The sequence below is a fragment of the Stylophora pistillata genome, chromosome 2 (genome assembly GCF_964205215.1).
Source record: "Stylophora pistillata chromosome 2, jaStyPist1.2, whole genome shotgun sequence".
Taxonomy (NCBI): Eukaryota; Metazoa; Cnidaria; class Anthozoa; order Scleractinia; family Pocilloporidae; genus Stylophora; species Stylophora pistillata.
In genome coordinates, this window is record NC_142520.1 from 48,861,753 (window position 1) to 48,933,841 (window position 72,089).

The following is a 72,089-nucleotide window of genomic DNA, read 5'->3' on the forward strand; positions in this document are numbered from 1 at the left end:
AGTCAAAAGACGGGTCTCAACAGGCTGAGTGCAGTGGAAACATCTAAAGCGCCAAAAAGATCGGCTTCTGGTGTGACTGGAGTAGTGGTGATGGATCAGTGATGATGATTGGGGGGAGGATGAAGTAGCCTGCAAGTGCAGATCATGGGATTGGAATCACAGAAACTGCCGCTGCTTCTTTTGTTGAGCTCGGAATCAGCGAGTCTGAATATGACTGCGCTCCACCCGAGTCCTACTCGTTCAATTTATGGATCCGCTAGAATGACCAGATGTTTATTTTTTCAAACTTAGTTTAGAACAGCAGAACTTTTGAAAGGAGGACATTACTCATTTTTTTTCACATTCTGGTCCAAGTTAGTTGAAAATTGTAAATGTAGGAAGGATCTTAAGATCTTCTCATCTTAGATCTCCATTGGCAACAAACTGCCATTTTTCTTAGCGTTTCAGCAAAAAAAAAACAAACAAACAAACAAACAAAAATAAAAACACAACAAAAAATACTGACAAGTAAACAAAACAAGAAAAATTGCCATTTAATTTTTCGACAAATTCGTTGACCGTAGAGTTCATTTAAATCAGACTCACAACTCACCTTTTCAAGAAAAATGTGAAGTATTCATTAATGATTGGTCAGTGATGTCAAAAACAAAGTAACAGAAAGTATGTTTAATATATTAATTTTTATATTTGATGGAGAAAATGCTGAAGCTCTATCGAACATTTTTTTATTTTAATGGAATAAATAAATGAATATATACAAGAATAAATAGATCATATGATAAATGAATAAAAAGCAAAAACAGTTTACTTTGACATAAAGGGGAACTCAATATGACAAATCGAGACTGTTTCTCTTTTCATCGACACAATTCAAATCTAGTAACAATTTATCGGGTGATTACCTGTTATCAGTTTTAAGCTCCAATAGCTCGTCTCAAGTCTAGCCCTAAAACTGAGAGAGTCTAGATCTGCGACGGGAGGAACAAGTTTTAGAAATAGTTTTCTTCGGACAAATTAGCCTGCGTAGGACCCTAGAGGGAGGGGGGAAGGGGGTGGGGAGCCGAGCGAAGAGAGGCTTGGGGAGGGGATAGGAGGAAGAGCGGAGCGAAGCTTGGGGAGAGGATAGGAAGGGCCTTCAAGCGACCCAGTGAATTCTTCAAAATATCCAATCTCTGATGGACGAAGAATTCTCATTGGTCGAGATCAAATAACTGTCACTCAGCCATGAAAGTAATGCGAAACAGGCAAGTTGTGCTAGAACAGCAAACTTCGATGAGAATACGTTGAAAAAATTCTAGAACTAGGCGGAATCAATCTGAAAAACGAACAGCGCCAAGCTTTGGAACAGCTCTACGTCAAAAAGAAGGATCTTGCAGCTGTTTTGCCGACTGGGATTGGAAACAGTTTAATTTTCAAGCTCTAGTGTTGCTTGCACGCTTCGAGGCCAACGAATATAAACGGCTTGTTGTGTTGGTTATAACTCCACTTACGAGCATCATACAAGATCAAATACTCGAACGTAAATCTCTTGGTTAACAGAAACAAATTTCATCCGTTTGAACGGCTTCGGTTATCCGTTCGACGAAAACATCAGCCCGTTCGAACGGCTTGGTCACCCGTTCGTCGAAAACATCAGCCCGTTCGAACGGCTTGGTCATCCGTTCGTTGAAAACATTAGCCCGTTCGAACGGCTTGGTCATCCGTTGAAAAACATCAGTCCGTTCGAACGACTTGGACTATTTTCTGTCGAACGACTTGTATAAACCGTTTGGAAGGTTCATACTAGCAACGCCAGCCGTTTATTGAAAATAAATTCTTACGTTCGAGCGGCAGTAGTCATCTGTGCTAATGCTTACAAGACTTGTCTAACTTCACTCGCTCGAGTTCTCAACCGAAGATGGACATGAAACCCTTTCCAAGAGTTCATAAAACTTGCAAAAAGTGTTCACTTTTCGGGCTCGGGTAAGGGAAACAATTTGGGAGAGATTTCGCTGTTTTGCCAAGTACTGATCCAAGATCTCGAAGGCGGTCCGCGATAACATATTGGAATTCTTCTCTCTGACTTGCTTTAACGATATTGATAAAGTTTTTTTTTAACCCAGTTCCTAACTTGAATCTTAAGTTATCTCCACAAAAGCGGAAAATTGACGGAATATCTATATTAGGCTTTTTATCTCTCTTAGGTTTTTCTTTGAAATTTTCCTTGTCGTCCGAAATTTTCACCCACGTGCAGCAGCAGTGTTTTGACAGCTTGCATGGGTCAGGGCTCTGCTATTTTAAGTACTCTCCAAGCTTCACTGGCGTTCGTGTTAAAATAGCCCTTCGTGATTGGATTTGACAGTTGTTGATTGACATTCGAAACACGATATGCATAATTAATCGGTGGGAGTTTCGAGGAGTCCACGGGATCGCTGGCAGGCCCTTCCTTTCCTCTCTCGAAGCCTCTCTCCGCTTGGTTCCTCACCCCCTTCCCCCCTCCCTCTAGGGCCGCTACGCAGGCACAGACAAGTCAAAGCCATCCTTTAAATTAACATTTTACCAACAGTGGCCACGAACATCTTGTGGTGATCTTTCTGAAGGACACAATACCAGTTTATTAAAGGGATAATTGATTAAAAAATATGTTTTACGAAAGCATGTCTCCTCGACTTACAAGACTAAGAGTCTGGAACTTACACCATTCGCTTTTTCTGTTCTGATGTTTAGTCATAAGCTAATTACCATGTTACTATCCTGATTTTTTGCAACACAGTACACTGAAATCCATCACATGTTAGAACGGGATATTTTCCCACGAACATCTCAAGTGATAAACTTGACATGTCAACGTTTGTGAATTTGTGAAAATCATATACGTAAGCTGCGATTAAGAAAAAGTGAATATGAAAGCGATCTTCGCAATAATGAACAGACGTCAGGGGCCCAAATCCCGTACAGGCCTTATTTTAACTATTGCTTATTTTTAGTGTTCATTACTGCGAAGATCGCTGTCATACTCAAACTTGGTTACAAACTATCGAATCCCAAGTTGACCAATTTGAATGCCGTGAAAAGTCCGAGCCCTAAGCAGACTCTAATTTCTCGAAAAATCAGTATGGTCAGAGAAATTAATGAGACTGTAAGTTACTTTCTCTTAGCGTGGTTAAGAATTGGAGTAGTTTTTGTTTTTTCATCCGAGATTCACTTCCTCTCTTCTCCTATCAAATTAAGCCATTCAAAAACCATTGTGTATTTTTTGGATCAACCTTATCCCTAAAATTAAATCAGCTGGTAAATTTAAATGTTTGTGGAAAAATTCAAGGAACGAAAGCTACACCAGCCAAAATAAAAAAAAAAAATTCTTAGTTGAACCCGTAACTTTTCTTAGTTTTACGTATTTTTATGCACGGTCTGCGATGGGAATAAATCAACTGTAATTCGAAGACTTGAGAGTTTAGAAAAGTCCCGAGCCAAGATGATATCATAACATATTTTTCAAATTTTAGGCTTTATTATCTCTTTTTCCTTTCTATCAGTCGTGCGAGACCCTTTATTTCACATTGAACTGTGCAAGTTTGATATAAAAGGGACACGGGAAGCTAGATTAGCGAGCGAGATCAGGACGGGCGAGAAGTTTCTCGTCAAATTGTTCAAAATAGCAGGATTCACTCAGGGGAAAATGATCGGGCTGTTGGTTTTCTTACTCTCCTGACTCGATGGCAGAAAAATCAGTTAATTGTAGTTCACTTTAGATCTCGCCTGGACTTGTTCTTTAAGATCTCGGTCACACAGGATACGTCGATTCCACTTACACAGAAAGCTAGCATTTATTTATTTATTAGATTACCGCACGTGGCCTCTCTCTTTAAATTTCTTTAACGTCGATGATTAGGAATTGGCCAATGGTGTTGTACTTTTTCAACTTCCAATAATACTGACACCTGCGTCAACGATCTCACTCAGTTAATGATATGTTTTAGAAATGGCGGTCATGGAAAGTTTCTTCCTCTTCCTATTTCAAGGAATCGCCATCCTTTTTGCTCAAGAAGACTCGACTTATTCTCGTTCAGCGTTATTCACCACTAAGGAGAACAAGCGCCTTGGTGGTCATGCTGTCAAACAGTTTCGATCTCCCACTCAAATATCATGCAGTCTTTCATGCCTCAGAAACTCCTGGTGTACTTCAACAAACTTCGAAGAACCATTCGGAAAGGACGATAAAGGAACTTGTGAACTAAACAAGCATGGAATCCTGGGCAGAAGTGCCCAGTTTTATGATAAAAAAGGCTTCACTTTCTCTATGATGCTCAAGGTATAGTTTTCTTGTTGAATTTTCCTCTGTTTACAGGTCTTTTTTTTTTTTTTTTTTTTTTAACACGTACAAATAGAAGAAAAGTTGTTATATTTCAATTGTAAAGGAGCTTGGCACTTTCATGCATACTAGTTAGATTTCCGAGAGTTATTATATTGAGCGTTTACCCCTTATCCCTTAGTTCTGTCTGGTTACAAGTACATGCAAAGCAAACACAGCTAAACAGGAAGAGTTATACTCTATTTGGTTAAATATGCCTGTTAAACGACAATACATGTCTGTTATTTTAGGGATGTCTCATGAAAGGCTGTCGTAATGGCGGTTCTTGTTTGTTTCGCGAAAAGAACAGAACATTTTCATGTTCTTGCGAACATCCTTGGACTGGAGATGACTGTGGAACAATTGGTAAGACTGCATTTTCTTGATAAAATATTCCGATCAGTTCAAACTGATAAGTGCGCTCAACGGAGCCGAACATTCAACTAGCCATTCTTGAAGCAAAATCCAGCTGGCTGGCACATTTAATAATAAGACAGAACTCTTTCATTCTTTGGGGAAAGATGAGATAACAACGATATTTCAAAAATTTCAAAGCAGGAATTGAAAGTAGAATCGTGTCTAAATACAGTCTATTTTGTTCTTCGTAAGTCATGATCTGAAAGTTCATTAGTATGCCGTCGCCACTCAGTATGAAATGCGAGAAAAGTGGCTTTTAATTAAGCGAGCAGGTACCCGTTAATAACCAGTTGTCCGCTTGATGATTCCGCCGCTTCACCAGTGTATTTGATGGTGAGTACGTTAACGCCCCTGTGCATACCCTTCCTCTGATAATTGAAAAGAAGGTATTTGCAAGGATACTTTTTACTTGATTTGAATTGAAAAGTGTGCAAACGTACACAATTCGCCCGATGTATAAAGACGCAAGCTAAGACTCGAACCGTCTGTGATCATAATTTGGCATGAGAGAATGTAAACATTCGGTCGTTTCAATACGTTGGAGCCTTCTATTGTTGGTACAGGGATATTTGTTAATTTCGAATCAAGATTTTAAGAATTAAACTTAGTAAGTCGTTTGAACAGATGTTATGTAAAAGGGATGAGCAGCCATTAAAAATGAAACCGATCGGAAGAAAACTATTATTACATGTTACTATGCTAGCAAGGAGAATTATAATTGAACCCATGGTCGTATTGACAAGTACCGATTTAATTCCGCCGTTTGATCCCATGACAATCTAAATTCTCTACCTCACCAATGGAAAAATTGTTTTAAAAGCTTTAACATATTCTCCGACGCAGCTGGGAGCAAAAGCGACCAACAACGCCAATTATTTCTCCTTGCTGACCTTTTACCGCGGCATTTAGTATTCAAGTGCCTTCTGTGCGTTATCCGATGCATAAGCTCATTTAAAAAAAAAAAAAAAAAAAAAAAACAAGCCGCGAAATGTTGAATGAACTTTTCCTTCCGCGGGATAACAGCCTATTCTGTAGGCTCAAACTTCGCCAAGAAAAATAGAAGGAAGGCGAGACCATCTCACAATTCGTTACAATCTAGGAAAACTATCCTTCCCGATATGCCCATACAGAAAGTCGTAGAATAAGATTAAGCTGTCCATATAGTATTCTTAAAAACAGAAAAGACGAGAAATGTTCTTTTATTTACATGGCTATACCCTCATAAGGGAATACTTTTCATCCAAAAAGCTTTAAAGTACAAAGATTTAGAAACGGAAATCGCTGGAAATAGATCTAGAGCGATTAGAAAAGTGGTTATTTCAGTAATAAAGGCGCTCTTGAGGAAATTAGAAAATGGGGCCAGAAAAAAAATTCTTACCTTCGAAAATTCTCGTTGCAGGCTTTCAAAGTTTTTCTTTTTTTTTTTTTTTTAACAAGGAGCGAGAGGATAAAATAACAAAAATTTACGGTTTATGAGACGCAGGAATATTGTTTTGCAACAGCTAAAAAGTAATGTCTGCTTCACTAGCAGTGCTTGGCCAAGAGGCCAATTTCTTTTTCGGCTACGAAACTTTTACTTCAACGTTGGGACGATAATATCCTGTAAAGAGCTGAATTGAGTTCGAGTTTTTTCTCCACGGCTTACGGTTAAAAATTTGGCCGTTTTACGGCAATGGGTAATACCTCCCCACTATGGTCACAAGAAAAACTGTTACAGTTATTATTATGTGGCAGTTAAAACGTCTAGATGCCAGAACCTATATGCACTAAAGCTGGGCTTCTAGGACGTGGCCAGCTAACATGTTTAGATTTACATAATTTTATGTACTCCCCCAAAAAAAGAAAAACTAATACAAAATGTTAAAAAAAAAAAAGAAACTTCTAAAAAAAAAAAAAAAAACCTTGTGGCTAGTCCCTAATGTCTTAAAAACTCAACAAAATAACACATGGCTAAGATGAAGTCTTCAACTCATGACTTTCAAAGATCTTGCAATCTTGAGTGAACTGCTGACTAAAGACTTCTGCATTCTACCTAACACTGCTGTACTCCTTTCCTTATCATTATTATTATTGTTATTATTATTATTATTATTATTATTATTATTATTATTATTATTTTAGTGCTGGCGCCAAGAAAAAAAAAATAAAAACAAAAACAAAAACAAAAGAAAGGAGAGACCACTGCACATTTTTTTACAAGCTGTAAAAATAATACCTATCCTAACACTAACCTGTCTATATATTTTTATCAAAAATCGTGACAGAAAAGTTGAGAGATGTACTTTCTTTGAAGGCTGGACTCTTATCGCTCGATTCTCAAACAGCGATGGTAATAATTGGATGCGTGATGATGGTAACTGGTGGTATGACCAGAAAACTGCTATTGGAGCGACAAACGACCCTTCAGTGAACAACGATATGATCTCAACAACCTTTTGGTCGGTCAGCGGCAAAGAAATAAAGATCACGCGCAGTGACGACCCCAGTCACACTCCTCTGTTACAGACCATAGGTAACTGTTTGGGTGGACAAACATTTCGATCCAAAATCACAAGTTATGGTGACTTTAGAAATGGCACAGTTTGGGCCAGTGATCAGTGTCTTGGAAACTGTACGGTTCAATATGGTGGACAGTACAAGTCAACAGACGGGTTTCAACAGGCTGAGTGCAGTGGAAAAATCCAAAGTGCTGACAAGATCGGCTTCTGGTGTGACTGGGGTAATGGTGATGGATCGGTGATGATGATTGGTGGAGGAGGAAAAAGCTGTAAGCGTGCTGATCATGGGATTGGAATTACAGAAACTGGTGCTGCCTCTTTTGTTGACCACGGATCCAGTCAGACTGAATATGACTTTGGTTATGATGCTGTCACAACGAAGAATCAATCCCAGTCCTACTCATTGAATTTATGGATCCGTTAAAAATAATCAGGCCTTTTTTTTTTCAAACTTAGTTTAGTACTAAAGAACTTTGTGGAGGTTGACTTGTGATTCAAGTTAAATGAGCATTTCATTTAAAATTGTCTGTAATAAAGAACCTTTCCCCTCTCATATCAAAGATAAAATAAGTTTGCCATCACGCCAGCTACAACGCTAAGATCCTTAAATATCTTTAGATTTTCACTGGAGACCAAATTAATTGCCTTTAAAATCGAATCATTGAATTGAATCTGATTTGTTAAAGAGGAGAAGTGTTAAGCGTGGAATCGGCGAGTTGGAAACGAGGCTAAGTCATATTGTTTCACATCTTCGTCTACATAACAACTATAACTAACGCTGTTTTCTTTTCTTTTTTTTTTTTTTTTTTGGTCGCTTCCCTGTTTTATTCTTGTTTTTATTCAATTACGCAATACGTGCGATATCGATTTTCGCGTGCAGCTTAATGCGGAATTCCCTCGCAAAGTAATGCATTTTCTTAGGGAATTTTTATGCCAAAACGAAATTCAGCAGAATAAATTTAAGTCAGACTTACAACTCATCAATCTTTTCAAGGAAATGTGAAGTATTAATCAATTATTGTGTAGTGATGTCAGATATAAACAAGAAGGAGGCCTGGAACTAATAACTTTGGCACTGGTCATTTCTTATCACTGGAAAGGGGAGGGAGAGGGGGCTTCGGTAGATGTTGGTTGTGTCACAAAAAAATTTACCAAACCCACCCCCCACACCCCCCGCGCTGTTTTTCAGAATGGAGACGATCAACAAGCAAATGGAAATGAACGAAGTGCGAATTTTGGCTGTTGAAAGTCGCATGAAGATGCCGAATAAGGCAGATGAAAACGTCGAGGAGAAGCCGAAAACGTTTACAAGTAATCATAAAACTATTTACTTTGCTCCAAAATTTTTGCTGGCTGTGGAATTATGTAGATCATAGTGTAGTTATCCGAGAAGCTTCATTATTTTGCCTGGATGAGTAGGTCTGTATTTGCTATACACTGGGATCATAACTTCAACCTGTATACCTGACGAGTTATGTGACAAGTGATGTAACGAGTTATTTAACGCGTTTGTCGTGAACGTAAGGTTTTCTTCCGTTTTTCTCTCACGGAGTAGACTGAAGTTTAATACCGGAAAAAGGGCACCAAAAACATTCTTTGTTAGTCATACAGACGCGCCCTCAATCCACCATGGCGTGAGCACATGCTAAGCTAAAGCAGCAAGGTCCATGCTATTATACATGATAAGTAAAAGGACAAGCTGACGTTTGCCGTTTTACGTAAATGCGGTGCTAAATCTCTCGATTGTTTGTCGTCTTGAAGGGGGTAAAGGGTCAGAGGAGTCTGGTTGTGTCACAATACAATTTATCGGGCTCTTAAGTGTTGTAATTATCCCCCTTATTGGCTGACAATTCTTTATAGTACCCTCTTTCTACTCTGTTAGCGATCACTGCTCCCTGCTTTTGTTTCCACTGAGAACCACGTGATCCCCACAATATCCTCCGACCCCCCTCCCCCCCCCGGGGGGGGGGGGGGGGCGGCGACTAAGGATTGCTTTTTGAGACACTTACGCTAGACTCACCAAATAGTGTGTTCACATCTGAAATTCAATTATTTCCAATGCAGAATTAAATTGTTTTTACAAAATATGACAAGCTCCAGCATGGATGAATATGTTTTGTTTTCTTTTTCCCCTTTTTTTCTTTTTTTTTTTTTTTTTTTTTTTTTTTTTTTTTTTTTTTTTTTTTTTACTATTTTAAACCCTTAACCTTTTGGTTACAATGAAATATATGAAGTTCATATATTTTGAACTGCGGTATTAGATACGTATGATGCACGATCCTCGCAGTAGATAGCGCTATTTAAGCAATAGCGAAAATCAGACCTGAAAAAAAAGAAAAAAAAAAAAAAAAAAAAAAAAAAGTCAGGCCTGTACGGGATTCGAACCACTGACCTCTGCGGTACTAGTGCAGCGCTCTACCAATTGAGCTAACAAGCCAACTGGGAGCAGAGCGTTAACAGCCTGCTCCCAGTTGGCTTGCTAGCTCAATTGGTAGAGCGCTGCACTAGTATCGCAGAGGTCAGTGGTTCGAATCCCGTCCAGGCCTGATTTTTTTCAGGTCTGATTTTCGCTATTGCTTAAGTAGCGCTATCTACTGCGAGGATCGTGCATCATACGTACCTTAACCTTTTTTTTAAACGCCTATTTGATAAACAGATTTTGAAGGTGTTAAGACAAAACATACAATGGATCATTACAAAAGAAAGAAAAGAAATATTGCTCTGAGTCCAACTGCAAGAACAATAACTTTACAACAAGTCCGCCAAGAAATAAATAACAAGTTTAGTGAAGTTTGTAAATCCTCTGACAGTATATGCCAGGCAGGACCTCTGAGGCTGCCAGAAGCCCTTGGGTATCCTGGATATAAATGAGAGAAAGGGGTCCCTGGAAAGGAAGGACCACCAGGCCGATTGGGGCCTATCGGGGCTCCAGGCGCAGGTGGCAAAAGAGGACCTGTGGGACCTCAAGGAGTAAAAGGTGAAAAGGCGATACAGGGTCCACTGGAGCAATCGGGTTAAAAGGAGAGACTGGACCGAAGGGTCGTAAAGGACAAAAAGGATCCACTGGCTCTAAAGGGAACAAAGGTAGCCGATGATTGGTTGTTATTCAGGGACCAGAAGGAGAATGCGTCGTTCCCCTGAAGATCAGTGTGCATCCTGTCTTTGTGAACGAGACAGCAATTTTTTTCTGTTGGGCACAAGGGCAGACTACCCTCAAGATCACGTGGCGTAAGCTTGGAGGTAATCTGTCTGATGCTACTGTAAAAGATGGTATGCTCCGAATAAACAGCGTACAAAGGTTACATATTGGGTCATACATGTGTTCAGCTAACACAGGTCTCGGGAGTCTGGAGGCTTTCAGCACTTTACAAGTAAAAGGTAACGATATAAGTCGCCAACTTTTCCGTCTTTTTAGGATATTATTTTTTTCACACTAGCGGTAACAGTAATTTTTCAATCAAATACGCATATTTCTCTTTCCATAGGCAGCTGGTGACCTTGAGTGTGTTTAGATAGCAATTTAACCCCTTTGATGCCGATCACTTTGGGGGAGGTTATGTGTACATGATAAAGTTATAATTGAAAGACTATGATAGGTTTGAGTTGTTTGTCATTGCTATTATCAAAGCTAATTTTTTTTTTCTCTACTTGATACCGAAGTTGTTCTGATGTCTGCTGTTGATCACACGATGTTATTAATCATATGTCGATTTTTGTAACGATTTTATTCTTCCATCAGAACCACCGACATTTGTCAAGAAACGACCACCTTTCGTTATCGTAGATGAAGGCTCCGTATTAAGTCCCTGTTGTGAGGCTGAGGGCTTTCCTCGTCCCAGTGTCGAATGGTCTCGCACTCGTCACGTGTACTCTGCTGGTACATCACTGGCTTTTCATGAACAAGGCTGCCTCGAATTTAACCCTGTTGTAAACAACAGCGACGAAACGTATGTCTGTCACGCAAGAAACCTCATCGGATTAGCAGAAACGATAACAGAAGTAGTTGTCAAGGGGAAATTTGCTGGTATTTCAAAATTTGGAAATTTGCGCTAGAATAAGCTGTCATAGATCCAGTTTGTTGTATAACTTGTCATGGTCTAAACACCATAATTTCATAAACATTAGATCTATTTGAGTATTCAAGAGAAGTAAAGAAGTTCTGGTTCTCCCGTGCTTCGTAAAACGGTAGACGAGAAATAACGATAATTCTGAGCGTGTGCCTTTGTTTAGAATTTCGTTAGATTAAGAATGACAATACCCGAGTTAACGATCTTTCAAAATATGTAAAGTTTACTTTGGGGAAATAGATGTGGGATTTTTAAGAATTTGTTAAAAATCTTCAACGAAATACATAAAGTCGCGCCACGTTATGTATGTGTGACCATTACAAAACCAAAATTGTTTTTGTTTTAGAAATCCTGGCAACTAAAAAGCGTAAAGAACAATGCAGATATACTGACTTCAACTTACATATGATAATCTCGAGTTTTCAAAGTGCTTCATTTTACCGTTTATTTAGTTTCATTCGTGAGGTTTATTATGACCACAGTAGCCCGCCGCTGCAGCCATCATCAAAAACGGCTTAGTTTTCGACGAATTCTTCGTAGCTCACTTTTCACATTTGTAATATTTTTCTGTTAATAGCTATCTTTAAAATAAGGAACGGAGAATGAGGAATGGGGAATGGGAAATGAGAAATCTTTAAAATAGAGAATCTTTAGAAGCGGGAATCTTTAAAACAGAAAATCTTTACAAACGGGAATCTTTAAAATGGAGGATCTTTAAAAGCGGGAATCTTTAAAAAGGGAAATATATAAAAGCAGGAATCTTTCAAACGAGAAGTCTTTAAAAGCGGGAATCTTTAAAACGGGAAATATCTAAAAGCAGGAGTCTTTCAAACGGGGAATCTTTAAAAGCGGGAATCTCAGAAATCGGGAGATGTCTAGAAGCAGAAATTTTTCAAAAGGGAAACCTTTAAAAGCATGAATCTTTAAAAAGAGGAATCTTTAAAACCGGGAACCTTTAAAAAGAGGAATCTTTAAAAGCGGGAATCTTAACACACGAGAAATCTTTAAAAGCGGGAATCTTTTTTTAAGACTCCCCATACAGAGGGAATCTTTAAAAGCGGGAGTCCTTAAAAACGAACATTTTATTTTTTTTCCGGTGGGTGGCAGTGGCACTCGATTATTATTACTTTTTTTTTTTTTTTTTTATTAGCATGAACGGTAAGTCAGCCATCAGCCCTGTAAGTAATTAGGATTGAATACTCTGATTACATCGTTTTTCGGTATTATCCACAGGTTCAAATAATACCCGGCTGCCGGCGGCAGCCTGAGCTTTTAACACACTTGCTGGTAGTTTTTCGCCAAATAACTAGTAGTTTTATATTAAATATCTTGCTTGTTGATGGTCGAACTGAAGTCGCTGTCCTTTTATGGTGAACGTTTCATGTCAGACTACATATAAAGCAGCCAAGAAATGTTTTAAAAACTTTTTGGAGACTTAAATGAGTATAAAGTTTCGAAATTTGAAGCGTGCTAGAAGGAGCTAGTATATGGCTATCTTTAAAATAGGGAATAGGGAAAGAGGGAATGAGGAATGGGGAATGGAAATGGGAAATGTTTAAAATGGGAAATCTTTAAAATGGGGAATCTTTAAAAGCGGGAATCTTTCAAATGGGGAATCTTTAAAAGCGGGAATCTTTAAAAGCGGGAATCTTTAAAAGCGAAAATCTTTAAAAGCGGGGATCTTTAAAAGCGGGAATCTTTAAAAGCGGGAATCTTTAAAAGCGGGAATCTTTAAAAGCGGGAATCTTTAAAAGCGGGAATATTTAAAAGCGGGAATCTTTAAAAGCGGGAATCTTAAAAAGCGGGAATCTTTAAAAGCGGGAATCTTAAAAATGGTTTACCTTTAAAGGGGAGAATCTAAAACGGGCAAGTCTTTGATATGGGGAATCTTTCAAATGGAGAGCCTTTAAGAGCAGGAATCTTTAGAAAGGGGTAAATGATATAGGTCTTTTGAAGAGTTAAATGCTCTGTCGAAATATTCATCAAGCAACAGATATAGAAATCTACTTTATTCATGATTTGAAGTTTGCTTTATAAATCTTAAACATAAAATTATCAACTATCTTTAATACTTTTATTTTCAACACGTGCGCACTTAATACCATGCTAAAAAATGTACTTGCAAAGGTTCTTATACGGAACTGAAACAAACGAATTTAAAAGTATGCCAACATCAACTCAACGGTAATTAATTAACCTTAGTATGGTTTGGAACAACATGAAATCGGTTACTCCAAGTGTAAAATTAAGAAACGTCACCAAACTAGGCATCAACAAGTTTGAAACATTTGCACGTAAAACTTCAAAACTTATTTTCTTTTTATTTTACCCGGCTCCGGTTTTCTCCACCCAACCATATTGTGACTTAGGCTTATAACTTGAACACAAATTTGAAAACAGATTTGAATTGAACACAAACTCGTCCAGTTTTGAGTTTAAACATTCCCTTGAAAGAGAGCAGGAGAATTATGGGGCCCACTCAAACTCCGAAATAAGCCTGTTAACGTGTTCCACACGGAAACGTACTACAAATTCCATTGGAATCGAAAGGAAACTTCCTGTAAAATTGGGATATCTCGCGCCCATTCAGGCAATGCGAAGATGAGAATACACATTTTGTAGCTGACCAGTATACCGGTCACGATATCGCTGAATGTCTATATATTTTCCTCGCAGTTTTCCTGCCATCTGGAGCAGCTTAGGGAGAATCTGGCTTTTTAATAGGTTGTGGTACTTCTCTTTATACTGAGTGTACATATTTTTTCCCATAATTTTTTGGGTGAAGGGTAACGTATGAAAATTCCGGTTACACAATTGACGATAAAGTCAAACCAATTGAAATCAGGAACAAAAAGGATCAGAACACTACCATAAGACATGAGGGATATTTTAACTGTACATTCCCCCAAACTGTTCAATGTCACTCAGCCCATGCACTGTTATATTCACGTGAATATTATAAATACCATCATGTATTCCCACCCATTTCACCGTCCCCTGGTCTGCAGTACTTTTAACGATATCGACTCAACTAGCAATAAAGCTTTCGATTAAAGCAAACTTCAACCTTAAGGCGGGATTTCCATAGTAGCGTAGCTTTCTTTACCAGAGTAAACAGTCACGAATTTTGATGGATTCACTGGCATGAAATTGAAAAAAAAAAAAACAACAACAACAACAACAGACCGTTCATTTATTTGGTCGATTTCATTTCACGCTTCAAAAGATTACTCATTTTAAAGATTCTCGCTTTGAAAGATTCCACATTTTAAAGTTTGCCGCCTATAACAACTCCCGCTTTTAAAGGTTCTCCATTTCAAAGATTCCCGCTTTAAAGATTCACTGTTTTAAAGATTCCCGCTTATAAGGAGTCCTAATTTTAAAGATTCCCGCTTTTAAAGATTCCCTGTTTTAAAGATTCCCTCTTTTAAAAATTCCTCATTTTAGAGATTCCCAATTTTAAAGATTCAACATTTTAAAGATTCCTATTTTAAAGATTTCCCATTGCCCCTTCCCCATTCTCCATTCCCCATTCCCCAAACACCGAAAAATTTATCAATTCACTACGCTTTGTTAATTAGATGGGGAATTGCCACAAGTAAACTTGTTGATCAAAATAAAGATTCTAATGCTGGAATTATTTTATTGATTTAATCATGTTAAGAGTTGAAAACATGTGCTGAGTGTCCCTCCATTATAGCGTAGGTTTACTTGTGTCAACAATCAGGAATTTTGATGGATTCACTTGCTTAAAATTGAAAAAAAACATCAACTTTTCCACGGATCACCGTTCGCTTGGTCGATTTCATTTCACGCTTCTAAAGATTCCTCATTTTAAAGATTCCTGCTTTTCAAGATTCCCCGTTTTAAAGATTTCCCGTTTTAAAGGTTCCCCGCTTTTAAAGATTCCTCGTTTTAAAGATTTTCCATTCCCCATTCCCCATTCCCCATTCCCTATTCTCATATTCCCCGTTCCCTGTTTTAAAGATAGGCTACTGTTAATACAATTTTTCCTGAAAATTCGGAAGGAAACCCCTCAGGGGCTGACAACAAAGTCAACTTGTTCAAGCAGGTGTTCCCATGTAGTTTACAGTGAATCCGTTGTGAGACTATATGCAAATTACGTCTCGCTTCCAAAGCAACACAATATTTGCATATCAAGCTGAGCAAGAGTTTGTAACAGTGATTGCTACATAGGGTGGATCATGAGGTACTCCAAATGGCCAAGATTGAGTCTTTTTGCCAGATGTCTCTTTTTTGTTTTTGTTTTTGACGATCATTGTTCCGACGTTATCAATCAAATCAGTTCAAAATAGGAAAGAGGTCTCGATGGTTTTAATTGACAAAACTACCTTACATGATTTGCATATCGCGACAGTATAAAACGGATAAATTCATGAACATGGACTGCCTACTATACTTCCAAGAGAGAAAAAAACTTACATCATTTCCCTAAGAGCAGGAACATGGTCTTTCTTTAAGATAGAATCTTTATTTAGTTCACGTGAGAAATAAACATACACTCCCAATGAGGCTAATTTAATTACACAAAATTGAGGTGCTCGATTCTTCCAAAATAAGTAACGAAAAAGATCAATTCTCGGTAAAATACCTCAAAGTAACGAATTATAGAAAGAGACCACACGCTTCCTTTCTCCCCACCCCATGAACAAACGGTCACGCAAGCTTGTTCAGCCTCTATGCTAATTTTTAAATAAATTCTAACGAAAAAAACTGCATACAGTCTGTCAAACAACAGATAGATGATGAACATGATCGACGATAGAAAACTCTGAACATAAGCTTTAAAGAGTCGGCTCGATCAGTTATTTTAATCAATTTTGTAGCAGAGAACACCAACATGTCGTATCAAGCGCACAAGGAACACAAATTGAAAAGCTTATAATTAGACGTTTTCAGGAGCAGCCGTTCTGATCGAGCCGCGACATAAAGCGACGGTGTAGATGTCAAGCATACGGAGACCGCAGAATAGAGAAAATTAACAGAAAAAGTTTGGGCTCATACGAACAGCCGAGAATATAATAATAAAGGCTGATAGTTTCGGGGCTGTGTCGGTGAGAGTAACGAAACAATTTGGATATATCAACAAAGTTGAAATGGTAAATTGCCCACCGTAACGATTACAAAAGCTGACGTTTCGAGCGTTAGCCCTTCGTCGGAGCGAATATAATATTTGAGTTAAGGTTATGATATTTACTTTCCTACATGCATCGGAGTCGTGTCAATTATTATTGCATCAAAGTCTCGATGGTCACTACCCTGCGAGCAGAGGCCCTTCGATCTTCCTAGATTAGTCTAGCAAGATCGAAGGGCCTCTGCACTGCTCGTAGGGGAGATGGTCACATGTACACAGCATGGCGTGATTTTGTCTTTCATCACGATTTTTCAAAAAATTTTAAAAATCCTAAATTCATTTCCCCCGAAGGAAACTCTACATATTATGAAAGATCATCAACTCTAATATTGTCATTCGTAATCTTAATCTCCTCCGACAATTGCAAAAACTGTATTTGATGTAAATCTTAATATTTCATATTATCAGTATTGTATTTCTAATCTTTTACGTAATTTTAATTACACAGGGTAGGGTAGTACATATATATAGGGTCAACTATACGGGGCAGGATTGCATATTTTGTGTGTTCTATGTATATTAGATTAGTTTAGTTTAGGCGTCCTTACTTTGTAGGAAACTGCTATTGATTTCACATCTTAATGAAGCTTATTATTGTTATTACAACTTGGAACTATAATAGCTTTTTCTGGCGCAGTTGTCTTGATACGCGAGTCGAGTGAATCCTGGCCTATTTAATAATAATAAATAGTGATAAATAATAATAATAATAATAATAATAATAATAATGATAATGATCATAATAATAATAATAATAATAATAATAATAATAATAATAATAATAACTCATATCTTAAACTCATGGCGCTTTACAACACTGTACGGGGGACTTTACCAGACTGCTAGGCAGTTTATAATCAAATAAAGGCGAATATAACATTTGCCCCCTCCCCCAAATTCCCAGTAACCAGGCCATACCGCATCACAGTAATCTCGTGAAGTGGGTTCTTTATCGTCCCCTGCCTAACCAAATTACCTAATTAATAGATGCAGGAGACGGGACCTCCATTTATTTGTCCCTATCCAAGAAGACTAGAATATCTAACCATTTCTTGATCGATTTATAGAAAGGTAGCAAATTCTTCTTAATTATTTTAAGACCCTGAGTGTTGGTAATATTTTAAACCTGTTCGGTGTGGCCAAATTGATCCCGGGACTAAAGACAAAACTTTTTCGTTTTTCAGAAAAAAAATACTTTATTGAAGGAAAAAAATACACAGCAATTGTAAACTTTCTAAAGATTAATTGTATAAAAAAGGACACCGAATTTTATTTTTTTTAACTTTGCCATGCAATGTTTGACTTTTGCGTTGATTTGCTCTTAAGACTAGACGCTCGTGGAACGTTCACTCGGGCTTCGTTCGTAGTTATGGCACTCACACGAAACACGAGTACAATTATAACATACATAATTTGCATGACGAGATCTGAATTTTTGTACTTTTATTGACACTGTAACATCATTATGTTCATGTGCATTACAACTCTATGCGAAGAGCAAACCAACGCGATCGCTTGTGCAATAATAATTGTCATTGTGTACGAAACACCAAATCGTACTTTACAAGTATTGAACCCTATGAAAACCAATAACAGGAATAGGATATCTAAGGGAAGAGCTAAGCTTATATAATTAATATTATAACTCAAGTTGCTACTGTCAGTATCCTTATCCAATTCGCTGTTAGCGCCACTACGAAGTTGTGTTCACGAAACATTATTGATTTTTTCAACAAGTTAGGTGTCCGTCTCAACATCGTAGTTCATTGTAAATCGGCCGTCACAGTTTTGCCACTATTTTCGTAGTTTGAACTCACATACAGTGGCCCATTTGTTATCTTGTGAGATGACCTTGGCACATTTGGCTAGCTTTCAAGTTATGAAGTTTGTGGACCGGCCCATTCCAAAAACATTCGACAGTATTTAGCATGGGCCTACTACGAACGGCGTGTGCGTTTGCATGTGTGATAAGCGTATAAGACAGGAATCTTAGCAACGCGGTCTTGACAAGACACAGCGTGCTATAAATTATGTTGTTTACGAATAGCCCATTTCCGAATTACCCTTGGCGTCTTTTTCAAAAACTAGGCCTGGTGCTCAACCATTGTTGTGAAAATGAGTTTAATTTATTATCATATGAAAGGATGAGCACCAGGACTCGTTTTGAAAATGAGGCCAAGGGTAATTCGGAAATGGGCTATTGCGAGCACATGCTAATACGAGTTGTCACACTCTTATCCCCAGTTTCCACGGTTTAAGAAAGGAACGCTTGGGATCATGACCCCCCCCCCCCCCCCCCCTGTTGGCGACCAAGAACGGCTTGCATTTTAAGACTCGGGCTTTCCCTCTGAAACCCGAGTAAATAGACGGTCTATGACTTTGGTTATGATGCTTCCACATCTATCGCTCCATCCCAGAACTACTCGTTGAACTTATGGATCCGTTAAAAATATTCAGGCCTTTATTTTTCAAACTTAGTTTGAAACTGAAGAACTATGAAGAGCATAATATCATTCATTTAATGTCACATAGTGATACAGGTTAGATGAACATTTTAGAATGGTCAGTAATAGCGCATCTTTTTCCTCCCACAGCAAGATAACATAACTTGACCATCATCCCAGTCGCAACGCTATAATAGTTTTACATCTTGAGATCTTCACCGACAACAATTTAAATGCCATAGAGAACTTTTCGAGAAAATCATATTCAATATAGAATGTTTTTTAAGTCGGACTCATAACTCATCTCTTCAAGGAGATGTAAAGTATCCATTGGTGATTCTTTAGTATTATCAGAAATAAAATATGCAAGATATATTATTTTTTTAATCAGTGAATTATCGAGCACTACATGTTTGATTGGATGAGCATAAATAGAATAGTTAGATGACCAAATTGATGTTGTCATTAATAAATAAATGATAACCAATGCAAAAAAAGGCCCGCATAAGACAAAGAAGTTAACTCACGAGAGTCATCAAGAGATTAATATCTCTTAGTGTATAATCACTGAACGCTTTAAAAAAAATCGAATAAAGTCAAACGATTATACTCGAATTTTCTGCCAACTTGTCAACCGAGATAATAGGAAATAGAAGCCACCAATTGATTAGACACCCTATGGTCCCATAAACCAGAAAGAGGCCTGGAAGCGATAACTATGGGACCGGTCATTTCTTCTCGCCGGAAAAGAGATGGGGAGGAAAAAGGGAGGGCTACTTCAAAGAAAGTTCACACAAAATGTAAGGACGACGTTTTTTGAAAGAGCTCATCGAATTTTTCATTTATTTCAATTCTGCGTGTTGCGCTGTACTTGAGAGTGGACTTCATCAATAAGGGAACGGAAACGAAGGAGTGAGGGAGGGGGGCATTTTCCAATAATATACCTGTGGTGATGTACTGCTGGATGGCGTCGCATTTTCATTACTGGATTGGCCAAAATGAAGGTGCATTTTCAATAGTTACTAGAATGGATCGCACATCAGGGGTAAGGAAATTCCGGGTAATTAGGGGTTTGAAAATTGTAAGATTCGTAATTTAAAAGTTGTTAGATTTTCCTAAAGTGAATAAGATGGGGTTTGTAAGTGGCCAAAGAACAAAATATAATAGGGTAGGGGTTTATGAGAGGCAAGTGGCACAAACCTAGGATACCCAAGTTCCCCCCTCTTGGGGGAGGGGGGATATCCGAACACGATTTTCTTTCGTCGAGAAAAATACCAAACAGTTGAGGATTTCCCGGTTTCTGAACGTTTTGTGACTGAATAATATCGAAATCGTATATATCATTGACGATCTTTGAACTAAAAATTTTGGTAACAGTGGCCGCAAGTATGGTATGATGGACGGCCGTGGTGATCTTTCAAAGGAATACAATACCAATCTGTTGTAGGAATGATGAAGTGGAAAGATGTTTTTGAAAACGTGCGTCACTTTGACTTACAACACTGAGAACTTCCAACATACAGCACTAGTTTTTCTCATTTCTTTTGGTCTTTGATTTTTTTTTTAATTTTTATCAGTTGCGCGAGAACACCATATTCCAATTATGAACAGCACTAATTCGACATAAAATGGAGGGGGGGAAACAGTGTGCGAGATTAGCGCAGGCCAGAAGTTGCTCGTCAAATTGACGTCATCAGAAAAGCAAAATTTATTCCAAACTGACCTTAAATTACAATTATCACTTTCCAGACCCCACACATTCTTAAACCCGGATTTATTCTGGCATTAGGTCAGGCTTCTGAACTCTTACCCCTGTGACGCGATGACAGAAAAATCAATAACGGTTTACTTTACAACTGACCTGGACGTGTTCTCTAGGATATCAGTTACACAGGAAGCCTGAACCTTCAGCTCAAGTATACAATTCGTATCTCGCAGCAGTTGAGTTTGTTGAGGAAAGCTGTTCCCTCGAATTTCCTAGAAGCTACGCGGATGGACCCTACCAGGAAACCTTCCGCAAAATGCTCAAGCGATGCTTTTCGCAGAGGCTCCTCGGTTCTTTCTTTCATTTCAATTCTACTCATTTTTGCGCTGTTCTTAAGGATGGAAATAATAAACAGTAAAACGGAGATGAACGAACTTTGCATTTCAGCCGTTGAAAGTTGCATGAAGTTGCACGCTGTAACGAATAAAGAAAATTAAAACGTTGGAGATAAGACCAAAACGTCCACAGGAAGGCAAAAAACTGTTTAATTTGATCAAAAGGAAAATATTTATAGCTAGTCTTAACTGAAGAACATATTTACGGGCCTCTTCCCTGCAAGACAGAATTTAAAATGACTAAAATGACTAAGCCGCCCTCAGACCTGGCGTTTATTCGTGATCGAGCTCCAAATGTTTGAACTTCAACTTTTGATTTGATTAAGGTCTCGAAGGCTTTAGTCAACAAGGAAGCCTCTTGCATTATTTTGGCGAGATGAATAGGTCAGTATTTGCTGTACAGTGTGATCATAATCTTATACCAGACGCATAAGACCGCAAAACAGATGAAATGTAGATATAAAAAATTTGCACCCGTATTTAAAGTAATATAAATTTGCCACGGTAGAAGAGAAGATTTTGAAAAAACGTTTAACGAGAACTTCTGTACTCCTAGGTGTCACGTGTTTAAATAAAGGATTGACGGAATGATTAAAAAGCAGAACCATTAATTAAAACATGACGTTTCAGCGGAGAGGACATGTCACTATTATAAAATGAAATTGAGTAAATATTTCCTCTTCGGCTTTAAGCATTTCAGGGAACGGCCATTGATACGGGGATTGCAGAGAGTCTCTTTTTCACATATCCAGACTTCCCCCTTAAATGACGCACAAATTATCATATCCGTTCATTTGCAAAATACCGCTCCTCACCACATCCTCTCCCTTAAATTCCTGAATCCTCTTCCTCTTTAGTTTTCATGCTATACATTTGTTTAACATGTCAAACATTCTTCCTCTTCATCTTATCAATGTCAAAACAATCTGTTGGTTTATGTATCATCTCGTCAATAATCTAACACCTTCTAACATTTCAAAGTTATTTAGTTATTTGTCAGGAAAACACCACTATTATACAAAGTCCTCAGCGGCTGCCAATCTTAGACATTCGAGAACAGCACACATGAAAATTTCTTTTTCGAGACTGGGTGTGAGGATCTGGAATAGTATTCCTATCTGTCTTCGTTCTTTACCTAACTTGATGAATCAAAAGAGTACTGGTATTGCATAGACATGTAGTGGCTGAACATTTTGATGAGAGATAATGATTATGTTGACGTCCATACTTCAATTGATAAAATGAGAAAATTATAATATTTTAGCTACTTATGCTGTTGTTGTTGTTGTTTTTTTTTTTCTGTGTGTGTGGAATTTTATTCTAGCCGCATGTTTTGATACCAAATTCGCTTATCTATAAGTTATAGTACTGTTTTTCGTTGTTCATGTATAGATATGCTCTCCAAGCCTCTCTGGTCGGTCAAACTTATTGTTCAAGAATTTTTGCAAATGTTGGTTTACCTCCCGCCTCGGCGGATTAGCTTCGCTTTTTTGCAGGAAGGGATTGTTTTACTGTACTTTAATTGCTAAAAATTAATAATTTTTGCTGATTGTTAAAAACAAACATATATGAGCATTTTGCGCTCTAGTTGCCATATCAAGAGAATAAAAATCAACAACTTAGAAATTATTTCTTTTTCATGAATCTTTGCCCGACAGTGGAAAAGGATAAACAAGTACCATCCGCAATTTTTTTGCATCCATAAGAAACTCCGACTTACACTTTTTGAACCTACATGTTTAAAGAGTTTGAGAATAACGTTTACGGCAACCCCCAAAAAAACAAGCTCTTATTTTCCTTGTTTTCCTTAATTCTTGGATTAACCCCATAAAAAAAAGAATGCAAGACGATCTCTTGCTCCCAATCTAAACAATTTATCACTTAATATTTGAAATGATTGAAAGTGAACAGTGGCAGTATCTCATTTTTTTAATGAAATGTAGTGGTATTCGTCCTCAGTATCAACGTATTTAAAGTCTACGTCCCAGGTCCTCCTGGTAAGAAAGGGAGCCGAGGTCCCCGAGGAAGGCGAGGAGCGCAGGGACCGAAGGGAAAGAGAGGTGAGCAAGGTATAACGGGCTTACCTGGAAGACACGGCAAGCAAGGCATCAGGGAAGATAAAGGACTGGGAGGAGAGAGGCAAAAAAGACGAAAAGGGTAATCGAGCCGATTTCTCTATCAGTTAAGATTATTTTTGTTTCGCATTCATCAAAAAGAGAAAAACAGCAATTGAGTTTTGATTTATTTATTTTGTGTTTTTTCTTTTGTTTTTTTCAAATTTTCAACTTACAGGCGCTTCTGGCCCCCGTGGAATGACAGGACAGAAAGGAGAAGCTGGAAAAAGTGCCTCATTGCCAGAGGTGACCATATCACCTGAGACTAAAACAGTAACTGAGAACCAAAGAACTTTACAAAGACAACAAGGACGAGAAAATTCATCACATGTTTCAACTGTGTCAGTTCCCTCAAACATCTCACGGTAATAAACTTGACTTGGTTAAAAATAAATCTAGCTCAATTTTACGTTTCGCCTGTTTGTGTTATATCAGCAACACAGAATTGGACCATTTCATAGGTTTAGGCGGAAAATTAACAAATATTCGTCTATGAAATTACCATGAAGCCTTTCCCTTATCCAACCTCGATAAGAACTAGCCAATCGTATTGCTCTGTTTCAATGCCAATAAAACTTACGTCTATCATCTCACTGTGTTCGTACCGAGTATGTTTAGAGATGGCGATCAAGGAAAGTTTCTTCCTTCTCTTCTTTCAAGGAATGGCCATTATTTTCGCAAAAGAAGACTCGACGCTTTCTCGTTCAGCGTTATTCACCACCCAGGAGAACAAGCGACTTGCAGGCCATGCTGTCAAACGATTTCAATCTCCCGATCAAATATCATGCAGCCTTTCTTGCCTCAGAAACTCCTGGTGTACCACAACAAACTTCGAAGAACCAACTGAAAGGGACGATAAAGGAACTTGTGAACTCAACAAGCATGGGATCCTCGACGGAAATGCTCAGTTTTATGATAAAGAAGGTTTTACTTTCTCTATGGTACTCAAGGTATATATATATATATATATATATATATATATATATATATATATATATATATATATATATATATATATATATATATATATATATATAACTAACTGCAGACAGTACTGTTTCGGCCTTCTGGGCCTCATCAGTGCAGTGCTAATGCTAGGATGGAGGAGAACCAATATGGTCACCCCAAACGATCCAACCTTTGTGGTATCGTCTAAGCCATGCCAGAGTGCTCAAACTAGAGTACACTAGCGAGCATGCGCAATTGCAGAGCAATGACTCATCCTAGTTAGAGTGCTCAATTTGGACATGAAAGCAAAGCTTTGTATGCCAAAGAGCTATATATATATATATATATATATTATATGTATATTAGTTTGAGATTTTTGCGAGTCGTTCAGTTCTGTTTACTTTACAAATATATGTTGTGGTTCAGTGTTATCCTTGGTTTGAATATTATATATATATATATATATATATATATATATATATATATATATATATATATTATATCTATATATATATATTTATATCTATATATATATATTTATATATATATATATATATATTTATATATATCATTTTTCAGCACTTGCAGAAAGAAAATTTTTTTTTTTATTTTCAACTGTAAAGGAGCTTCGCGCTTTCATGTATATCAGTTTGAGATTTTTGCGAGTCGTTCAGTTCTGTTTACTTTACAAATATTTGTTGTGGTTCAGTGTTATCCTTGGTTTAAATATTATTTTCCACTGTTTTTGGTTATGGCAATTTATGATAATAGGGTTGAAACAATAGAAAATAAAATTTAAAGCAAGGAGTAAATTGAACCACAACATATACACAAAATGACAGCAGCTGAATAGGAAGATTTCCACTCAATATGGTAAATATGCCTGTTAATTGAACATACATCTTTGTTATTTTTTAGGGATGACTCATGTCAGGCTGTCGCAATGGCGGTTCTTGTTTGTTTCATGAGAAGAACCAAACATTTTTATGTTCCTGCATACATCCTTGGACTGGAGATGATTGTCAAATAATTAGTAAGATTGCTTTCTTTTTATATGAAACTTTCAGAACAGGCCAAAGTATTATGAGTGCTTAATGAGCCGACCATGTAAATTACCGCTCCTTAAGCAAAATCCAGCTGGCTGGCACATCTAAGAACAAGACAGAACTATTTCATTCTCTGGAGAAAAATGAAATAACAACGGCTTTTGAAAAAATTTCGTCATTGTGGAAATTGAAAGCGAATCCTCCTAAGTCATGATCTGAAAGTTCATCAGTATGCTGTCCCCACTCAGTATCAAATGCGAGAAAAGTGGCTTTTAAGGAGGCAAATAGATACCCGTTAAAATTATTGCGCTCTTGATGATTCCGCCGTTTCAACAATGTATCTGATGGTGGGTATGTTATCACCTCCGTGCATGCTCTTCCTCTGACAATTGAAAAAAAGGTTATGCAAGAATATTTTACATTTGATTCGTGTTGAAAGCTGTGCTAAGTTACACAATTCAGCCGATGAAGACGCAAGATTCAAGCTTTCTGTGATCATAATCTAGCATGAGAGAATGTAAATATTCAATCGCTCAGATGCGTAACAGTCTCCCACTGTCGCTACAAGGATCTTTGTTAATTTCAAACAAGATTTCAAGAATTAAACCTAGTAATTCGCTTCAACAGATCTGTTTGTTTCTTTTGTTTTGTTTGTTTTATCACACGCGCAAATTTCGGTGAGGTGAGGTGCACTCGAATTTTTTTGTAGATATTTTTTATCCCACAGGAGAGGGGTTGAATACGCAGATGAGAGGAAATTGTATTAGTCAATGGTTCACAAAATGCTATGGTATGCAAAGCATGCATTTCGACCTAAGGGTAAAATTCGTAGAGCGAGCATATGCCGTCGTGTTGTGATGCTGTGTAAAAAGGATAGGCAGCCATTAAAGATAAAACGATCGGAAGAAAACTATTATTGCGAGTGATTACACTGGCAACGAGGATTAATTGGACCCATAGTCATATTGTTAAATACGACTTTAATTCCACCGTTTGATCCCATGACGATCAAAATTTCTCGTCCACCAATTTGGCAAAAGGGGTTCAAAGCTTCAAATATTCTCCGAGGCAGCTGAAAGCGAAAGCAATAAACAACGCCAATTTTTTCTCCTTGCTGACCCCTTACCGTGGCATCTAATATTGAAGACGCCTTCTGCACGTTATCCGATGCATAAGCTGATTAAAAAACGGCAGTGGAATGTTGGATTGATATTTTCCTATGCGGGAATAACATCCCATTCTGCTCGCTCAAATTTCCCCGAAAAAAACATAAGGCGAGACCATAACACAATTCTTTTCAATCTAGGAAAAAAATTAGAACTATCCATTACGAAATGCCCATCCAGAAAGTCGTAGCGTCCATGTAGTATTATCAAAATCAGAAGAGATGAGAAATGTTCTTTTATTGATGCGGCCATACCCTAATTATAAGATGGGACCACTTTCATCCCAAAAGCTTTTAAGTGCAAATATTTAGAAATAGACTGGTTATTTCAATGCTAAAGGCACTCTTAAAGAAACAAGAAGATGCATCAATAAGAAAATTCTTATTTTCAAAATTCTTGTATAAGACTTTTAAAGTTTTTCTCCTCTTTTTTTTTTTTTTCGTTAACAAAGACCGAGAGGATAAAATGACGAAAATGTACGGTTTAAGACACACAGGAATATTTTTTTGCAACGGCTGAAAACCAATGTCTTCTTCACTAGCAGTTCTTGGCCACGAGGCCAATTTCTTTTGCGCTCAAGAAACCTTTTCTGTAACGTTGGGGTGATAATATCCTGTAAAGAGCTGAATTGAGTTCGAGTTTTTTCTCTACGGCTTACAGTTAAAAATTTTGGCCTTTTTACGGCAATGAGTAATACCTCCCTACTATGGTCACCAGAAAAAACTGTTACGGTTGTTATTATTTTTTACTGCTGACGCCAACAAAAACAGAAGAAAGGCGAGACTACTGCAGAATCTGTTACAAGCTAGAAAAAAGGATAAATAACTATCTTAACACTAAACTGTCTACATATTGTTATCGAAAACAGAAAAGATGAAAAATGTACTTTCTTTGAAGGCTGGACTCCTATCGCTCGATTCTCAAACAAAGATGGCAAGAATTGGATGCGTGACGATGGTAACTGGTGGTATGACCAGAAAGCTGCTATGGGAGCGACAAACAACCCTTCCGTGAACAACGATATGATCTCAACAGCCTTTTGGTCGGTCAGTGGCAAAGAAATAAAGATCACGCGCAGTGACGACCCCAGTCACACTCCTCTGTGACAGACCACAGGTAACTGTTTGGGTGGACAGACATTTCGATCCAAAATCACAAGTTATGGAGACTTTAGAAATGGTAAATTCTGGGCCAGTAATCAGTGTCAGGGAAGTTGCTCGGTTCAATATGGTGGACAGTACATACATACATACATACATACATACATACATACATACATACATACATACTTTATTTATTCCAGAAGCAGACTATGTATACACTAAGAGGAAATGGAAAATATGCTTCCAGAAAAGGAAGTTAAGAGGTTATCCCTATGTGAAAACTCCCTAAAAAATAAGTCTAAATGAAAATAAAATACTTAGTTATAATTAAATATTTAAATACAATTTAAGCTGAGATTTAAAATGCTGAAGATTATCAGCTTCCACTATGTTTCTTGGTAATTCATTCCATAATTTAACAATCCTAATGAAGAACGAATGTTTATAACAATTAAGTCTTGCTGGTTTGACGTAAAGTTTGTACTGATGATTTGCTCTCGTACATCTAGTTGTGGCAAAATCAAAAAAGGTTCCAAAATCTAAATGGTAAAAACCAAAAACAATTTTATAACACTCAATTAAAGATAGATAAGTTCTACGGTCAGAAAGAGTAGGCCATTTTAGCAATTTGCATCGGTCTTCGTAGGACATGTCTCCTTTGCGTTGATTTAAAGCAAGTCTTGAAGCTCTTCGCTGTACATTCTCAAGAGCATGGATGTCCTTGACGAGGTAAGGACACCAGACAGGTACCACATATTCCAAAATTGGCCATACAAGAGATTTGTAGAGCATAGAAAAAATATTTGCATTAGCGGTGACTATCGAGCGTTTAATAGAACCTAGGACTTTATTCGCTTTGTTCACAGTTATACCAATGTGGTTACTCCATGAGAGGTCCTTAGTTATTATAACACCGAGATCTTTAAATTTATCTACGTCTTTCAAGGGCTGTCCAAAGAAATAATTGGTCACTGACTTATCACGTGAATGTGTAATTCGCATAGATTGACATTTATCCGCGTTAAAACGTAATTGCCATTTACAAGCCCATTCGCCAATATTGGTAAGATCTTCCTGAAGACGCTGACAATCTGTGATCGGGTCAATTATCTCTCTATAGATCTTCGTATCGTCTGCATATAATTTGATTGAGGACGATACACATTCTGTTATGTCATTAATATACAGCAAAAACAATAAAGGCCCAAGGATGGTCCCCTGTGGAGTGCCGGAGGTTACATACGACCAATCAGAACAAGATCCCCTGATAACTACACGCTGTTTGCGACCAACCAGAAAATGTCTGAGCCAGTTAAGCAGACAACCGTCGATGCCATTACTTTTTAAGTGAGTGCAATGGAAACATCCAAAGAGCCAACAACATCGGCTTTTGGTGTCGCTGGAGTAATGGTGATGGATCAGTGATGATGATTGGTGGAGGAGGAAGTAACTGTGCACGTGCAGATCATGGGATTGGAATCACAGAAACTGGTCCTGCCTCCTTTGTTGAAGACGGTGGCGTTGACACTGAATACGACTTTGGTTATGATGCTAGGACCTACAGCGCTCCATCCCAGTCCTATTCATTGAACTTATGGATCCGTTAGAAATAATCAGTTCTTTTTTTGAAAAAAAAGCTTAATTTGTAGAAGATAATATTATCCATTTAATGTCACATTGTGGTGCAAGTTAGATGAACATTTTAAAATGGTCAGTAATAGCGTATCTTTTTCTTCTCTTAGAAAAGATAAAATAACTTGACCATCACCCCAGCCGCAACGCTACAATCTTTGAACATCTTAAGATCTTCACCGACAACAATTTTAATGCCATAAGAACTTTTCGATAAAATCACGTTTGATAAAATAGTTTTAAATCAGACTCACAACACATCTTTTCCAGTAAATGTGCAGCATCCATTAATGATTGCATCCATTAGGTATGTCAGAAATAAGATATGCAAGGTAAGTTAAATGTTTTAATCAATTTACGTCAAGAAATTGCTGAAGCTATACCGAGCACTACATATTATATTGGATAAGCGTAAAGAGAACAACTAAATGACTAAATTAATGTTTTCATAAATGAATAAAAACCAATGCAAAAAAAGACCATGTAAGACAAAGAAGTCAATTCAACTGATAAGAGTCATCAAGAAATTATTAACTGAAATCATTGGTGCATAATTATTAAACAGTTTTAAAAAAATCAAATAAAGTCTAAAGTATCTAGCTCGAGTTTTCTACCAACTTGTCAACAGAGATGATAGGAAAATAGAAGCCACTGATTGATTGGACATCTTATGGTCCCGCAAACCAGAAGAAATCCTGGAACTAGAACTAAGGCACCGGTCGTTTTATTATCGCTAAAAAAGGGGTGGAGAATTAGAGTTAAGGGGAAGAGGGTGGGGGGGGGGGGGGTTGGGAGGATTTTGTTTGTGTCACGATGAAACTTACCCGATTCCCCTAAGGCTCTGTAGTATTCTAATGATCCCGCTCATTGGTAGTCAATTTTCTATGGCGCCTTCCTCAAACTCTGTTAAAGACGACTGACTCCCCTTCGTCTCCACAGGAAACCAAGCTGTTGGTGGGGTATAATTCTCTGTTCATTCTTGAAAATTAACTTCAGCCATCCCAGTATCATGTACTAGATATATAATGGTTGTTTTTGTCATCCAAGTGTTGCTTTCAAGGATTTATCATCTCCAGAAGCGACAAGTCACTTTTGCCGCTCCGGAAAAAGGAAAATTTTTTTACAGTTTGCAGCGGAGCGGAAACATTGTTCACCGATAGTGAAAAGGGGTTCCTGTTAAAGAGAGAGATTCAGTGGCCGAAGCCTATTTCAATCAAAGTTTCCGTGGGCGCTAGTTCACGAATAATATCGCCGACAGTCCATCATTATTCGCGTAGCATTGCACTTCGAAAGTTGGAAAGCTGTTTTGCGTTTCCAGTGTTCGTAGCTCTCTCTCTCCTCTGCCTGACCTCTTTCTTACCGGCACAAATCGCTTCATATTCACGCGTGTCACACATAATCTGCTCGACCTAATTTGCCACAACTGTATCCGCTCTTTACTTTCTTGCAGCATCAGCGCCAACAGGAAAATAGTGTCAAATGGTTGCTTTAATGTGATTGGATAACAGCCTTCGCAGGTGTGACTTAGGAACGCGTTGTAACCAAACATCAACAAACAAACACCTGCAGAACAATAAATACCAACTTCCCGATTAAAAAATAACGAGATGTTGAAAAAAAAAAATATAGACACGTTTTTTCAATGCAATATGTGTAGATCTCGTTCCGATAAGAACGAAACGTTTTTGTTAAAATGCGTCTTCAAACAAACTTATGTTGTAAAATATCTCGGCGTAAAAGAAATAAGCTCCCATTCTGTTCAATAACAAAAATTAGATATGAAACTAAATATCCGAAATTAGTGTTTATTAAGCTTTAAGACTGTTAATTTTACAAGGAAAGCGCGCATGATTTTCACGATATTACAGTTTGAATAAAAAAGCTGATTTTCCTTCTGTGATACCTTAAAGTCATTTATAGCGGCCTTCAAGGTAACTTGCGTGCATTTAAGTTAATTAACTAAGACGTAGATAAAATTGATTTTCATCATCTCGAGTTACAAAGAAATGAGGCAAGTTCTGTTAAGTTATTCAAGTTAAACAAATTGAGAACGCACAAACGCTACGTGGGCTGCGTGTATCATCTCCTTCCTGTTTCATCATGAACTTCCTGTTTCATCATGAACGTGACTTTATTACTGATAGCCCAGCTATCCTAAGGCGCGCAGTAAAAAAATTATTATGCCAATTTCCTTTAAATATCGATGCTTTGGGTTGCAGAAACAAATGAGGGCAGTGGTCTTCTCATGGTCGTTAAATTAGGGTGCACAATCTTGACGTCCAATCCTGTAACTAAGTCAAAGCATAAGGTCTGTCGCTGCATCTCACAGCCAATGATATTTTAGTCGTAACCGATGTATGTTAAAAAGCAAGGCCTCTATTTCACGGTACTTCCCTTCAGTTTTGGGTCTGTTCTTTTGGTAGGGTGGTTTCATTGCTGGGCTGTTGCAGACGAAGGTGATGCCATTGTTATTATCTTATTGGTTATATCAAGAACTCAATATTTTTCTTGGTTCAGAATTCAAAGCAATCAGATGAAGTTTATTTTCGGTGCATTTTTCGGAAATGTCATACTGAATCCATCCATGAACTCGAATCCCTATGGCACTCTCTTCGAGTGCAAGGAGGGTTTTTTTTTCCGAGGGCACAGGAGTACGAGAGAAAAATTCTAGCCTGTATGTCTTGGGCAAGTGTTCAAAATCGTTACCAACAATAATGCGAATCCAACCAAGAGGTAGTTCACCCCTTTTTAGAAGAAGGAACGATTAAGGTGATACTGACTAAGCTGTCAATCCTCACGCATCGTTATAGTTTTTCACTTAGCTAGCGAACGAGTAACTTCAAGTTACGTGAAACAGATCCCGCATACTGAGTGTGACACTTACTAACCTTCGAGATATTTATACTTGACATATCATTTTCTTTGCTCCATTTCTTAATCTTCAGCCAAGGTCAGGCAAAACGAACCAATATCGACGATATAAAAATTATAGCAAGCCAATTAAAAGAATTAGAATTTTACTAAGAAAGAGAACTAAACAGAAAACTGTCTTTAAAGATTGTTACCTAACAATAAAATAAACAAAATAATTTGGATATATCAACAAAGTTGAAATGGTAAATTAGCCACCGTAATGATTACAAAAGCTGACGTTTCGAGAGTTAGCCCTTCGTCGGAGCGAAGGGCTAACGCTCGAAACGTCAGCTTTTGTAATCATTACGGTGGCTAATTTACCATTTCAACTTTGTTGATATATCCAAATTATTTCGTTACTCCTGACTCCCACCGACGCAGCCCCAAACAGTTTCCTTCGAAACTATCAGCCTTTATTCAATAAAATAAACAGCCGCCTCCCTCAATAGATAGAGCGCTGGACTGTTGTGTGGGAGGTCGAGGGTTCGAGCCCCGGCCGGACCAACACTCAAGGTCTTAAAATAATTGAGAAGAATGTGCTACCTTTCTATAACATCAAGAAATGATTAAATATTCTAGTCTTCTCGGGTAGGGACGAGTGAATGGAGGACCCGTCTCCTGCAGGGTTGGGGTAGGAGACATTAATTTCCCACGCACGAAATTACTGTGTGATGGATGTCCTCCCCTAGGGTGGGATGGGTGGGTTAATATTCAGAGACATTAATTGTAAAGCGCTGTTGATCTGTCATTGTAAATAGCGTTCAATAAGAAATCATTTATTATTATTACTGTCACTATTATTATTATTATTATTATTATTATTATTATTATTATTATTATTATTATTAACAGAGAATTGGGGGAAGAAAAGGCGTACCCAAGGTACCGCCCCTAAGAGAGCTATGTGTTCCTAGAACAAATTATCTAATCAATAATTCAAAGTTGTCGTCAAGAGTGGCCTTTCTTTATATGCTAAGTAAAATGATAGACAAATTACAGTCAAGGTGTATAAACATTTACAACAGGTTATCAATTGATATGTGATCTGTTGAGCCAAATATACAAGAAGCCCCTAGAATTGTATACCGTTTAACACTCTTGCTTAATTCAGGAGCAAGGGAACTGATCAGATCTCGGTTGCATGGTGAAATATAGCAACATACAACTCCGACTGAAAATGCTCTTTAGACTTCACAAACTTTCAGGGAGTTGTTTCCATGTACTAGTAATAACAGTTTTTCTAACACGTACTTCTTATTGTACATAAAGTGTTTAAGAATTCTGATGAGATATTGGGCATGAGCAAACTACTTTGGAATAATTTTTCTGTTCATTCCATTTTTCATTTCTAGAAACAAAAGTCGTCGATGAACAAGGTAAAGCTCTCAGCCGAGGCACAGATGAAGGAATGGCTTATGCCAACTTTGATCTTCACAAGTCTTCCAACCTCAACGTCACCCATATTGGTCAGGATTATGTTCCGGATGACAGTGACTGTGGATTTGCTTGTGTCAATATTCCGTCATGTTTCTCTTTTAACCTGGACGTATTTCATGATATCAATAGTAAAGTTCTGTGCGAATTGCTTTCATCGGATATCTACAACTACTCAGACAAGCTCATCCCTTATCAGATTCACCTTCACTATAGCATCGCAGTAAGTTGTAAATACAGAGTGGGGTTGATTGTAGAAATAAGGAGAGGAGTTATTTGAGACTTAAAAATTATTTTCGGTATTAGCGGGGAAGGTTAACTTAGAGGTACTGACTCCATTTGTAAAGACGACTCATAATCATATTTACTATGATTGTCGAGCGAATGCCACATCTTCCTCGTTTCTTCCCCATTCCTGTATGTTTTCTTTAGCTTCCATGTATCAGTTGGCCTTGTCAGAACAAATGGGAAATGCGCTGCACAGTACGAGAAGAATAGTTACGTGTGCGCTTGCGCGAATGGATACACTGGGGAACATTGTGAAACTGGTAAGACAGTTGACTAACGGTGTGATTCTTTTCCACGACCAGACAATGACTCAGAGCTTAGTTGTTTACAGCTTTCCACTTGTTATCGTATATTTCCGAATCCTCCTGTTAACTTACCTAAAAGTTAATTTCCTTTTTCCCTCAGATTTTGACGAGTGCAATGCTTCTGTTGTGGGGGTTTTACCACTCGCTTGGCGAATTAACAAGAGGTACTGAGACTCTGTAATTTTCTTCTTTATTCTCCTATACTGCTGCTTCTACTACAGCTAATTTTCTCTCTTTCTCCACTGTTTATTTCTACTACTTTCAGCAAGGAGTGCCCCAGTATTAAATACAAAAATCACAAACATGTTTGGGTTAGCTGACCGTGGGAATTTCCAAAACAGGATATTCAGTGTGGGTAAAACACAAGGTCAGTTCTACCAACCCAAACATGACAACCTAGCAAACTAATTACCAACCATAACAAGCGATTAAAATGTCCAGCACGGTGAGAACTGAGCCAAGTTCAAGCACACACTAAAAGTAAATGATCAAAACTATAGATTCATCAAAATAGCACGTAGGGGAGAAAAGGCGAGAATTAATAAAACAAAAGGTAAACCTAAAAATACTGGAAATATCAATCCTTGAAAACGCTCTACAACACTTCCATCCAGCCCTGTGACGTTAATGAAAACTGCCAGAATACTTATGGCTCCTACAGCTGTTTCTGCAAAAGCGGATTCATTGGGAATGGAAAACCATTCCAAGGTAAACCCTATTTGTTCTTAATCTAGCGCACTACATAGAGTCAGTTTGTTAGCTAAGCTATGACTATTTCCTCTCTGCGAGTTTTGCTTACTTTTATAGGTAATTTCATCTTTATAAATAGGCTTGCGCAACCTGATTAATAATAATTTCAGGTCGAGAGCTTTTGGCTTCAGGTGTAAGCCTTTCAAAGAGTTATTTAACGAAGAGTGAGAAGATAAAGTCACAGAAAATCTACGGTGTAAAAAACATACAAATATTGTTGTGCACCAGCTAAAAACCAGTATCTGGCTCACCAGCAGAACTCTTCCAAGAGGCCAATATCCTTTTTGCTTTCGGAAGCCTACTCTTTTATAGTGTGAAAAGTGTTTAAATCAAACATCGATCCGCAAAATTTATTCAAGCGCATTAATGTTAAAAAAAAAGAACACTTTTTCAAATTTCATTAGATAGTGAAAGCGAAAAGTGCCTCCCTTCCTTTCTTTATTCAACGGCTTACATTAAAATTTTGGCCTGTTTACGGATAATGGTTAATCTTTCCATTGTCGTCACCAGAGAAATTTTCACGGTTATTTTTTTTTACTGCTGACGCCAAGAAAAACTGAAGAAAGGCGAGACCATTGCACAATTCATTACAAGCTAGAAAAAGAATTAATGATTATCCTTTACGATGTGTCCATCATACGCCAGAAACGTCTCAGGCTATTTTGAAGCGTTTTCGGCGAGTTAGCGATATTTTGGTGTTCAACTGCTAAAATAAAGGCTTTGTTTTGGCAGTTGAAAACCAAAATATCGCTAACTCACCGAAAGTGCCACAAAAAGGCCTGAGACGCTGGTAATCAACAAAGAAAACAGCAAAGCAATAAGGTAAGTCCATTTTATTTCAAAACAAGACATTTCTTCTTCCTTTTAAGGCAAAGCGATAACATTCCATACAAACCTTTATAAATATAAAACGTTGCGCAACACTGTAAGAGTCACGTCCGCTTTTCTAGTAGTAAGCTTGGGCTGCCTGTGGCCCTACGGGCTCGTCATAATACGGCACACCTCGTAAAAATACTCAGGGATACTACACAACAAAACGTCTAATTAGACGATATCACAAAGGTTGGGTCGTTTGGGGTGACCGTCTCGGTTCTCCCCCATCCTAGCATTAGCACTGCACTGATGAGGCCCAGAAGGCCGAAACAGTACTGTCTGCAGTTAGTTATATATATATATATATATATATATATATATATATATATATATATATATATATATATATAAAGTGTGACTTGATTTTCGTAGAACAGTGCTCAATACATAGAAGTAGAGCGAAGTATATATTGTGGGAGGAAAAAGACAAGTAAACTGCAAGTTCATCCCTACAAGCCTGTTTCGTGGTCGCCCACTCATCAGGCTTCTCATTAAATCCCCTGATGAGTGGGCGACCACGAAACAGGCTTGTAGGGATGAACTTGTAGTTTACTTGTCTTTTTCCTCCCACTATATATATATATATATATATATATATATATATATATATATTCTCTTGCAGTACGCAGTACTCGGGGCTTTTCTTCTTCCACAATAGATATATTAATTTCGTTCCTTTCTGGACGGTTTTTTGAATGTATTATAAATGCATTATAGTTCAATTAGTAGGATCTTCATCGAGAAGAAATTCTCGAGATCCGAAATAGAGTTTCCTAAAATGGACATGAAAACGGCTCATACTTCCAAAAATTCTTTCTTTTCGACTGAAAATTGTATTTCTGCTACGCAAAACTACTAGAGTACCGTAATGATTCGATTTTTTTATTTCCAGGGCGCTTGTTTACTCTTGGGTTTCCTCAAGGGAGGGTGCTTACTGGAACTGAGGTTGCTTAAAAATGTAAGTTTCTATTTTGAGAGACAGCAGAATGTGAAACAAACTTCGAGTCTTATTTGAAAGGATAGAAAAGATTGGAAACTGAACGAACTTGTTTCACCCCTGGATCATTCCTTGCTTAAACGACTATAGCCAAGCAATCGTCGCAACATGTTAAGATGGTATCTTTTATTTGAAGGAACTGTGTACTGACATAATGGTTTAGAAACTGAGACCAAGACCACTGTTTTTGTGATAAGACTTTCCCAGACCACCTAATGGAAGATGGACCACGGCTGATCTCAGTGCACATCTACTCTGTACAGTGTTATGCCTGAAACAGAATAAGAGCGTTTATTGGAATAGGGGGCGCTTATGGTATAGGGACGCTTATCAAAACGAGGGTGCATTCTAAATAGAGATGCCTATTAGAATAGAGGCGCTTATTGATAAAAAAAAAAATATATATATATATATATATATATATATATATATATATATATAACAAATAGTAAACGCTATATTCTATACAAATAGTAAACGCTATATTCAAAGCTGGGGGCGCTTATTAGAGAGGGGGCGCTTAATAGAAAGGGAGCGCTTTTTAGAGAGGGGGTGCTTATTGGAAGGAGGGCGCGCGCTAAGTCGAATCATTACGGCACCCAAGCGCAAAGGCTCATGGACTAACATTAGACCACGAAAATAAGTGTACAAAACAGGAAATTTGAACTATTTCGAAGTACGCCCATGATCATTCAATTCAAACGCCAAAAATTTAACAATGCAATGAAGGTTTACTTTTCACTTGCTAGATTGATACCTGCTGGTCCATTATTGCTCCTCATTTATTTGCTTAATGAAGAGACGATCTCACTTCATGCAGTTTACTGAGAGAATTAAAATACAACCTTTTCTCAAGGCTACTTATTAACAACAACCTCGAAAACTGGCTATTTGAAAGAAGGGAAACTCGAGAACTGACTGCCTCAAAGATATTTTTAATTGCATCTACGTCTTTCTTGGAAAGTAAAACCTTAATGCCAAAGAATCATCTTTAAAAATAATAAGCGTGAGTTGTTATTGATGACTGATCCATTCTAAGCAGCATGGACTATCACGCTGTAAAATGAATGATTCACATGCTAAAAGAGCCAAATAGCATTTAATAATAGCTCTTGCAATCATTTCCGATCAAGCCGATCGACCCACGCAGAGCTTTGTTCTCCTGTGGGGCATGAACCAATGCATGTTACTTCACGGTGAGAACAGCAGCTATGCATCATGGTCTCGAATAGTTTGTAGAAAGTAGTCTTTTCCTTTGGTGTTCAACACTTTAAATGAAATTCAATGATTAAATGTTGTTACTTGAGAAGTTCGCACATGCGCTTACATCATTGCAATACTTTTCATGGTATGGGCCTCCGCTTGTAACCAAGAAATAATTAGTGCTAAATGAGCAGGCGTGGAGTTTCACTCTGCGGTGCATTAGGGACCTAAAACGTAGACACTATGGCGAAGCTGAGAAATAAAAATTGCAAATCAAGGACACACTTTTGTTGATAGAGTTTTACTGTTGGCTCCATATGTTTACCTACTATTTAGGCAGTCTCTTTAAAAGCGGTCGGATGCTTTTCGGGTAAAAAATAACCGATTTCTTTTAAAATTTGCCCATGAATCTGTCCTAGTCTAAAAAAAAAAAAAAATTGAAACCACCATGGGTTTTCGAAATATTGTAACATATATTTTTCCAAGCAAAAATCGCCTCAGCGCTCAAACGGGCCCGTTTTTGACAGCGCTCATCATCAGAAATGGCACAAACTGAGTTACTCGTCTTTCCACAAAACTCTTGTTTGAGGTATTATTTTTGCTTCGCATATTTAGATGGATCCTTTGTGAGAACAAGTCATATGAGTGTTTCTTTCTAACGGTTTCTTACATTGAAAATAGTTTTTCCGTTTGACACCTGCTTTGCCTTTGCGGTCATGACTGTAAATATACAAGCTTTTAATCACGGCGTAGCGCGAAATTCTAATTTCTTCTTTCATGATGTTTTTATTCAGACTAGCTTAAGTAGGGTAGAAGATTGTAGAAATATAAAAATATGTTGTGGTTACGGTGAACTTCAAGTTCAGCCAGTTAACTTAATTTGCACATTTCGAAATTCCACCCAACACTGAACAAAAAGTGGACTCAGTTATTTACGAAATTTACGTCTACAAGCCATATGGTTGACGTCTGAGTTGAGTACTTTAAAGCTTTTTGATGCTTGATGATGCCATAAAACAGCATTTAAGAGAGACAAATCCCCACATTCATCTAGAAAAATACTGCCTCCGATATATATATATCTTATTAGACATTTTTTGTGTAGTATCGCTGAGGGGCACCTTCTGAAAGGGGGCGCTAAATCGAATAATTACTGTACCCACGCGCAAAGGCTTATGGACTTACAATAGACCACGAAAATAAGTGGACAAGACAGGAAATTCAAACTGAGTCAAAGGAAACTCTTGCATTTTGAATACAAGAAAAGTGAACTCTGCAATCCATGTTTAAATTTCACCTGCTAAATTAATACCTGCTGGTCCATTACCGCCTCTCATCTGTTTGTCTTATGAAGACACATTCGCACTTCATGCAAAAAAAATATGCAACTGTTCCTCGAGGCTACTAATTATAAGTCTCTGATCACCTTATTTCCTTATTTTTATTCCTTACTTTTCCCTTCCAAATACCCATTACTACGTTAATCGTTAATCAATTAAAACTTTAGATGTAAACAAGAAAACGCACAAATGCTACGTCTATATATCATAACCTGCCAATAACTGGGCTTGTTTTTCATGTTTTAAGGAGAAAATATTGCCTCATTCCATTAATTTCACTGTAAAACGAGAAACATTTTGGAAAGTAACGATTGCATGTAAACGTTTCTTCGTCAACAACATTTAAAAGAGGTTATTTGAAAGAACAGAAAGTAGAGAATTGACTGCCTCAAAGATGTTCTTAAGTGTATCTAAATCATCTTTCTTTAAAAAAAAAAAACAACAATGCCGATGAATCATCTTTAAAAATTAATAATGAAAGTGGGTTTGTTATCGATAACTGATCTATCCTAAGCGAGATGGACCATCACGTAAATCACTTTACCACATAAGCGTAATGTGATTTTATCTTAAGGCCCGTCATAGTTAAGTAATTAGGTTTGCCGTTGCATGGGGCAAGAAGCGTTGTCAATCACAGAACTTAATTAAGCCAATTAGCATTAAATATTAATTGCTCTGCTTTACAGAAACGAACAAGGGAAGTGATCTTCTAATGGTCGTTGTGTTAGGACCCACACCGCGATGTTCAGTCGTGCAACTAACTAAAACAGTCAGTGCACCAATAGTCTGTCAACATAAGAGATATTTCAGTCTTATACCGTGATGTATTTTAAAAGGAAAAGCTCCATTTTGTCGCTGCTTCCGTTTGGTTTTGTGTCTGTGTTTTTAGTGGAATGGTTACTTGGCTGGGCTGTAGCAGAGAAAGGTGATTTAATTATCATTCTCTCCTAAGTTGTATCATAAACTCAATATTTTGCTGGTATAGCATTCAAACATTTCACGTAAAGTCTATTAATTTTTTTTCTTCTTTTTTTGGCTCTTCGTATCGCCACGGTATTCTCTTTCAACTATTCCAGAATAGAATGCAGTGAAGATCATCTTCTTTCCGGAGTAGAGGAAAAAAATTCCCAGCCTGTGTCTTGTTTAAACCGTTCAAAATTATTACCAAGACACATTAACTTTTTATCACAATACATGGGACTACCATACGATATGTTTTATCCCCTTATAGAAAGAGCAATCGTAAAGAAAGTGTTTCACCTAATAATAGTAAAATAAAAGATGAAAAAAGAAAAGGAAAAAAGAGGTGGAGGAATATGAGGTGAACCTTTCGATTATTCATTCATCTGTTTCAAAAGTTGCATGTTCTTAAAGTTTTACAACTGTTTCGTCCTAACAAAGGGACATAAGGTAGGAAGGAAATCAACTTCTACTAAAAATAAAGTGAGGAGTAATTAAGAACAGTTATAAAGTTAAGTTATTCACGACGATAAAATTGTTTCATTCTTTCATTCCTTTTGCTGAACTGTTGTCACTGACAAGTTCTCATCATGAAGAGTCGAAACAATATCTTTTCTATGTGGAAATTGCCAACACTGACTGGTTCATTTTCGAAAGCATGTCAGATTTTGGACGTTGTCAGTTTACAAGACAACAGAGAAAAGCAGATTTTGGTGTAGTGAAATTAGTTTGTTTTTAGATATAACTTATTTAATTTGAAATCTTGAAAAACTTTAGAAAAAAAGTTTTTAAAAAAATATATCTCTCTCACTAACTAATCAATAATAAAGTTGTCATTAATAGTGGACTCTCTGTTTATTGCTGTCTGAACTGATAGACAACTTGCAGCCCTGGTATATTTACATTTACGACAGGTTGTCAATTGATATGTGATCTGTTATGCCAAATATACAAAAAGCCCTTAGAATTAATGATTTTATCATATCCATTTTACAGTCTGGCAAATTACTCACAGTTTGCTATAAAACTGCTTAATTCAAGAGCAAGGGAACTGATCAGATTTCGGCCACATGGGGATGATGGTATCATACAACTTCAAATGGTCTTATAATTAAGACTTCCCAAAAATTCAAGGAGTTGTTTCCTAGTACTAGTAATAAGAGTTTTTCTAACACGTGTTTTAGAATTCTGATGATATATTGGGCATGAGTGGAAATTTGCAATACTTTTTTTCATTTCTTTTTTTCGTTTCTGGAAACAAAAGTCGTTGATGTACTGGTTGAAGGTAAACCTCTTAGCCGAGGCACACATGAAAAAATGGTTTATGCCAACTTTGAGCTTCACAAGTCTTTCTTCCTCAACATCACTACTATTGGTTTGGACCATGTTGTTGAAGGCAGCGAATGTGGATTTGCTTGTGTCAATATCCCTTCATGTTTCTCTTTTAACCTGGCTGCATTTTATGATATCAATGGCAAAATTCTGTGTGAATTGCTTCCATCGGATATCTACAACAACTCAGACAAGCTAATCCCCAGTCAGAGTCACCATCACTATAGCATCGCAGTAAGTTGCAAATGGAAACTGTTCACTCTGTTTTTTTGAAAGGAAGAGGATATGAATTACACGCAGTTGAATGCGTATAGAGTGGGGTTGATTGCAGAAATAAGGAGAGGGGTTATTTGAGCGAAAGACTTATATGGATTTTGGGTATTAGCGGGGAAGGTCAACTAAGGGATACTGACTTTATTTGGAAAGATGGCTCATAATAAGATTTTTTTTGACTGTCGAGCTTATGCCACATCACCCGCGTTTATTTCTCATTGCTATATGTTTTCTTTAGTCTCCATGCATCAGTTGGCCTTGTCAGAACCATGGGAAATGCGCTGCACAGTACGAGAAGAACAGTTACGTGTGTGTTTGCACGAGAGGATACACTGGGGAACATTGTGAAACAGGTAAGACACAATTAAGTTCACATTTACAAGACTGCTTCAAACTTAACTGATGGTATAATTCTCTTCCACAACAGGAGACTGCCCCACATCTTAGTTGTTTGCCGTTATCCTGCTATTATCGTATATTTCCAAATTCTCCTGTTAATTTACCCAAAAGTTAATTTCATTTTTCCTTCAGATATTGACGAGTGCAGTACTTCCATTCGGCCTTGTGACATTAATGCAGACTGCCACAACACTGACGGCTCCTACAGCTGTTCCTGCAAAAGCGGATTTATTGGGAATGGAAAAAACATGTACAGGTAAACCCTATTTGTTGTTAATCTGTTTGTCATAACAATGTAAAATGCGCTGCACAGTACGATAAGACGTACAGTTACGTTGGCTTTTGCGCGAAAGAATACGCACTGTGTGACTAGTGAGACACAATTTAGTTCACATTTCATTAACTGCTTCAAACTTCGCTATTAAGTAAGTAAGTAAGTAAGTGAGTTTATTTAAACAGGGTAGCCCATTCAGCAACGAGGCTGGTATCCATAGGGGTCTAAGGGAATAAAGATATGTACAATTTAAAAATTTAAAATTGGAGTAAAAATTGTGATCAATTAGAATAAAAATTATAATCAATTGGAGTAAAAATTATAATTAATTGAGCTCACCGCCTCCCGGTTAACTCAAAGAATAGAGCGCTGGACTGTTGTGCGGGAGGTCGAGGGTTCGAGCCCCGGCCGGACCAATACTCAGGGTCTTAAACTAATTGTGAAGAATTTGTTACCTTTCTATAAGATCAAGAAATGGTCAGATATTCTAGTCTTCTCGGATAGGAACGAATAAATGGAGGTCCGGTCTCCAGCAGGGTTGGGGTAGAAGACGTTAATTTCTCACACACGAGATTACTGTGTGATGGATGTTCTCCCCTGGGGTGGGGTGGGTGGGTGTTTTAGAGGGTCACTAGGGAGAATACTTTTCAAAAGTAGTTGGTGTCACACTCTTAAAATAAAGGTTATTATTATTATTATTATTATTATTAAATAAAATTTAAAAGACTAAAATACACAAATATGATAACATGTTAATAGATTTGTAGAGGAGAAAAATTACAAATAAAAAAAATGTCTAATCATCAAACTCTTAAAATTAATCCAGGAAGGGGGCACTCTTAATATAAACGTTAAAATAGATTTTTCCTTCATACTTAAAAGTTCTCTTGTCGCAGGTCGTTTCTTCTTCGAGTCACCTGATCATGAAAAGCCCTATTCCTTGTAAAATGCTGAGTAAGATATTTCGGAAAATTATTCAAGCACTAAAATGCTTTTATGCAGTTTCCTTCTACAGGCTAACCTTAATCAGTTAAGCTCGTTGAGTCTTTTGAAGTTTCCTTTGAAGAATAATTCGAGCCGCACGGTTTTTTAAGCGCTGAAGCTCTTTGCAACATCCTTCTGAGATCTCACCCCAGGCCATATCGGTGATCTTTCCCACTAAGTGTTTCTTCCAATACAACACCCAAATAGTTAAATTTGGCTACCCTTTCTAAAACTTTCCCGTGAGCTGGACACAAAAATTAGGCGATTTTGTGAGATCTTGTCAACTTACTCTGATTTAACATAAGCTTGTTACTTTCCATCCATTGCGCTACTCGATTTAACTCATCCTGTACTACCTTATTTATTACCAAAGTACAAGGACTCGTAGAGTATACCACAGTGCTATCCGCATACATATTAATGAAACAGTTTTCTAAGCACTGAGGCAGGTCATTTATGTATAAAACGAAAAGAAGAAGCCCTAGAATTGAGCCCTGCGGAACACCAAATTGGATGGCTTGGCTGGAGAACAAGTCCTTTCCAAAATGTACCCTTTGTGTTCGTGTCGTAAGATAGTCCCGGAACCAATCCAGAGTGCTTCCTCTGACTCCGTAGTTTTCTAGCTTGTAGAGTAAACATTCATGGTCTACTAAGTCAAAAGCTTTTTCAAGTCAATTAATACAGCGCCAGTAGCTATTTGTCTATCCATGTGATCCAAAATAAGATCGGTGAGATAAACCTCAGTCTGCAGTTTCCGTGGAGTGTTTCTTGTCCAAACCTGATCGGTGGATGTACAGTTAAAAAAGCCAAGAATTGAACCTGAATAGCACCCTCTAAGATCTTTGATCTTTGATACTTTGGGAAGGAATGAGATCGGCCGATAATTATTCTCATCGTTCCTTGTTCCTGATTTAAAAATAGTTGTTTTTTGTTTGGTAAAAGCGCATTTAAAGTTTTCCACAATTCCCGCGAGTCTTGCTTTTCACGTAACTGCTTTGAATACTACTTTGCTTTTTCTCTACAAAGTTTCATCGACACAGCATTTCGTAGCCTTTTGTAACTGCTCCAGTGAGGCTCAATAGCTTTCTTGTGATGATAATCGCGCCTTTTCATCAAATCTTTTACAGTGGGTTTGATCCAGGTTAACGATCTCCCGCGCACACGACGGCTGACAACTGGTGCGTTACTATCAGCTGCTGACTTAAAAAAAAATCTTAAAAGAATTCCACGCATCATATGGCTCCTACAACTATTCTTGTAAAAGTGGAAAAACATGTATGAGTAACCCTATTTGTTCTTAATCTGTTAATTACACCACTTAAAGTTAGTTAATTAGTTAAGCTATAATTATTTCCTTCCTACGAGTTTTGCCCACTTAATAATTTTATCTTTTATAAATATATTTCCTTCGTGGTCACGAGAAAATTTTTCATGGTTAATTTATTTTGATAATGACGCCAAGAAAAACAGAAGAAGGGTGAAACCATTGCACAACTTTTTACAAGCTAGAAAAAGAATAAATTACTATCCTTTCCGATATGGCCATCCTGAAAGACTTAGAAATAAGATTAAAGTATCCATACATTGTTATTATAAACAGAAAAGATGGGAAATGTTCTTTCTTTGCAGGCTGGACTCTTATCGCTCGATTCTCAAACAGCGACGGCAAGAATTGGATGCGTGAGGATGGTAAGTGGTGGTATGACCAGCAAATTGCCACTGGAGCGACAAACGACCCTTCAGTGAACAACGATATGATCTCAACAGCCTTTTGGTCGGTCAGCGGTAACGAGATAAAGATCACGCGCAGTGACGACTCCAGCCACACCCCTCTTTTACAGACCACGGGTAACTGTTTGGGCGGACAAACATTCCGATCTAAAATCACAAGTTATGGCCATTTTAGAAATGGCAAAGTCTGGGCCAGTGATCGGTGTCTGGGAAGTTGTATGGTTCAGTATGGCGGACAGTACAAGTCAACAGACGGGTTTCAACAGGCTGAATGCAATGGAAACATCCAAAGCGCAAACAAGATCGGCTTTTGGTGTGACTGGAGTGGTGGTGATGGATCAGTGATGATGATTGGTGGAGGAGGAAGTAGCTGCTACCGGGCAAAACCACGGTGTTGGTATTACAGAAGCTAACCAAGCCTCTTTTGTGTTTTCAACTGAACATGACTTCGGTTTTAACTCACATACTTCTCAGTCCTACTCATTAAATCTTTGGATCCGTTAACCAATTGGATGGTTTTTTGCTTTCGCTTTTATAAAACAGTTTAACCTCAAACAGCTACACTGTGTCACCATCAAGTTATTCCATTTTAACAGGACCGAGTCACTTAATTAAACTGCATTTTTAATAATAGTTCGAAATTAGCTTAAGTTGTGACTCAGCGATGCGAAATCAACAAATATAGGAGTATCACCGAGCAGGAAAATTTATCTTTAACTTTCAGCACTTTGTAACATTTTAAAGTAATGACACACCTGCTTACTTACACGAGAAGTACCTTGGGAACTATATTGCTTGTATTTAGGGTAAACCCCTATGATTTGAACAAAAAATAAATATTTACGCTTAATATATATGTACCGCTTGGCGTTCATTATTACCCCTATTCTATCTATCTTCCCTACGACTAAGCCACGAAGAACGTGACAGTGGGAGGGGGTGTGAAATCTTTCCTCCATTTGAAGAACGTGACAGGTAAAGGTAAGGTAAAGGTCTCTATTTTTCTAAACAACATACGTGTTTAGTTACAGTTTTAAGGTTGAAATCAGACAGGCGCCTCTGGCAGCCGTGTTTAGTCCGTAGCGATTTCGCCTACCCACCCAACCCACCCCAGGGAGGACATCCATCACACAGTAATCTCGTGCGTGGGAAATTAACGTCTCCTACCCCAACCCTGCAGGAGACGGGACCTCCATTTATTCGTCCCTATCCGAGAAGACTAGAATATCTAACCATTTCTTGATATTAAAGAAAGGAAGCATATTCTTCTCAGTTAATTTTAAGACCCTGAGTGTTGGTCCGGCCGGTATTGAACTCTCGACCTCCCGCACAGCAGTCCGGCACTCTCCCAATTGAGCCAACTAGGCGGCGGTAAGGGGCGAGGGGATGTGAATTATTTCCTCCATTTGAAGTTAGTTATTGTTTCCATTTCGAATATTGATTCTACAGTTAATGTCACGCGCAAATGAGGCGAAAATTAGGAAAAGACTCAATTGATGTCTGTATACGAAACTGACCAAATTGTGTTAAACGGTATTATGAATATTGAATATGAGTGCACTGAAAAGGTTATGACAAGTACCTCAAATGATCCAGTTTTGATTCTTGTTCCAATAAGTTTAATTTCTTTTGTTATAGATGTGTAGCCATCTGTAATAAACTTGACTCAAGATTGAAACTATGTGAAAAGCCAGCTTCTTTTAAGAGAGCTTTGAAAAGGCATCTCCTGAATGATTTTTTATTTAAATAACCATTCTGTTCTTAAAGTTATAAGTAACTTATATTGTTTTTAACGTGTTACTAGTTAGTTTTGTATGTATAGTATCAAATATGTAAATTATGCAATTGTTCTCTAAAAAGCCCCAGACGGGGATGTGTGCATGTATGTATGTATGTATGTAATTTCGGGATCTATGTGCTCCAGGGATTTTGAAAGTTTTCTTGAGCGCGTCGAGAGTGGCCAAAATTACAAACGCTTAAGATTTCTAGCTATTGTTTTTGCTGTTATTTTTTTATATTATTATTATTATCGTTATTAGTATAATTGTTACTGTTACTATTATTATTACAGGTATGCTTTGAAAAAGAAAAAAAAAAAACACTATTTAACAAATTTAAAGTGAACTTTACGTGAAACACTTCAACGGTCTTAAAAATTCTATTTTGTTTTTCTCTTCGATTCCTCCCTTTCTTATCTTAACAGTTGCGCCACAATTGACCAAAGATCTTTTTCTTTCTGAAGCCCTCAGTTACCCTTCGTCTGTCATCTCATGGAAACGCATACTCATGGCATTGCCAAAAGGTCGATATTCTGTTCATAACGGCACTTTAAGAATCCGAGACTTCTCCTAGACAGATTCCGGGCTGTACGTTTGTACTGCTAAGAACAAACCTGGATCCGTTTCAGCGACAATAGGGGCTCCGTTAGCCGATCGCATAGTATGTCGGGTAACAAAAGTAAGCCTGGCGAGGGTAGCCAGCGGCCTGCATGGACCAGGGGAGCTAACTGGTTTGTTTGTCGACTGCAGGCTGCTGGCTACCCTCACCGGGGTTATTTTTGTTACCCGGCATACTATGCGATCGGCGAACGGGGCCACGATCGTTTCAACGGGACTAATTCGAAATTAGAAAGCCTTTCGAACTGGAGATAAAAGCATCGCTAGTGAAAGATCTGTGGGAGGAATTGGGAATCGAGTGAATGGAAATGGAACTGCAACATCTCTGCTTCGGTTTTCTGCAGGAATCGAGACTGGTGGTAATTTTTTGGCGGATTTTTTCGCTTCGGGCGACGAACACTTCTAAAGTGGGTTTCCGGCCTTGTTGAACACCACGATATCGCTAGCTCGCCGAAAACGCTTCAAATGGCCTGAGACGCTGGTAATAAACAAAGAAAACAACAAGGCAATAACGTAAGTCCATTTTATTTCAAAACAAGACATTTTTCTCTCTTTTAAGGCAAACCGATAATATCCCATACAAACCTTTATAAATATAAAACGTTGAGCAACACTGTAAGAGTCACGTCCGCTTTTCTAGTAGTAAGCTTGGGCTGCCTGTGGCCTTACGGGCTCATCAAAATACCCGGGCACACTTCGTAAAAATACTCTGCGATACTACACAGCATAAGTCTAATCATATATATATATATATATATATATTCTCTTGCCGTACTCGGGGATTGTCTGCTTCCACAATATATATTGATTTCGTTCCTTTTTGGACGGTTGTTAGAATGTATTAGAAATGCATTCAAACAATGCTACTAATGTTCAATTAGTAGGATCTTCCTCGATAAGAATTTCTCGAGATCTGTAATAGAGTTTCCTAAAATGGACATGAAAATGGCTCATACTTCCAAAAATACTTTCTTTTCAACTGAAAATTTTACTTCTGCTACGCAAAACTACTAGAGTACCGTAATGATTCGATTTTTGATTTCCAGGGCGCTTATTTACTCTTGAGTTACCACAAGGGAGGGTGCTTACTGGAACTGAGGTTGCTTAAAAATGTAAGTTTCTATTTTGAGAGACAGCAGAATGTGAAACAAACTTCAAGTCTTATTTGAAAGGATAGAAAAGATTGGAAACTGAACGAACTTGTTTCACCCCTGGATCATTCCTCGCTTAAACGACTATAGCCAAGCAATCTTCGCAACATTTTAAGACGGTATCTTTCGTTTGAAGGGACTGTGTACTGACATAATAGTTGAGAAACTGAGACCAAGACCACTGTTTTTGTGATAGGACTTTACCTGACCAATTAAAGGAAGATGGTCCACGGCTGATCTCAATGTACATCTACTCTGTACAATGCTATGCCTGAAACAGAATAAGAGCGTTTATTGGAATAGGGGGCGCTTATGCTATAGGAACACTTATCAAAACGAGGGTGCATTCTAAATAGAGATGCCTATTAGAATAGAGGCGCTTATTAATAAAAAAAATATATATTAAACGTTGGGGGCGCTTATTAGAGAGGAAGCGCTTATTGGAAGGAGGGCGCGCGCTAAGTCGAATCATTACGGAACCCAAGCGCAAAGGCTTATGGACTAACATTAGACCACGAATATAAGTGTACAAAACAGGAAATTCGAACTACGTCGAAGGACACCCATGATCATTTAATTTAAACACCAGAAAAGTTAACAATGCAATAAGGTTTACATTTCACTTGCCAGATTGATACGTGCTGGTTCATTACTGCTCCTAATTCGTTTGTTTTATGAAGGGACGATCTCACTTCAAGCAGTTTACTGACAGAATGAAAATACAACCTTTTCTCAAGACTACTAATTAACAACAACCTCTAAAACTGGCTATTTGAAAGAAGGGAAACTATAGAACTGACTGCCTCAAAGATGTTTTTAATTGCATCTATATATTTCTTGGAAAGAAAACCTTAATGCCAAAGAATCATCTTTAAAAATAATAAGCGGGAGTTGTTATTGATAACTGATCTATTCTGAGCAGCATGGACTATCAAGCTGTATAATAAATAATTTACATGCTAAAAGAACCAAATAGCATTTAATAATAGCTCTTGCAAAAAATTTCCGATCTGGCCGATCAACCCACGCAGATCGTTGTTCTCCTGTAGGGCATGAAGCAATCCATGTTACTTCACGGTGAGAACAGCAATTATGCATTATGGTCTCGAACAGTTTGTAGAAAGTAGTCTTCTCCTTTGGGGTTTAACACTTTAAATGAGATTCATTGATTAAATGTTGTTACTTGAGAAGTTCACACATGCGCTTACATCATTGCACTACTTTTCGTGCTATGGGCCTCCGCTTGTAACCAATAAATAATTAAATAACTACTAATTAATTCTAAATGAGTAGGCGTGGAGTTTCACTCTGCGGTGCATTAGGGACCTAAAACGTAGACGCAATGGCGAAGCTGAGAAATAAAAATTGCAAAACAAGGACACACTGTTGTTGATAGAATTTTACTGGTGGCTCCATATGTTTACCTACTATTTAGGCAGTCTCTTTAAAAGCGGTCTGATGCTTTTCGGGTAAAAAATAACCGATTTCTTTCAAAAGTTGCCCATGAATCTGTCTTAGGCTAAAAAAAAAAATTGAAACCACCATGGGTTTTCCAAATATTGTAATATGTTTTTTCCCAAGCGAAAATCGGCTCAGCGCTCAAAGGCTCGTTTGTGACAGCGCCTATCATCAAAAATGGCAGAAATTGAATTACTCGTCTTTTCACAAAACTCCTGTTTGAGGTATTATTTTTGTTTCGCATACTTAGATGGATCCTTTGTGAGAACAAGTCATATGATTTTTTTCTTTTTAACGGTTTCTTACATTGAAAATTATTTTTCTGTTTGACACCTGCTTTGCCTTTGCCGTCATGACCGTAGATATACAAGCTTTTATTCTCGGCATAGCGCGAAATTCTAATTTCTTCTTTTATGATGTTTTTATTCAGACTAGCTTAAGTAGGGTAGAAGATTATAGAAATATAAAAAATATGTTGTGGTTACGGTGAACTTCTAGTTCAGCCAGTCAACTTAATTTGCACATTTCGAAATTCCACCCAGCAATGAACAAAAAGTGGACTCAGTTATTTTACGAAAATTTACGAAATTTACGTCTACAAGCTATGTGGTTGACGTCTGAGTTGAGTACTTTAAAGCTTTTTCATGTTTGATGATGCCATAAAACAGCATTTAAGAGAGACAAATCCCCGCATCCATCTAGAAAAATACCGCCGCCGAAAGCTGACTCTTCGCTCTAAGCGACCTCTTGTTTTGTTTATTACTCAGTAATAGGAAAGAAAAAAAGAAAAGAAATCACTAAAAAGGGAGGATAGATAAAAATTTTCATAATGATCCAAAATATATATATATATATATATCTTATTAGACGTTATATTGTGTAGTATCGCTGAGGGGCGTGTTCTGAAAGGGGGCGCTAAATCGAATCATTACCCACGCCCAAAGGCTTATGGACTGACAATAGACCACGAAAATAAGTGGACAAGACAGGAAATTCAAACTGAGTCAAAGGAAACTCTTGCATTTTCAATACAGGAAAAGTAAACTCTGCAATCCATGTTTAAATTTCACCTGCTAAATTGATACCTGCTGGTCCATTACTGCCTCTTATCTGTTTATTTTATCAAGAGACATTCGCACTTCATGCAATTTACTGAAATAATAATAAAATATACAACTTTTCCTCGAGGCTACTAATTATAAGTCCCTGATCACCTTATTTCCTTATTTTCATTCCTTATTTTCCCTTCCAAATACCCATTACTACGTGAATCGTTAATCAATTAAAACTTCAGATGTAAACAAGAAAACGCACAAATGCTACGTCTATATATCATAACCTGCTAATAACTGGGCTTGTTTTTAATGTTTTAAGGAGAACACCTTTCCTCATTCCATCAATATCACTGTAAAGCGAGAAACATTTTAGAAAGTAACGATTGCATGTAATCGATTTTTCGTCAACAACATTTAGAAGAGGTTATTTGAAAGAAGAGAAAGTAGAGATTTGACTGCCTCACAGATGTTCTTAAGTGTATCTAAATCATGTTTCTTTGAAAAAACCAAAATGCCGAAGAATCATCTTTATAAATTAATAATGAACGTGGGTTTGTTATCGATAACTGATCTATCCTAAGCGAGTTACCACATAAGCGTAATGTGATTTTATCTTAAGGCCCGTCATAGTTAAGTATTTAGGTGTGCCGTTGCATGGGGCAAGCAGCGTTGTCAATCACAGAACTTAATTAAGCCAATTAGCATTAAATATTTACTGCTCTGCTTTGCAGAAACGAACAAGGGAAGTTATCTTCTAATGGTCGTTGAGTTAGGACCCACACCGCGATGTTCAGTCGTGCAACTAACTAAAACAGTCCGAGCACCAATAGTCTGTCAACATAAGAGATATTTCAGTCGTATGCCGTGATGTATTTTAAAAGGAAAAGCTCCATTTTTTCGCTGCTTCCGTTTAGTTTTGCGTCTGTGCTTTTAGTGGAATGGTTACTTGGCTGGGCTGTAGCAGGCAAAGGTGATTTAATTATCATTCTCTCCAAAGTTGTATCATAAACTCAATATTTTGCTGGTATAGCATTCAAACATTTCACGTAAAGTATATTAATTTTTTTTTCTTCTTTTCTTGGCTCTTTGTATCACCACGGGATTCTCTTTCAACTATTCCAGAATCGAATGCAGTGAAGATCATCTTCTTCTCGGAATAGGGGAAAAAATCCGAGCCTGTGTCTTGTTTGAAGCGTTCAAAATTATTACTAAGACACACATAAACTTTTTATCACAATATATGGGACTACCATACGATATGTTTTATCCCCTTATAGAAAGAGCAATTATAAAGAAAGTGTTTCACCGAATAATAGTAAAATAAAAGAGGAAAAAAGAAAAGGAAAAAAGAGGTGGAGGAGTATGAGGTGAAAATTTCAATTATTCATTCATCTGTTTCAAAAGTTGCATGTTCTTAAAGTTTTACAACTGTTTCGTCCTAACAAAGGGACAGAAGGTAGGAAGGAAATAAGCTTCTACTAAAAATAAAGTGAGGAGTATTTAAGAACACTTATAAAGTTAAGTTATTCACGACGATGAAATTGTTTCATTGTTTCATTCCTTTTGCTGAACTGTTGTCACTGACAAGTTCTCATCATGAAGATTCGAAACAATATCTTTTCTAAGTGGAAATTGCGAACACTAACTGGTTCATTTTCGAAAGCACGTCAGATTTTGGACGTTGTCAGTTTACAAGACAACAGAGAAAAGCAAATTTTGGTGTAGTGAAATTAGTTTGTTTTTTTGAGATATAACTTATTTAATTTGAAATCTTGAAAAACTTTGGAAAAAAAATTTTAAAAAAATATATCTCTCTCACTAACTAATCAATAATAAAGTTGTCATTGAGAGTGGACTCCCTGTTTATTGCTGTCTGAACTGATAGACAACTTGCAGCCCGGGTATATTTACATTTACGACAGGTTGTCAGTTGATATGTGATCTGTTATGCCAAATATACAAAAAGCCCTTAGAATTAATGATTTTATCATATCATTTTACAGTCTGGCAAATTACTCACAGTTTGCTATAAAACTGCTTAATTCAAGAGCAAGGGAACTGATCAGATTTCGGCCACATGGGGATGATGGTAGCATACAACTTCAAATGGTCTTATAATTAAGACTTCCCAAAAATTCAAGGAGTTGTTTCCTAGTACTAGTGATAAGAGTTTTTCTAACACGTGTTTTAGAATTCTGATGATATATTGGGCATGAGTGGAAACTTGCAATAAATTTTTTCATTTCTTTTTTTCATTTCTGGAAACAAAAGTCGTTGATGTACTGGTTGAAGGTAAACCTCTTAGCCGAGGCACAGATGAAAAAATGGTTTATGCCAACTTTGAGCTTCACAAGTCTTTCTTCCTCAACATCACTACTATTGGTTTGGACCATGTTGTTGAAGGCAGCGAATGTGGATTTGCTTGTGTCAATATCCCTTCATGTTTCTCTTTTAACCTGGCTGCATTTTATGATATCAATGGCAAAATTCTGTGTGAATTGCTTCCATCCGATATCTACAACAACTCAGACAAGCTAATCCCCAGTCAGAGTCACCATCACTATAGTATCGCAGTAAGTTGCAAATGAAAACTGTTCACTCTATTTTTTTGAAAGGAAGAGGATATGAATTACACGCAGTTGAATGCGTATGGAGTGGGGTTGGTTGCAGAAATAAGGAGAGGGGTTATTTGAGCGAAAGACTAATTATGGATTTTGGGTATTAGCGGGGAAGGTCAACTAAAGGATACTGACTTTATTTGGAAAGATGGCTCATAATAAGATTTATTTTGACTGTCGAGCTTATGCCACATCACCCGCGTTTATTTCTCATTGCTATATGTTTTCTTTAGTCTCCATGTATCAGTTGGCCTTGTCAGAACCATGGGAAATGCGCTCCACAGTACGAGAAGAACAGTTACGTGTGTGTTTGCACGAGAGGATACACTGGGGAACATTGTGAAACAGGTAAGACACAATTAAGTTCACATTTACAAGACTGCTTCAAACTTAACTGATGGTATAATTCTCTTCCACAACAGGAGACTGCCCCAAATCTTAATTGTTTGCCGTTATCCTGCTGTTACCGTATATTTCCAAATTCTCCTGTTAATTTACCCAAAGGTTAATTTCATTTTTCCTTCAGATATTGACGAGTGCAGTTCTTCCACTCGGCCTTGTGAGGTTAATGCAGACTGCCATAACACTTACGGCTCCTACAGCTGTTCCTGTAAAAGTGGATTTATTGGGGATGGAAAAACATGTAAAGGTAAACCATATTTGATGTTTATCTGTTTGTCAAGCTCTAACTATTTCCTCTTTACAAGTTTTGTTTTATTTGATATTTAGGCTCTGCAACACCTGAAAACCAATGTCTGCTTCACTAACAGTGCTTTGTCAAGAGGCCAATATCATTTTCGCTTACGGAACCTGAACGTTGGGATGATAATATCCTCTAAGTTCAAAGACATTACAGGGGCGGATCCAGGGATTTTTGATTGGGGGGGGGTCCAAACTTTGGTTCAGAAAGGACTGTTGGACTCTTTTGAGGCAAATTACTTCTCCCCCACACCCCCTTCCTCCAGTCGCGGTTGCACGTTATAATTGCTTGGCCGCTTACCGTTGGATTCATTAGTAAAAGAATCAGCCAGTTAAAAAGTGATATACGATCCTGCGGATGTAAGAGTTTCAGTCTCAAAGTTGTAAGCGTCAGGTCTGATGGGGGGGTCCGCACCCCCCAGACCCTCCCCCTGGATCCGCCACTGCATTAGAACATCCCTCATTACAAGTTCTCACCGCTGAGATGAGTTTGAATTCTATTTTTTTTCTTTTTTTTTTTTCGCCTCTTGATGATTATGGTGTAAAAAAAATGTTGTTACTCAAACATCAATCCACAAGATTTATTAGAGTGATTCCATGTTAAATCAAAGCAACCATTTTTTCAACTTTCTGGCAATGGATATCAGACGATAAAACAGAAAAAGTGCCTCACTCATTTTTGCTCTACGGCTTACGGTTAAAAATCTTGATCTATCTACGATTTATAATTAATACTTTCTCATTTCGGTCATCAGAAAACAATTTAACGGTTAATTTTCTACTGCTAACCCTAAGAAAAACAGAAGAAAGGCGAGATCATTGCACAATTCGTTACAAGCTATAGAAAGAACAAATAACTCTCCTTTCATAAAACTGTCCATACAATGTCATGAAAAACAGAAAAGATGAGAAATGTACTATCTTTGCAGGCTGGACTCTTATCGCTCGATTCTCAAACAGCGATGGCAAGAATTGGATGCGTGACGATGGTAACTGGTGGTATGACCAGAAAGCTGCCATTGGAGCGACAAACAACCCTTCCGTGAACAACGATATGATCTCAACAGCCTTTTGGTCGGTCAGCGGGAAAGAAGTAAAGATCACGCGCAGTGACGACCCCAGTCACACTCCTCTGTTACAGACCACAGGTAACTGTTTGGGTGGACAAACATTTCGATCCAAAATCACAAGTTACGGCGACTTTAGGAATGGCGCAGTTTGGGCCAGTGATCAGTGTCTTGGAAACTGTACGGTTCAATATGGAGGACTGTACAACTCAACAGATGGGTTTCAACAGGCTAAGTGCAGTGGGCACATCCAAAGTGCAGACAAGATCGGCTTCTGGTGTGACTGGGATACTGGTGATGGATCAGTGATGATGATTGGGGGAGGAGGAAGTAGCTGTGCGCGAGCTGATCATGGAATTGGAATCACAGAAGCCAACAGAGCCTCTTTTGATGACAGCGGAAGCCCTGATACTGAATATGACTTTGGATTTGATGCTCTAAAAGGAAACACACCATCCCAGTCCTACTCTTTGAACTTATGGATCCGTTAAAAATAATCAGGTCTTCATTTCTCAAACTTAGTTTAGAAATGAAGAACTTTGTTGAGGATGACTTGTGATCCAAGTCAAATAAGAATTTTAAAATGATCAGTAATACTGAGCGCATCTTCCCCCTCTCGTAGCAACATAAAATGACTTGACATCCACCCCAGCTGCTACGCTAAGATCCTTAAACATTCTTAGATCCTCTCTTGCAACAATTTAATTGCTATTAGAATTTCTATATGAAAACAACATCCAGCGTAATTGATTTAAGTCGGACTCACAACTCATCTCTTCAAGAAGATGTGAAGTACGTATTCATTGACGATTGTTAATAAATGGCATATAAATACAAATGTTATTTTGTAATATTTCTATTTATATGTTATAGTCTCGTACTAAGCTAAAATAACTTGATCTCATATATGATCCAAGCCCTACTGCTAGGATCTCGCCATTTTAAGATCTTCGCTGGCTACAAATAGCCACTAAAAGTATTCGAAAAAGTCACTTTTTAGGAGAATGAATCATATGAAATCTGACCCAGACTCATCTTTTCAAGGAGATGTGAAGTGTATAACAATGCTAACTTACACAATTCAGTCGATGAAGACGCAAGATTCAAGCCGTCTGTGATCATAATATAGCATGAGAGAATGTAAATATTTCTTCATTCAAATACGGTACAGCCACCCATTGTCACTACAGGAATCAAGCTTAGTTAATTCCAAAACAAGATCTCAAGAATTAAACTTAGTAAGTCGTTTCAACTGATCTGCTTGTTTCTTTTGTTTTGTTTTGTTTCTCAAGCGCGCAAATTTCGGTGAGGGGAGGTATACTTGAATTTTATCTTTGAAAATTTTTATTCCATAGTAGAGGGGTTGTATACGTATATGGAAGGACTTGGTAAAACTCAATGGTCGACAAAATGCTTAACGCAAATCACGCCTTTCCAACCAAGAGGAAAATTCGTAGAGCGAGCATATGCCTTCGTGTTGTGATATTATGTAAAAATGATGGGCAGCCATTGAAAATAAAAACCAGTCGGAAGGAAGCTATTATTACACATTATTAACCTGGCGAAGAGGATTAATTCAACTCAGCAAATACCGCGTTAGTTCCACGGTTTGATCCTATGACGATCAAAATTCTCTCGCTTACCAATGAAAAAAGTGATTCAAAAGCTTCAACATATTCTCCGACGCAGCTGTCTGCGAATAAAACAAACAACGCTCATTGTTTTTCCTTGCTGATCCCTTATCGCGGCATGTAATATTCAAGACGCCGTCTGCGCGTTATCCGATGAAAAAGCTGGTTAAAAAACGACCGCGGAATGTTGAACGAATATTTCCTTCCGTGGGAAAACACGGCTTAAATTTCGCCAAGAAAAAAATACAGGGAAGGCGAGACCATCACACGATTGGTTACAATCGAGGAAAACAATACATAACCATCCTTTAAGATAGGCCCATCTTGAAAGTCGTAAAATAAGATAAAGCTGCCCATGCATTGTCATTACAAACAGAAAAGATGATCAATGTTCTTTTATTGGTGTGGCTATACCCTGAGATGGGAATACTTTTCATCCAAAAAGCTTGAGAGTGCAAAGATTTAAGAAATAGAAATCGCTTGAAGTAGAGAGATTAGAAAAATGGTTATCTCAGTATTAAAGGGGCTCTTAAAGAAGTTGTTAAATGAAGTAAGAAGAAAGTTCTTAGGTTTAAAAATTCTCGTAGAAGGCACGAAAAAGTGGCTTCAAAGTCTTGATACTCAAATTAAATGATACTATACTCCATTGAGATGGGTGAACTTAAAGGCTGTTGTTGTATTTATCCTACAGTCGCAACTCTTGTGGTGAAGTGGCTAAAATAATAAATAACAAGCAGCTACTGGATGGGAAATACTGGCTAAAAATTGGGGAAATGGAATTTTAGGTAAGCAATAAAAGTAAATAAAGTGGAAAGCATGGTTTGAATTTGCAACAGTATTGCAGGTGAAGGTTAAAATAACCAAGCCTTTAATCCAGCTTATGCTTAGCGATGCAAACATATTAAAATCTCTATTTTGTTTTTTGACTAGATTTACTGCCACATGGGAGACAACAATAAAGACTGGACTCTTATCGCTCGATTCTCAAACAGCAATGGAAAGAGCCTTTTGATTGGTAAGCGGTAGAGAATTAAAGATCACGCGCAGTGACGCCCCCAGCCACACACCTCTGTTACAGACCACAGGTAATTGTTTGAATGGATAAACATTTCGATCTAAAATCACAAGTTATGGCGACTATAAAATTGGCATAGGTTGGGCCGTTGATCAGTGTCTTGGAAACTGTACGGTTCAATATGGAGGACAGTACAATTTAACAGACGGGTGTCAACAGGCTAATTGCAGTGGATCGGAGACATCCAAGGCGCCAAAAAGATCGGCTTCTGGTGTGACTGGAGTAAAGGCGATAAGTCTGTGATGATGATTGGCGGAGGAGGAGAGGAATTTGATCGAGCAGATCATGGGATTGGAATCACAGAAGCTAACCATGCCTCTTTTGATGACAAGGAATGCAGTGAAGAAGACTTTGGTTATGGTGTTGGTCGTGGTAATCACATTTCAACCGATCTATCACAGTCCTACTCGTTGAACCTATGGATCCGTTAAACATAATTAGAGTATTACTTTTCAAACTTAGTTTAGACCTGCAGAACTTTATAGAGGATGACGTTATTCAATTTATGTCACATTGTGATCCAAGTTAGATGAACATTTTAAAATGGTCAGTAAAAGCACATCGTTTTCCTCTTACAGCAAAGATAAAATAACTCGACCATCTCCCCAGCAACAATACTAAGATCCTTAAACACCTTTAGATTCTCACTGGCGACAAATTAATTGCCAGAAGGATTTTTCTGCGAAAATCAGATTCAATAGAATTAATTTAAGTCAGACTCACAACTCATCGATCTTTTAAGGAAATGTGAAGAGTTCATTGATGATTCTTTAGTAATATCAGATCTAAAATATGCAAGATGTGTGTATATTTTAACCGAATATTTCATCAGGAAATTTTTCTGAAGCTACGTCGAGCACTCTATACTTTATTATATTGGCATAAATAAATGAAATAAAACGATAAATAAATGGATAAATAAAAATCTTTGAAAAAAGGAAAAAGCCTGCGAGTCCTTGATGTATAGTATCTATTGAACAGTTTGAAAAAGTTATGTATAGTCTAATTGATCATGCTTAAGTTTTCTACGAACGTGTCAAACGAGGTAATTCTCAGATTTCACCCACATGACCAATAGCTTAGCAACGGTTACTATCCGCCATCTTGGTGTCTCTCGAGCGTAAACAAACCGTATCTAACGAAGAGTTCATGTGAGAAAGAAGGGATGGTTTTATGCATTGTTTTTGGCTGTTCGAGCAAAAGTGGAAAGCATAAAGGCTAAGGATTGTTTCGTATAATAATTTAATAATTTTATTATTTCTATAGCGCAAAATTCATTAGATATATGATCTAATGCGCTATACCTAAGATCATTACAAATCAAGGGGAAGAACAGGAGGAACTAGAAGTTGTTGTATGGTTCGAGGCTTGCGGCTGTTGTAGATCCTCGATTTTCTGGTCGAGCTTTTCTTTGAGCTTCTTAGCCGATGAGAAATCGATGTCTTTAGCCCTCGCATACGGCACTTCATTGACATATGTCGGAAAAATCCATGAGCATTTTACCTGAGTGCAAGCGAGCTTCGGGTGTCACGAAAACTCACACCCCGAAAACTCAGATCTCAGACCTCAGACCCCGAAAACTCAGACCCCGAGAAAATCCAAGAGATGAACTTGACTCATGATCACTCCTGGTAATGCCGCGTGTATTTTGACCTTTTGGGTTTTGATCCAATTGAAGCAGCAAAAACAAGGCCGCAAGTTGCATGTTTCGTAAAATCGTCCGATCGTTGAGTATTAAAACATTTTAGAGTGACACATGACTTCATTTAGCTTAGATTTCCTCCTTTTTTTCCCGTTAATTTTGAGCTTTTCATTCACAGTTAACTGGATCAAATGCACTCGCTCCAACACCAAAGTATTAAAATGTGGCGTGATAATTACCAGCCGAAAGGGACGTTTGTTTACTTTTTTGAACTTCGTCGCACAGATCCTTGTTGTCGTTCTGTTAAAATTCTCAAATATCTCGCGATAATGATGGATACAAACAGAGACCCTGCCCACCAGTCCCAAAACGAAGACAATTTTGCGACCCTTGGACTAGAGTTCTTAAATGAGGCGGAAAGAGAAAAACAACCGGAAAGAAGACTCGGCATCAGCGTCGTCACGATTCACTTCACTGAAGAAGCACTCTTGATATTGTTGTCCGTCTTTCGCGTCGGATTTGTTGCATTATTCCACCGGTTATGTTATAAAACAATTGGTTCATGCTTTATGCTATGCACTTTCGAATTATGGAGCACTACGGAACATTGGAGAACACTTCGAGGGGTCAGAGTTTTCGGGGTCTGAGTTTTCGTGACACCCAGCGAGCTTGCCATGAATTCGAGTAGCTGCCTCTAACATGAAAAAAAAACACTCGCGATATGTGAGCATGACTCAGCCAGTCCAGCTTTGCATCCCAACCAATGAGCTGACAAAATAGTCCCATCGTTTTCGGAAATGACCCAAATGCTCACAAAAGGATCATTAATATGCTGTGAATGCCAAACTCGTGCTCTCACGACATACTTGCCGGCGATTACTTTGGCTATAACTGAGGTTACAAATCCCAACACCATTTGATTAAATGCCTCCAGACTCTTGAACGCCTTGAACTGCTTCTTGGTGTAGAAGCTGGTCTCAAGAACGAGGTAACTCAGCAAGTCCGACACTTCCCCAGGAAGCAAGCATTTTGGACTGAACTTCTCGGTTGGTATGCGTGCGGGGTCAACCCCGATGACCGAGATCTTTTGCAAAAATCTTTCCTTCCAACTCTCTAAGCTTTCGGCATACTCAGAGAGCAATGGGATACCTTAACATGAATGCCAGATACTTTTATCGCTCTTTTCTTTCTGGATATTCATGTAGTTGGCGAAATAATACGGCGATAAGAGAGAGGGCTTCACTATAGAAATCGACTAATTATTCATAAATTTGACACCCGAGGGACACCAACATGGCGGACACTAACTTCAGCAAAGCTTGTGACGTCACCTGAAACCCAAGAATAGGAAAATGGAGGCTATTTGAACCTCCATTGGTTCAGCACACCAGAAGGAGGCCTGGGACCAAATTCTAGACCACCAAAATGACAAGTTAAAAACAAGCGTCAGTCTCCGATTGCAGTATCTTGCTTGATTCCGCTGACATTGTCGTGCATATCACGAAGTGGGGAGGAGGACCTCATAATGATAAGCTAATGGGGATGTTCCACAAGATGACGTCGCGTTTTCACTACTGGATTGAACAAATTGCGGCTGCATTTTCAATAGGGATTTGTGAATGGGATCGCGTATTTCGGGATTTTAGGGGTAACAAAACTCTGATAATTAGACGCATATTTGCGTTCAGTCGGGCTTTTTGTTGAAAGAAACTTTTTTTTTGCGCCTGCATTTGCTTAATCTAGACGGAGCGCGCGCAACAATAAAGATAAACAGCACACGCGTTAAACTTAACAATTAATATAATGAAATAAATACGCAGTGAAACAATCAAAGTATTAAGAACGTCGCACATGCGTACATCTTGACTGCGATTTGCGACCGAACGAAAATAAAAATGAAGACGAAATTTTAACTCGGGCGTTTCCTGTGGAAAGCCCGAGTAATTAGAGAGTCTCAATGGGGTTGACCGTCAACCGTGAAATTGCAAAAATACTAACCATCAGCCGTCAAAAACGCAATATTTTTACCGTCAACCGGCAAATAAGTGAGCCAACGTTAGCCGTCAAATGTCTCAGATATCCTTAGTTAATTAAGAGCTAAACCATTGCCTTCATTGGGGTCAAGTTCTGTTGTTTAGTACAGGTAATCACATGATTTCGAGTGCAATTTGGAATAAAAAAGTATGAGTAATTTTTTTCAAAGACTAACAAATTGTATGAGCCCATAGGGCGAGTGCAATTTGTGGTCTTTGAAAAAAATCGCAAGTGCTTATTTATTCCAAATTGCACTCGAAATCATGTGATTATGTATTAATAATAGACATGAAATAAAAAAAAAATACGAGGTAGCTTATCACAACTACGCAGAAGAAAAGGCGCGCGCATCACATGCAAAAATGATTTATTCAAACCCTGCAAGAGACATTGATGTTTACTTTAACCATGACATTTATACTGACCAATCATTCTGACCAATCCGAAAACTTTGTTTCTTTCTTTACACTGAATTAACCCTCTTCTGCACTGAATTAACTCTCTTCTGCACTGAATTGACTGAAAACTGCATTCATCTCAACCAATCAGAACTGAGGAATTTTCTTATGCATATTATTATAAATAAAAGTTTTGATATATCACAAAAATGCAGTTATGCATTTTTATGATATTTGAAGTCCTTTAACTTCTAGTCGCGAGTAAACCTAGCTGGCGACAGAACTGACAACCGTCAAAATAGCCTATTTTTAACTGTCAACCGTTAATGTTAATCCCACCCCCCTCCTTGGAGAACCCCTCTTTAGGTATGGAAGGATTCGTGTTTTAAAAGGTGTTCAATTTCCAAAATTGACTAAAATGGGGTAGGGTTTCTGAGAGGCCAGCGGCACCCACCCGGTACTCGTTATCCAACTGTGCTTCGTAGAGTACAGATAATGCCCAAAACAAGTACAAATATCTCACGGCATTTGTACCCCATAGAACCATTTTGACAGGTTTTCTCCCATCGCGCGAGCGAGGAATTGAATTGAAGTTACGAAAAAAGATGGCGGACCATATGTTATTTTCCTGACGACGAAGAGTCGGAATGGCTGGCGAATATTGATTCAAGTTTAATAGATAAATCGAATGTAGCAGTTAGACGACAATGAAATCTCTTTGCCAATTCCGTTCCGCTTCGCATACTTCTATCGCCCAGTCCCCGTCAATGAATAGCCGCAAATATCCGCCCGCACTGGAATAACAACTTGCTGGCGTGTTGGATAATAAATCTCTTTTTAAACGTTTTGTTGTTTGTATTTTGATACGGCACAGCTCGTTAAGGTACTCAGCAATCCCTCACAACAAAACGTTTATCACCTTCAAGACCACACCCATTTTGAAAACTGGATTCATTTTTGCGTCGGGTCAGGCCTCTGGGCTCTTACTTTTGTGACGGGATGACAGAAACGGTTTACTTTACATCTCGCCTGTACATCTTCTTTATTATATCAGTTTCACAGCTCGAATTTTTGTTAATATTGCTTGAAGCTACGATGGACCCTACAAAGAAACCTCCGCAAAATGCTCAAGCGATGCTTTTCGCAGAGGTTCTTCGGTTCCTTGTTTCATTTCAATTCTACCCATTGTTACGCTGTTCTTGAGGATGGGGACGATCGAAAAGCGAACGGAATTGAATGAACTGCGTATTTTAGCTGTTGAAAGTCATATGAAGATGACGAACGAAGCAGATGAAGAAGTCGACAGCGAGCCCAAAACGTTCACCGGTAAGCATAAAACCATTGACTTTGATACAAACGACTTTGAGGTTTGATATGAATCAGCTGAACTTCTACAATTCTATTCCCTGCGAGACAGAATAGGAAACGTACAAACATGCGTTTATTCATGGGCTCCAAAATTTTTTCTGTGCATTATGAACGTTTTGATATTATGGAGATCATAATAGGCTGTAGTCAAACGAAAAGCCTCATCATTTTGCCTAGATGAATAGGTCGGAATTTGCTGTACGGTGGGCTCATAATCTTCACTTATATACCTATAAGTTTGATCAAGACTAAAAAACGTGGCGAGTACGTGAAAGAGTTTTGGAATTACTTGTTATGCGTGAAAAGGCCAAATATTTACACGTGACTGAATTTTACAAAGGGATATGATGGACACTCTAAACGGGAAGATCAAGTCGGCTGGTAAGATCTAACAGTTCCTCTCTTGTAATACTTCCCTTTTTTAATTAAAACTAGAATATAACATTGCATACAATTCTACGGGTTATACATGACTTGACAAAAGTCTTTTCTTATACTTCATGATCAGTGAACTATGATTCACTGAGATGGGACTGTCTCAATGGTCCAAAATGAGGTATGGAGAGAGGATTGCTCCAAGTGGCTCTGAGCTGATAAACTCAGAAAATGAATTACAAAAGTATGTTAAGGCTGTTGAATGCTTAACCAAGTTCGCTTAATGCCAAAATAAATAAATACATTCTAAATCACACGAACAGGACCAGTCGCCTGGGGGTGGGAGAGTTGGAGGAGTTTTGTTGTGCTATAGAAAAGTTTTATCGGTTTCTTAAGTATTTTAATTCTCCCCTTGTTGGCAGTCAATTTTCTATATTCCCCCGTATACACTCCGTTAAGGAACACTGCTCCCCCCTTTTTGTTCCCCTGAAAACCCACATTATCCCACAAAATCCACTGAACCCACCTCAGGCGATGGCCGGGGATTGGTTTCTGGCGTAAGCTTGGAGGTACTCTGTCTGATGCTACTGTAAAATTAAGATGGTATGCTTCGAATCACCAGCGTACAAAGGTCACATATTGGGTCATACATGTGTTCTGCTAACACAGGTTTCGGAAATCTGGAGGCTTTCAGCACTTTGTTAGTCAAAAACACATTTTTGTCGTTCCACAGTGAGCCACTGAGCTTGAGCGTGTTTAGATAGCAATTTATCCCCTTAGACGCTGGTTACTTTGGGAGAGATTATATGTACTTGATAAACTTAAAAGAGTATGATAGGTTTGAGTTGTATGTCCTCGGCTATTTTCAAAGCTTGATTTTTTTCCACTACTTGATACCGAAGTTGTTGCTGACGGCTGTTATTGATCACATGATGTTATTAAACATATGCCGGTTTTTGCATGGATTTTATTCTGCCATCAGAGCCACCGGAATTAATTTGTCAAGAAAATACCATCTTTCGTTATCGCAGATGAGAGCTCCTTTTTAAGTCTCTGTTGTGAAGCCGTGTACCAGCAACTTTACAATTTTTCATCAGACTCCAAACTACTTTCTCCAAATCAGTTTGGTTTCCGTTCCAAGCTTTCAACAGTAACTGCCCTTTGCCCATATTACTGACAATATATTTCAGAGTCTTGATAACGGCTGATTTACCGGAGCAGTTTTAGCAGACCTCTCCAAGGCGTTCGATACCGTAGACCATATGCTTCTGGTTGAAAAAACGGCAAGGCCATTGGCGCTGGCTCCTAAGTCGTAGAGTGGTTTGTCTCATACTTCAATAATCGGTACCAAGTAACATCTGTTGAACTGCTATCAGTCCCCTTCTTGTGAGGTCCATGTTGAAGTACCTCAAGGTAGCATCCTCGGCCCTCTACTATTCCTTATCTACATTAACGATCTTTCGAACTGCATAGAAGACTGTCAAGTAATCATGTATACACACGACACTGTGATATACTCAAGTGGAAAACGCTGCCAAGACATTCAATATCATCTAAATGCCGACCTTGCCAATTGAACTCAGTGGCTTAACAGTAACTATCTGACATTAAACACTCAAATATCGAAGTTTTTATTGTTTGGTAACAGTAGCAAATTGCAAACCTACCGAGGTATCAAGCCGGAAATAGATGTCAAAGAATTGGAAAATACAGATTCAATCAAGTATCTTGGTGTAGTTATCTACAAGAACATGACATGGCGTGAGCACGTCGGATCAATAATTACCAAAATAAACCAAAAAATCAGTTTACTGAAACGAGTCAAACATCTATTATCATCAGAAACGCGCATCACATTGTACAATTCCTTAATAAGTCCTCTTTTTGACTATGTCGATATCATCTGGGATGACAAGCATTACACCACTATCATAGAAGATTTGCAAATATTACAAAGTAAAGCTGCAAAAGTTATCCTCGATTTGCCGATCTACGCCTCATCCACGGACGCTCTAAAAACTCTAAAGTGGCCAACACAGCTCCAACGGCGCCTTGTACATAGATACATTGCCACCTTTAAGTACATTCATGGCCTTGTGGATTATAGTTTTAACTGATTTTAAGAAATTCTGACTTCCATAGATGTGATACAAGAAGAAAGAACGATTTCCGCCTCCCTCGAGTAAAAACGAACTATGGAAAACAGAGACTTTATATATATATATATATATATATATATATATATATATATATATATATATATATATTTATATATAACTAACTGCAGACAGTACCGTTTCGGCCTTCTGGGCCTCATCAGTGCAGTGCTAATGCTAGGATGGAGGAGAACCAATATGGTCACCCCAAACGATCCAACCTTTGTGGTATCGTCTAAGCCATGCCAGAGTGCTCAAACTAGAGTACACTAGCGAGCATGCGCAATTGCAGAGCAATGACTCATCCTAGATAGAGTGCTCAATTTGGACATGAAAGCAAAGCTTTGTATGCCAAAGAGCTATATCTAACTGCAGACAGTACCGTTTCGGCCTTCTGGGCCTCATCAGTGCAGTGCTAATGCTAGGATAGAGGAGAACCAATATGGTCACCCCAAACGATCCAACCTTTGTGGTATCGTCTAAGCCATGCCAGAGTGCTCAAACTAGAGTACACTAGCGAGCATGCGCAATTGCAGAGCAATGACTCATCCTAGATAGAGTGCTCAATTTGGACATGAAAGCAAAGCTTTGTATGCCAAAGAGCTATATCTAACTGCAGACAGTACCGTTTCGGCCTTCTGGGCCTCATCAGTGCAGTGCTAATGCTAGGATGGAGGAGAACCAATATGGTCACCCCAAACGATCCAACCTTTGTGGTATCGTCTAAGCCATGCCAGAGTGCTCAATACATATTTATATATATATATATATAAAGTGTGACTTGATTTTCGTAGAACAGTGCTCAATACATAGAAGTAGAGCGAAGTATATATTGTGGGAGGAAAAAGACAAGTAAACTACAAGTTCATCCCTACAAGCCTGTTTCGTGGTCGCCCACTCATCCCCATATATATATATATATATAAATATTATGAGAGGAAAAAAGGACGTAACTACATTTCCCAATGAAATGTAGTTACGTCCTTTTTTCCTCTCATAATATTTATTCTGCTCTGCTTCAACGTATTGAGCACTGTTCCACGCGAAAATCGACTTGCAGACTTCCTATATATTCTTTTGCGCATATATATATATATATATATATCTATATATATATATATATATATATGCGCAAAAGAATAGAATCTCTCAGAAACTTCCTTTAAAGAAATCGACTCCATTATCATTTTTAAGCATAGAGTGAAAAATCATGTATTTAGTTAAGTTAGTGTTGACATTTTATCCTATCATGTTTATATACCAAGTGTATTACTTAGTTTTTGTGTTTCTAATGTGTTATCTATTTACGACGAGTTTTATTTTATTCATTTTTATTTTACAGGGCCTCACAGTATACCACTCTCCAGTAATGTGAGCCCCCAGTATAAAGACTGTCATTATTATTGTTATCATCATCATCATCATCATCATCATCATTATTATTATTATTATTATTATTATTATTATTATTATTATCGCAAAGAAATCAACTGAATGCTACATTCTAATCAGGCAGCACAGGGCGAAAACCGTAACCTGTGAGCCATGGAGTAAAAAATAAATGTACATTAGCTAATCCTAAAAGGCTTTTCCGTCGTGTCTACGGTCCTTCTTCTAACAAGAACTCAAACTGCCACCTTGAAATTCCGGGCAATATTCAGCGTGCCCGAGAGCACTGCCCTCTGCATCTTTCGCAATACGTCAGGGCTTCTGCCTCCGACCAGCTCGCGCGTCATGACATCCAGCTCCCGTGACCAACCCCCGAGGGTATCCATAATGATGTTATATTGCTTCACCTCGTAGCCTGGGAACTGCTGCCTTAGTTGCCAGTTAAGGGATCCGTACTTCAGTGTCTTCTCTTCATCCTTTCTTGTCCGATTGTTAACCCACGGGCAGCTCATTTCCAGGGTCACAACTCTCTTGCACATATGATTTACAATGCGTGCATCCACCCTATTGCATCTGACCTCTTGTTGATCAGCATATATAGGTACATCCCATTAAGCTTTAACATTCTCTGACTCATTTATGGGCTTGTTGTTATCATTATCATTTTTATTATTATTATTATTATTATTATTATTATTATTATTATTATCATTTTTATTTCATTTTTATCTCAGTGCTAATATTATTTTGGATGGTGCCTTACAATAAATTTGAACACAAACAATGTCTGATTCCAGAAAATGTCCATGACCCCACCAACGAAGAATGTTTTGTTTGACCCCACCCCCACTCCCATCTGGAAATTCCAGTCTTACTTCATACTTAAAAAAAATAATAATAATAGTAATTTAGGTCTCAGGACTATGAGCCCCTTCCCTTGGAATTCCAATAACCCTCCTTGGTATTGGTGCATTCATGGATATTTTCGGGAAACACACAATTATAACTCTTTGAATATAAAGCAAATTGCAATTAATTTCCCGGGATGATAACAGTCAGTAAACAGAAATATTATAGTTGACGAGTACTTCCACAAGCTATTAAAGACATCTATATTAAAAACTCACCTCGTTTATCGTATCCTTGATTTCTAGCAGAGCGGGGCAACTGTACACAGCTATTGCTCGAAATCGAACGATATTTCCACGTGCATTTTGCGTGATGTCATCACAAGCACCCCGGATATAAAACCGCAATCGACCGCGCATGTCTCCAATCTTACATCCAACAAATTTCGGGTTTCTCTCGCTATTGTAAAGAATAGGCTGCTGCCTCGCTAGGGCTCGCCAGCAATAAGCCTTGCTGGCTGTTACTATGATAAAATATTATTAATGATTGACAATGATCGCAAACAATTTAAATGACAATTTTAATCGTTTCATATATCAGGTTCATTAGGTCTCAGTTCAGTTCAGTTGTTATACGTGTTTGCTAACCAGTTTTGAAGAGTTACACAGAATGATCAATGATGTAAGCGGGAAATCGGCGACAGAAGTAAACCTCCATTAGTTTAGTTTGTATTGTCGTTTCATTATCCACTTTTTTAAAATCGGTGTTGTAAATACCCGAATGTTTCATAATTATATTGCATAATTGTATGTTTCAGATCGAATAATTCCTTCAAATAAACTTGTTCAATATACGATCGACGGTTTCCCGGCGTTATTGTCTCAATTATCCAACGATCCACCGGCCAAAGAACCAAAGGTGCCCACCCTTGCTGGACACGAGGAAAAGTGAAGTAAATGTCATTCCACTTTTCCAACTGTAGATGTCGGTACATTTCTTAATCCTATGAACGTCGCTGTTGGAGATAAAATTATTACAAGCATAACTATCATTGCCGGGTTGATTTCGAACGGTTCTGTCCGGATCATCAGGTAGGGAAGGGTTCAGCTGTCATAACGTGACCGAATAGATTAGCTCATGTAATCATTTCACAAAGATGCACTGACAAGGACTGGGCACTAATAAAGAGATACTTGTAAACAATCCTGTAAATTCTTACTCGGCGCGGAAGTCAATCTTTTACCTGACGAGATCCTTTGAACATCCATGGCTACAAGGGATTGTCGGGTTATTGGCCTTCCCTAAGATCATGACAGTCATGGCAAGTACTTAACTGGTTAATCCGTGTTGTTCATTAACGAGGTCAGAAAATGTATTTTCGTGAAAGCTTTCGATTCCACCCTCGTGTACAATTTTCACGGTTCCATTACTTGATCAAGACATTTAACGCAATTAAATCATGATCCCAAATTGTGTCAGGAGAAAACTCACCGAGACATTAATTACGGTTCCGCGGATGATTATTTTTGGATTGAATCCAGCGGCAATCCAATAAACCGACAATCCAGCGGCAAATAAAGCTAGATGTAAACAAGAAAGTTCTCTTTGGGGCATCAGCTGATCAGTATGGGAGGGAAGCTAAAGGGACTGTGGGAATTATTAGAACCGGTGGGACGGCCTGTTACACCAGAGACTCTTAGCTTCAGAACAAGGCTATCGGAGTTGGTATACTTGTTGCCTTTAGATCACATTGATATATAAGTTAATTTACTTCTAGTCATGATACATTTTACCCTCTGAAATAATTTCATGCTGCTCATGGACTGATCCGGAAAGGCTTCACCAATTTACAGTTTATTTTGATGTGAGCTACGATTTAGTCTACCACGCTAGATGGAATTACATTTTTGGGAGGGGGGGGGGGGCAACATTGCTATTTACTACGTTGTGATCAAACTATGATGTAATATATGATAAGTGCATAGATTATTCAGTTCATGTTTATGTCAGTCTTTTATAACCTTGATCCTGATGACCAGATGTTAGGAAGCGTACGAAGTCACCGAAGTTGCATCTTTCTTCATTGCTTTACTGGAGGGACAACGGCTGTCCAGCCGTATTTTGAACTTTTCGATTTTTCGGAGAAAAAAAGCGCGATGGAACTTTCTCATATAACTTTCGATATAGGTTCATTAAAACGGTTCCTTAGAAAAAATAAAATGAACTACGAAATTTTGCAACTGTCGGCGGGTTCTGGATATTTACGGTCAGTGACTTTCAAGGCCTTGATATCCATTATTTCCCAAACAGAGTATTCTATAGCATTACTACTTTATATTCTGAGTTCCACAAGGTCTAACTCGATCGCAAAGGAACGAAAACTCCGACTTTATAATTTTGAAGGTCGGCCGCGCGGACGCCATGTTTTCAGATTTGATGGCTTAGTGTGAACGCATGGAATGATGCCCACTAGTACTCCCTAAAGCTCTTAAAACATATGCGCAAACAAAGGATTCTGATTTGTTTGTTGATCTCCTGACAATAGAGGAAGTTTGGAGACAAAACTCTGCTTAGTAGGGAAGGAAGGGGGGAAGCTTTCTCGCGCGAGCCAATTGCGGGGTTCGGACGGCTACAAGCGGTTCAGGTGTCCATGTGCTAACATAAGATATTTACAAGATGAAGTGCTTCTGGTTACAATTGGGTCATTCCATTTAATAATTTCTGCTCCCCCTATATAAGAAACTAGCCTTTGATTAAAAATAGCCACCGTAAAGTCAATCAAATATAACTAATCCCATAGATACATGTACGCACCCAGACTGCTTATTTTTTAACTTCGCGGTAACAATTATAAGTTACAGCGGTGTTTGGAAATCTGCATACCGAATCATAAATAATACAAAACAGACCTATGAGTTAAACTTTGCATTTGGAATTTGCATCATCATTATCCAAGGAAGGACAACTTCTCCTCATAAAGGCCAACTAGGGCCAAGTCCATTTACTAACTACTCAGATCAAAGTGCATCTTAAATCGTTCTTAATTACTTCATAATGGCGCTTTTCACAAAAGTTGCAACAGATCCACGCAACGCTAGGATGGGGTCTGTGGATGAGTTGAATCAAAATAGGCTCCTCTGGCAAATAATTGATGGTGGCGTACGTTGACTAGTAAAGTTGCAGGAGGCGTCATTCCACTTTCCAGATCGTGAATCCTTTCCGGCATACATAAATGCACAATTCTCATTGTTGTTATAATTGTTCGGTTCTCCAGCTGCCCATGAATAAAATTGGCTTGTCACAGGAGTATCGTCAATCCAGTAAAACTTATTGTCCGATTTTCTGTAAAGTCCAATCCATACATCCGAGTCTTGCACTGATTTGCTTATGAATTTGTTCTCATCGGCAGATCTGATGTCTGGTAGATATCCCCCGTGGCTCTTGCAGATCCTGCGGGCTTCAGTCCAACTCTGCGTTGGACTGTCGAGGACAAGGTAACATGATCGAGAATAGAGAACCCATCTTTTTTGACAAACCTATTGTTATCAGCGAGAAAGAAGTAAAACCTCCAAGTAGATTGAAATCAACTAGATCAGTACATATTGAGAAATGTGTGGATGATTGAAAAAATAACTTTGAGCCAAGAGGCTTT

The 72,089-nt window shown here is 38.0% G+C and overlaps 3 protein-coding genes and 2 pseudogenes across 5 annotated transcripts in view; 4 read left to right on the forward strand and 1 right to left on the reverse strand.

Annotated features, from left to right (window-relative positions):
- The first annotated feature begins 3,930 nt into the window (after positions 1–3,930).
- LOC148740031 (uncharacterized) lies at positions 3,931–8,312 on the forward strand. The gene is made up of 3 exons (XM_088748106.1): positions 3,931–4,291; positions 4,582–4,696; positions 7,041–8,312. Exons 1-3 carry the CDS (start codon positions 3,962–3,964, stop codon positions 7,667–7,669), a joined length of 1,074 nt encoding a protein of 357 aa, XP_088604232.1. The 5' UTR covers positions 3,931–3,961; the 3' UTR covers positions 7,670–8,312.
- Positions 8,313–23,722: 15,410 nt separating this feature from the next.
- Positions 23,723–29,401, forward strand: LOC111319363 (uncharacterized; annotated as a pseudogene).
- LOC111330451 (uncharacterized) lies at positions 29,346–45,932 on the forward strand (annotated as a pseudogene). The gene is made up of 8 exons (XR_015996843.1): positions 29,346–29,352; positions 33,286–33,597; positions 33,814–33,915; positions 41,294–41,649; positions 41,927–42,041; positions 42,220–42,343; positions 42,882–42,886; positions 44,975–45,932. The product of XR_015996843.1 is annotated as an uncharacterized LOC111330451 (transcript).
- A 5,920-nt stretch (positions 45,933–51,852) lies between these two features.
- On the forward strand, positions 51,853–56,776 carry LOC148740032 (uncharacterized). 2 transcript variants are annotated; one of them, XM_088748091.1, is made up of 5 exons: positions 51,853–52,106; positions 53,408–53,709; positions 53,988–54,102; positions 54,281–54,403; positions 55,383–56,776. In XM_088748091.1, the coding sequence occupies exons 1-5, from the start codon at positions 52,004–52,006 to the stop codon at positions 56,009–56,011; spliced, it is 1,272 nt and encodes a 423-aa protein (XP_088604217.1). In that variant the 5' UTR covers positions 51,853–52,003; the 3' UTR covers positions 56,012–56,776. The 2 variants fall into 2 exon arrangements, with proteins under 2 accessions (XP_088604217.1, XP_088604218.1); XM_088748092.1 differs by having other exon boundaries at positions 53,429–53,709.
- A 14,371-nt stretch (positions 56,777–71,147) lies between these two features.
- Positions 71,148–72,089, reverse strand: part of LOC148740033 (C-type lectin BfL-2-like) — a 2,427-nt gene continuing 1,485 nt past the window's right edge. The window contains exon 2 of the mRNA XM_088749630.1: positions 71,148–71,973. Within this exon, the coding sequence (XP_088605756.1) occupies positions 71,560–71,973 (414 nt within the window). The 3' untranslated portion in view covers positions 71,148–71,559. The remainder of the gene's footprint in view (positions 71,974–72,089) is intronic.

Coding starts and splice junctions, on each gene's coding strand:
- LOC148740031 (XM_088748106.1), top strand. CDS start 3,962: ATGGCGGTCATGGAAAGTTTCTTCCTCTTCCTATTTCAAGGAATCGCC. Junction 4,292..4,581: donor CTTTCTCTATGATGCTCAAG/GTATAGTTTTCT, acceptor CTGTTATTTTAG/GGATGTCTCATGAAAGGCTG. Junction 4,697..7,040: donor AGATGACTGTGGAACAATTG/GTAAGACTGCAT, acceptor CTTTCTTTGAAG/GCTGGACTCTTATCGCTCGA.
- LOC148740032 (XM_088748091.1), top strand. CDS start 52,004: ATGTATTTTAAAAGGAAAAGCTCCATTTTTTCGCTGCTTCCGTTTAGT. Junction 54,103..54,280: donor TGGGGAACATTGTGAAACAG/GTAAGACACAAT, acceptor TTTTTCCTTCAG/ATATTGACGAGTGCAGTTCT. Junction 54,404..55,382: donor GGATGGAAAAACATGTAAAG/GTAAACCATATT, acceptor CTATCTTTGCAG/GCTGGACTCTTATCGCTCGA.